The sequence below is a fragment of the Parasteatoda tepidariorum genome, chromosome 6, assembly GCF_982258835.1.
Source record: "Parasteatoda tepidariorum strain Cologne lab strain chromosome 6, Ptep-v5.0, whole genome shotgun sequence".
NCBI classification, from domain to species: domain Eukaryota; kingdom Metazoa; phylum Arthropoda; class Arachnida; order Araneae; family Theridiidae; genus Parasteatoda; species Parasteatoda tepidariorum.
The window spans coordinates 56,390,952-56,463,040 of record NC_141760.1 but is presented as its reverse complement, the minus strand read 5'-3'; the positions used below and the strand labels follow the sequence as shown (position 1 = coordinate 56,463,040).

Here is a 72,089-nt window from a genome sequence, read left to right as displayed (position 1 = left end):
TTTTTAAGAAATACAAATAATTGAAACATTTGCTGCTATCAAATATTTCATTCGAAAAAATTATTCGGGTTACTTATTAGCAATAAAATAATCATTAAAAGAGGATAAAATTAGTTTTTCTAAATTTTTCTCTTTGTTTTTTTCATTTCTTCATTTCCTGTCCTTTAAGACACTTTTTGTGCTTTTTAGCAAACTAATGGTATTGTATTCGCTAAAATATTTTTTTCACCTAATTACGCATCAGATAATTATGTTCTAAAAGCAAATGGAATTAGATGATTTTATGGAATTAGAAAAATGTAGTGGTATTTTTAAGTCTTTGTAAATTTAAATGCTTAAAAGGTTTTTTTTAAACATTTAATGGGTCATTGGGAATTCTACATTTTTGATAACAGAACATAATTATTTTATAGTTTAAAGAAAAAGGTTTTCTAATTATATATTAGTGAAAGTTGTTCTAGGGCACACGCAATTTAAAAATATTTAAAAAATTTCGACGTTCTGAAGTTAATGTACTTTTGATTAATAAGTTTTTTGTAAGGTTAAGTTTAAATCTCACCTGGAATGAAACTGAACCTTTTTACAAAAAATTTACATATTTTGAATGAATGTTATTAATCTAAAAATGACCCGGCCTATTAGTCCTTTTCAAATAAAAAAAAACTCATTCAAAAAATTTTAATTTTTTACTAATTTAAATTGCTAGGATGCATGTACATTTCGAATTTTAAGTTTAAATCTCATCTAGAATAAAACATTATCAAAAATATAATCTCATCTGGAAAAGTACATTTTAACTTTTGAAGATGATCTCATCATCCTATTCTAAAGAATAAGATGATAAGATCAGATTTCCAGAGTTTTATTCTAATTAAGTTACGAATTAGAATAAAACCGTAGCAAAAAACTTCCTTATTTTCAATGAATATTATTAATGTGAAAATGACTAAGTTTATAAACTTTTTCAAATAAATAACTCATATATGATAGTTAAATTTTTATTAACTTAAATTGCTAGCATGCATGTACATTTCGAATTTTAATTTTAAATCTTTCCTGGAAGGAAATTAATGAATGCAAGATTATGCTAATGCAAAAATGAGTAAGTTTCTTAGCTTTTTCAAAAAAAAAAATCTCATTTATGAAATTTAGTGTTTGATTAATTTAAGTTGCTAAGATGCATGTACAGTGCGCAAGGAAATAAATGGACCACCCCTAATAACATTCGATCCAATGTTCGGGTTTTCACATTCTGAGACACAATCATAATGGCTTGAGGGGATGAGTTCAAATGTGCTAATTAGTAAGTGCAGACGATAATTTAAGCTACGGAATCGAATACAAAACGTACTTTCTATGAAAAAACATACCTTTTTTTCGACGGATTTGGATTTCTGACCCCTAAAATATGTGGGGTAATCTGGGAAATATGCTCCCAATAGTTTGGTTAGGAGAGCGCTCCAAAGCTTGGACCCCTAAATGGTAATTTTACTTTTTGTGTATTTCGCTATATCTCAAGAACATTTTAATCAAATTGAAATTTTTTTGCACACAATTATAAAATTCCTTTATCCAATGATAATTCCATGCAAAAAGAAATGTTATGAAATCTTTACTGTTTTTATTATTTTATTTAATGATAATTTTTAAATTCTAAGATATGTAAATTTTTACATAATTTTAAATTATCTAATTTTACATTTCAAAATACAAAATTTGAAGGAGATTGGTTGAATAATTCCTGAGAAATAGAACTTTCAAGAAGTCGCACAATTTAAAATTTGATTTCTCAGGAACTATTCAACCGAAGTTTGTACTTTCCCATGAAAAATTAGATAGTTTCAAATGATGTTAAAAATTTTTATACCTTACAATTAAAAACTTTTTCTACTATTACTAAAAAAATTTATAGTAAATAGCAAATATTTACGAATATTTATTATTTGCATGGATTTACCTCTGGATAAACGAATTTTATAATCGTCTGCAAAGATTTTTCAATTCACTGAAAAAGTTCTCATGATATAGTGAGGTTCTCATGATATGGGGGTCTAGGCTTTGGATTGCTATTCTGTCCAAACTATGGGGACCTTATTTCCCTTTTTGCGGCTACCTCCTATATGTTTGGGGTCAGAAATCCTAATCCATTGAGAGAAAAAAATGTATATTCAGAGAAAGTAAGTTTTTATGTCTGATTTCGAAACTAAAATATCGTCTACATTTATTAATTAGCATATTTGAGATCAACCCCTCATGCCTTTAAGATTGAGTTCTAGAACGTGAAAATCTGATCATAAGGGATCAAAAGTTATTCAGGGTGGTCCGTTTCCTTGGCGCACGTTACAGTGCCCCCCCCCCCCAAAAAAAAGATATCACTCTGAATAGCTTTCGTTCTAATCATCGGATTTTTACTCACTAAGTGTCATTCTTAATGGTTTCTGGGGGTGACATTGAGCATGCTAATTATTAATTAAATTAAGAAATCAGACACAAAACTTACTTTCTTCAAATAAACATATATACTTTTACATATTTGGATTATATTGTTACTCAAAATAAAGGTAGTAGACAAAAGTTCAAAAAAAATTGACTATAAATTTGGGTGCTAGGAAGTTATAAATGTTTAACGTAGTATCCCAAAAATAGTCAAATAATATCGCCGGTGTAGGAGGCACAATTTAAGATGACCTTAAACAAACTATTTCATCAACAAGAGAGAAATACCTAATGTTTCTCCTTTGCTAAGCAACCAAGTTGACACTGTAAAAACAATAAAATAAAAATTTAATCTTTTTCATTCAACGTATTGCTTTCTAGTCATTGTTTTCATTGTCTTTTTCATCCATTTTAGCACTGGAAATCTCATCTTTTGATATTTAATGGAAAAATATCACGAACAGACATTTTTTTGGGCTAATTTCTGACCGAAACTCAAAGATTGTTTTCTTTTTTTTTTTATCTTCTCTGAAAATGGGATTTGAATGCATTAATAATGTTTTCTTATAATTTCCGAAGATTTTAGAATTTGAACTTAAGAGCATTTTATCTGACACAATTTGTGTCTGACACAATATACCAACTTTACAAAATTTATTTTAATTATTTTAGTTATATACATTCCTTTGATTCTCCTATGATCGAGTCTTCTAGGCAAGGAGGCTTTGAGACTACAAAAAAAAAGGTTCCGGGAAAAAATACTTTTAAGTATCTAAATGGAGGTCATAATTAATTTTCACATTCACGAAGTTTTATATAATTCAAGATATTTCTTTTTTATATAAATAAAGAAATAGTGCATGCTAGCGCATTTTAAAAACATTGATATATGTATGTTTAAGAATATTGCAGGATACATTATTTAAAAAATTCATTCATTCTGCCAAATATGTGACTTAGATGGCTTTCTTTGGATAATTTGCTTATAGCATCCTGATGTTTCGATACATTTGGAACGGATTTTCGTAATATGTAAAATTTATAAAATGTCGCTCATAATGTCCTTCAATTAAGATCATCTTCATGTATCATCAAATATCGCTACTAAAATTTCGTTGTTTAGTTCCTTTTATTACAAGCTTACTTTACGATTCTCACCATCAATACATACATATGCCTGATACGATAGACACTTTTTAATCAGAGCTCTTAAGGTCTTTAAAAAAACTGAAATGATGGAAGCAAAACTACGAAGATAAATGTATTTCACCAGATTTATTTTCATTACATGACTCAATGATCAATTTCAATAGTGCTAGATATCTGGGAACAAAATCTTAGCATTTGAAATTTTAATTTGATAGTTAATGATAACTTTATAATTACAATATTCATGCCAAGGTTACCTTAATATTTTACGGACTGAATGAACTCTGTTAAATAATAAAATACAAATGTTTGCTTTTACGAGCATAAGATTCTGATTATAACAATGATCGAGAGCCAAATAGAAGACATTATATTTGTTGATGAAATCATCATTGGTTTAAAAAACATGGTGATGGGAATGAAAGTTGGAATATTTCGAACGCTCATAAATATGCGCCCATTCTAAAAACTTACCTGGACGGGAATGAGGAAACCAAGACTGATTTGTTTCAGAAAATATAAAGTTGCGAATGAAAAAAAAAGTGAAAAATAAAACTGATAAAACGGCTACTCCCGAGAGTGAAATAGAAAATAAAGGCAAAGCAAAGCTAGATAAACCGCAATGGCTGAGAGCAGGGCTAAAGAGAATAGAAGGGCTGGTTCACTCCTTTGAAGTAGCTCGCGCCGCGCCAATCCTCCTATTTTCTCTAGTGACGTCACTTTGGCACAAAGCTCGCACTATTACTTAAAGAACGGAGCGTTCGGCTTTACTAGCTCTAACTAATATTGGAGCATTTCTTTTTGCGAGATATTCTAAGACATTTGTTATTTTCTATCATGACTTTCCTCAGTTTTTGCAGTGAATTTACAAGAATTTAAAACTATTATCGAAATGCCAGTTTGCGCGATTGCAACTTGAAAAAATTTTGATAGAAAAACAAAAGGAAAAAATATAATTTTAAGAGTGTTCCCTCAAGTAAATGAACAACTATGTAAAGAATGGATTCCGAAATGACACAGTTAATATAAAACAGCAATACGTTTATTCTGTCGTTAAGAACTTTTATAAAAATTCATTATCTAAATAGAAATCGCCTCGTTACTTCAAAAAGAAAGGCAGGTGAAAAAAATTAAAAAATGGATAAAGTCAAAGAAAATTAAAATGTAAATAAAAAGTATAAATAAAATATATAGTATATAGTTGGAATTCTCCTAATTTCATTACATATTTTTTAATGTAGTTATTCTAAATATTTATGATTTTTATTCAAAAATTATATTCTCTTAAATTTAAATATCTATAAATTATATCATCTTAAATTTAAATATCTATAAACAATTGTAAAATTTCTAATGTCATTATGAACCTAAATTATTTTTTTGTTTCAGTAATTAGCGTTTAAGGTTGATGTTTCCTAATGATTAAGTATGAACAAATTGCTATTAACGACATATTTTAAAATCAGGGATTCTAAATTTAACTTATCGTTATAAAAGAATATGTAGATAAAAAAAGTGTCGATTTTTATAAGTTTAAAATGGTATTTTTTTTAATATAATAACCAAGAAAGTTTTTTTTTAACTATGTTTATGAACGGAAATAATGTGTTAATTACGTAAAGTTTGAAGGCTAATAACCAGAAAAAGTCTAACTTATTTTTACAAAGCGAAAGATGCAAAGTTATCATAATATCTATGCTTGCGATCTCCGAGATCTGTGGACACAGTGACGTCATAAGGAGGGAAATCGTAGCTTCAGCTCTAAGAGCGGAGTGAACTAGCCCTTCTATTCTCTTTAGCCCTGGGCTGAGAGAGGCAAATCAGGGCTAAAGGCATTTCAATGCAAGATTCAGAGTGGCGAGAAACTCATGTCGTTAACTATTGAATCCAATTTTATTATGAATAAGGCAAGATTCCTGGACACCAATATGAGCTGATGTTACAGGAGAGTTTTGGCATTATCGAAATTTATGCCCAGGATTTCAAGAATGTGCGGAAATAAATTATTTATCGCAATTTTGATATTGTATGCATCTATTGTATTTTTTTCGGAAATTTTTTTTAATGTGGTCTACTTTGTCCAATGTAGCCAAGGTTGCACTGGTAAGGTATTTATTCTCAGTTTCAGTCTCGGCTATCGCGGTTTTTTTAATTTTATTTTTCGCTTTTATTTTCCATTTCTCTTTAGAAACTTAACGTTTTTTTCTTCAGATTACTTTTGTTTGCCTCACTCACGTCAGTCGAATCTTGAGAACAGTTGCCCATTTTTGAGCGCATGAAACATTTGCTTCAAAAAATGAAGATGGTATTTGTTAAATGTCATGTATCTAAATGTCTTATGTCACCATGATAAATCGCCAACTTGGCGAACTCTTTTTAATGTTTGTGTTTATAATTACTTTGGTCGTTGTTCGTTGAGGATGCGCTATAGTGAGCATCCTCTAATAATAAATATCGATATCAATTAAAAATATATCATTGTTTCGTTGTTCTATGGTGAACGCCCGTTATTAAGACCAATCGTTAAACTTACAGTCCATATATCGTCATAAACAGTATTAAAAGTTTACATGTTTCGAGCACTTAAAAATAAGAGCCTATTCTCAAGGGCTCGCCGGGCACGAATGACTTCAGGACGTGAATTGAGCCCTGGTAACACAATATATTAAATTTAAATGAACGATTCCAAGCTTCCTTTTATTAAGAACTTGATACTAGTTCAAAAACGAGTCTTTAATTTAAAGAAAAACATTAATTAAAACACTTAAAATATAAATTAGTGTATTGTTGAAAAAATAATCTACGTGGTAGCACAAAGAATACAATTTTGAAAAATGAAAAATAGATAATTAAATAGTAAGTAAAATTGTTTTGTGAAACACATGCGGTAAGGTAATTAAAGAAATATTTTAAGATTAAGACGCTTAAGACAATAAACTATGACATGTTGAGAAAGTTTAAGATTTTTAAGAATGTTGGCTACATATTCGGCCACTTAATTCTCCATGTAATGACGTAAGATATTGAAACACGATTTAATATAATCATCGTGGATGTTACAATTTCATTCAAAATGATATAACGACCCCTTTTAAAACTTGTATCTCCATTTTAGTTGTAATTGCTTAATATTTTAAATATATATATTTTTAATATATGTGGAAGATATTGATAAATATATTATTCCAAATCAATACAGATGGTTGTATGTTATTGAAATTATATTAATTATTCAATGTACCAACTAAAAATGAAATAAAAATAGCAGATATATAATCACATTCTATCAGCAACATGCTTTCATAAATCTCAACATTCGTTGAAGAAAAAAAAAGAAATTAAAGAAGAAAGAAAAGAATGCAAAAAAAGAAATTAACATTAAGGGGACCAAACTTTCATCCACACTACTGTCTAAATTATTGGGGTCGCAATTTCCCGACTGCGGCTATCCCTTACACTTTGAAGGTCAAAAATCCAAGCATGTAAAAAAATATATGTTTGTTCAGAGGACGTATGTTTTTGTGACTGATTTCGTAATGTAATTAACAAATAATTAGCATATCTGAGATCACCCCAAGAAACCGTTAAGATTGATACTTAATACGTGAAAATCCTATATATATATATATATATATATATATATATATATATATATATATATATATATATATATATATATATATATATATATATATATATATATATATATATATGTGAGGGAGAAAAAGGTGTTTGTTTCTCCATCAGTAGCCGCACATTATTCGTATAGTGTAATATATGAATGTTCATTTGGGCCAATATTGAATGAATAAAACAATTAAATTTCCAGGAAATAATATACAAATCGTTGAATGTAAATTTAGGTTTTATTCATCATAATTTAAGATTTCGACAATGGCCACATCTTCATCAAAAATAAGAAATCCCTTAAAGGGATGAAATCAGAAAAATACTCTCTATTGAGAGATCATGCAACCAGAATACATTTTCTGACCGTTAGAAATTGAGACTGGGGAGGCCCCCCAAAGGGGTCCCAGCCTCACCAATTTTGAAATTAAAAGTGAATATATTTATTCTCAACGGACAGAGAAAGTATGGGTAGGAGATCCAAAATTGGCAATTTATCACAGCATATCATAGCCAAAACAAAGCCAACAAGCATATCAACATGGGTTTAAAAGAACACCTTGGCGATCACGAGTCGCCAACAAATTTATGTGAATTATTACAACCATGCAACCGAAACATTTAGCCGTTGGAAAATTAGAATAAAAAGTTATAAATAGATTTTTGTTTTCGATTATCGGCGACAGTGAATTAATACGTCTGCCTAGTAATGAAATAAAAAAAGTATCCGTTACATTGATCTAGAAGATAAGAAATAAATATTTTATGTTCGTTTTAAAAAGATTAAGTTTGTGATTTATTTTAAATATAATTCTATTAATAAAAAATCAGCTTAAGTAATGAAAGATATTTTGAAAAGATAGAAAATAAATATGTAATGCCAATTATGGCATCACAATATATATATATATATATATATATATATAAATATATATATATATATATATATATATATATATATATATATATATATATATATATATTACAATTGTCAAAAAGAAAACCAATTTATAGATAAAACTTATTTCTTGAATAGTTAAGCTGAAATAAGTAAAAAATTTAAAAACTATTCAACCAGGCTCCGAATAAAGAAAAATGTTGGGCATTTTTAGACAGTAAATCTATGTTATTTACTTAAACTAAAGTTGCAAATGGATTTTAACACGCAAGTCTCATTCTTACTACTTACAATTTAACTATGAAAAATGAGACTTATTCCAAACTACAAGCTGTTGTCCTGATCTTGGAATAATTTTACTAAAATATTTCTAATTTTTATCTGTACGTATTAAGTCATGAACTTACTTTTCTTTTAAGCTTTTTTTTGGTATATTGAATTATATCAGCTGTTCTACACGGTTTATTTTCTAATAAATGATGCATAGAAAAATCCTTTTTCAAGGATTCCGTGTTAAAGTACAACGATTTAAATCATTTCTGTCATTTTCTATTGTGGTTACATTAGAGAAAATAGTTAATTTGCTCCAAGAAACATAAACACTGGGCATTTTAATAATAAAGTTTACATCAATGAGTGGCGTGATGGGATTGAAGTTGTCAAAGGAAATGTTAACAAAGCAGCTGGCGACGTTCAAGAGTCCTAAATAGTGCATATTTAGATTATAATTTGAAATAAAAAGCATTTTCTGGAAATATTATTTGTTCTATACGCTTATTAAAGAATTCATATTTAAGAGGCTATTTTTATTTTTTCAATTATTTTTGAAATTATTTTTCTTAATATCACAGCCATCCGTATTTCATAAGTTTGCGGTGTATTCTTTAGAATGATGAATTATTTGATGGTAGAATTAAAAGTTTATTATAACATTAAGACAGGGTGACAAGAAATAACCTTGACAAAGTTTAAAATTAAATGCTTATATTTAGTTCTAAATTAACAGAAGCTTTTATGTCATGTGTTACAAGAAGTTCTCGTCCCATCCTGAGTATGAAAAATGTTTGTATTATCCATTATCATGTTTTATATCTATTGATATCTATCTATTGATATATATCTATATATAGATTTTTCTAACTTAATCACAACATAAAAATAGCGTTTTTATTCACTAGATTTAAATTCAATGCATTTTTCATTTGTTTTACCCTAGATGATTTTTATTTTTGGATTTTACAATGCACCATGAAATTATTGTCCCTTATTTTATTTGTCACTACTGTCCCTTAGTACAAATGCTATTAATAACTGAACCACTCCTGAATGACTCCTTTTCAGACACATACAGGTGACATATAGTCCATTTTCGGAGTATAAATTCATTTAAAGCAGTTTGAAAAAACAATATTTTTACAATACTCCCCCATCAATACTATCGCACTCATCATCAGTATTCTATTTCAATATTTCAATTTCATAATAAAGTTTTAATTTATGATGCATGACCTTTCTTCGGACAAAATTTTGAAAATACACCACTAAATTGTTGGCACTAAAAAAAAAAATAAAAGGAAAATATTATTTTTCATTCTTTTGTCACTTCTGTTATTTTGTTATGTTCTTCTATTATGTTTTTTTTTTAAATTTGTCACTACAGTCCCTTTAATAGCATTATTTGATGGTGACAGAAATTACGGTGTAAGACAATAGAATTTTGTAGCTAAGTATATCTATCATATGTCTTAATGTTATAAGAAAAATTATAGAACTCTGACCATTGGCGAGTCAGCCACCGAGCCTACTTTACTTTTAGCACAGCTGGACCCACCTATCATCTGAGTTTAAACCTGAGTCATCAATATCAAAAGCAATGTCCTTTGAACTTCCTGATTATTAAACATAACTAGTCATTTTCTAAAAACAAGTCTTCCTATTTAGCTTTCAGAAAACTGGTGAGTATACAAGCAATTTCTATAAAGTCATAAAACGTTTTATTGCAATCAAAAACTTAGCAAATTATTAGATTTACGAATATTTCACCCACTAAAACACGCACATTCTTCAAATAATATCAGAATAAATTCTTACTAAAAAATAACCCAAGTAACCAAGTGCAAAATAACCGAAATTCTTATGTTCTTTAATGATCCTATATATCGTTATGGGAGTTATTTCGCACTCTATATGCAGTTTGTGAAGTTCGTTATAAAACCATAAGAAAGTATAAATATCACAGTAGGGTTATCAGCGAAACTTTAGAAACTTTAAAAATATACAGTTGTTTCTAGAGCAATGCGCATCGCATAAAATGTTTTATTTGAATACATTTGGACACGCCATCATGATCTTTTCTAAAATATCTCTAAAAATCCTTTACAGAATAAGTATGATTTTATTCGATAAATATTTATGTATTCCTAAGTTTTCCTCTCAATAATACGATAAGAATTTCTGTTCGTTATAGCTTTTGGAAAGATACCCATTTTTTTAATCATTTTTCCAGAATCAGAAACTTTTATAGTTGGACCCTTAGTATAATATTAATCTTTCTATTGCTAGTGAAATGGAATTTGAATGCCTTTATTTGAATGAGTTAAGATTTGCTTGATAAGTTAGTTGAAAGCCTTCATTTATAGTCTATATCTATTTAAGCTGTCGCCTATTTAAATTATCGCTATGCATTTATCTATAGCAAGTTGGTAATTAAATTTAGTTGAATAAATATAATGGAGGAACCCATTTCTTAGAAAAGCAATGCATTAAAATGAAATAAATTCAAAATGTTTTCCTACAATTTTATTTAAAAAAATGTTTAGCAGAAAAAGTTTTGTGATTTTATTTACTTTAGTGAAAAAACAAAATCCTTATAATTTTTTTGCACCAAAATGTTTTTTCAAAAGAAATCTTTGAAAAATATAAAATTATGGTAAAACTAAGCATTATTAAGATTTCTTAGAAATTAACGTAAACAATTTAAATTGTTCAAATATAAACTGCACTGTAAGAAAGTCCAGATTAAATAACGGTATAATGTACCGTCACTTTGGATGCATCATCCGTAAAATCCATTATACGGTGAAATCCATTTTTACTGTAAAATAGGAAGAGAACCTTGGCTAAGAGGAGAATGCCCTGGCATAGGCTTGTTGAGAAGACCAAGGCCCATCCTGGGCTGTCGTGCCACTGAGAAGAGAATTTCCATCTTGGGTAAGGTTACTTGAATACAGTAAAATATTCATTTTAAATTTCACCATGAAACATATTTTAAATTTAACTATTTAATTATTTAATCTTCAAAAAGAAAAAAAAAACTTTGAAATGCATATTTAAGCTCCTTATATATTCCTCTACAACACAAGCAAAGGACGCGGATATAACTCTGAAAATGAAGCGCTTAATTAAATTTATAAAGATTTCTCTTTTCATTAAAGGATAAAAACTTTCTTTTCAGTAAGTTGATGTCTTTCTCCAACATAATGGTAAAAGAAGAGGTTGAATCTTTAGAAGTGCCACTTACAAACTAAAATTCAATGCCATTTCTTTTTATAATAATATAATAACTGCGATAAAAATATTTTGTTTTTGACGGAATTAATAAATCACTTAACTTTTCAAGCTGAGGTATTGAAACTGAAGTAAAAAGATGATTATTTTTACTATACGTAAACCATGCTATACTGATAAAGTAAACAAATTATAAAGGTAAATTCTTAATAACTTTTTCTATAACACTATAAAATATAATAATACTGCATAATTTGTATTTGGAGTAATTCATGAATCATTTAAGATTCCGAGATGAGTTCTAGAAAATAGAATAAAAAGATGAACATTTTTATTATACATAAAAAATACATTCTAGTCTGAATTAGAAAAAAACATAACGGTAAAAATTATCTTTCGAGAAACTTGAGCTTTAATGAAAATGTAAATTCTAAATTCTTTTTCTATGAGACTTTCACATATAATAATATTTAAATTTTCTTCAACTCAAAAATTGTTCTTTTACTGCTGAAAAACAGTTGAACAGCTGATTCTTTTACTATTTACACATGAAAAATGCTTTCCTATTCCTCATATTAAATTTTTAAAAAAAATTGAAAAGTTTAAAAATATTCTTAAATATAAGTTATAAGATTTACTGCACATAAAGATTGTGTATTAAAATTTCTAGCCCTCATCTAGAGTGCTTAAATTTTAATAGGAGTTCTGTAACAGATGACAAAAAAATGCAATAATTTTCAAAAGTAAATTTAGTTTCTGAAAATGCTATCGGCAGTAGAAATTTCGAAATATTTTCCGAAAAGTAAAAGGGCTTGAACTTTAATTAGAACTCAGTGCAAAAATTATGAATAGTAATAAATCCTTTCTGATTAAGAAGAAATTCTATTGGAGCTCTTTTCGAGACGGCTTTACAAATTTCAATCGTCTTTTGACTGTTGCAAACGAGGTTAGTTACCTTTCATTGCCAATTAGAGCTTATCACAGCCCAAATTTCTGTATTTTTTCTTTATAAACTAAATGACACAAAATGTAAGAAAAAATAATTCATAGTATTTTTTTAGAAAAATGATATTAATTCATGGTAGAAAAATAACTCATGGGATTTTGAGGCACCCGGTCATAGAAACAGAACTGTTTAAAAAGTTGTAGTTCTTCAATCTTAGTTATAGCTCAGTACCAACGTCATGAACAGTAACAAAAGTTTCGATTTCGCTTCTAAGCTGTCACAAGCAAAACTTATTATAATTTATAACACAGAATAGAATTTATTGTCAATTGAAGATCTGAAACTCCTTTTTAATTATTCGAAATTTCAATTGGAGCTCTGTTTTAGATGGCAATATAAATTTCAATCATCATTTGACTATTGCAAAAAGAACTTAGTGAGACTTCTACTGCTAAAGACAGCTTATCCTAGTCAAATTTTCCGTATTCTTTTGTCATAAACAATCTAATGGACACAGAAATACAAGAAAAAATCATTTATACAATATTTTATGGTCATTTTGGAACAAGCAAACAGTACAAATTAAAGACATTTCTTAAGCATTTTGCAATAAATGATGCGAGCTTGAATCTATGCATGCATTTATTATTGAATAAACAATACAAAACGATTGTTAATATTCAAAAACGATTACAATGATGTTTTTTCATATATTTCAAAATATTTCAATCGAGCACACACTTTAAAAAATTCCGTATCAAATTGTGGCAAAAAGTGTACTAGACAAATAGTTAATTGATGTTTCAACCCCTGTCTGATTAGTCAAAATTCAATTGAAGCTCTGTTCCAGATGACATTACAAATTTCAGTCGTCTTGCACAATTTACAAATTTCAGTCATTTTGTAAGAAAAATTTAAGGGCCTTTTATTCAAAAACACAGCTTCTCACAGTCAAAATTTCTGTATTTTTTCGTTATAAACAAATTACCACACACGAAAAATACAAGAAAAATATTTAATGAAATGTTTTATGGTCATTTTGGGACACTCAGCCAAGCAAACAATACTATTTAAATACATAACTAAAGCAGTTCGCAATTAACGATGCAAGACTGAATCTAATCATGTATATTTTGTTGAATGAACAATTCAAAATTACTGTTCATATTCAAAACTGATTGCAATGATGGCTTTTAAAAATTCTAAAATAGTTAATCAAGCATATCTATGGGGACTCCAAAAAGCTCGGTAATTTTAACGAAGTGCTTTGGTATTGATTTTTGTAAAATATACAATAAAAAAATGGTTTTATAAAGTGTGATAAAACTCGGCAAATGAAATTGAAATTGTATGTTTTATCACGATGTCTTAAAGCCTTGCGTTAAAACCATTAATCTGGTTGAATTTGTTTTCCAGTTTTGTATTTTTTACAAAATGTATGGTAATAAGAACTATAATTTAGAAAACTAGTATTTCCTGTATGCCGTTACCATGTGAACATAATTACCAAATGAATAGTTTAAATACCAAACTAATAAGTAAATAAGTAAATAAATAAATAGATAAATAAATAAATAGTTAAAGAGTTAATATATAATACATAGTTAAATAATAATATATTTTGTTTCCAATAACCAGAACTATGGTTTTTTCTTATGAGAAAATGTCAGTACCATTCAGTTCGGAAATTTTACAATATTTTTTTTTCTCCGTGCAAAAAGAAATACTGAAGAAAATATTCCAAAAAGAAAAGCAGGAGAAAATGGTTTATATTCTTAGTTCACAATTCTTGAACTACCCTGAAATATTGAGAAAATATATTTTTAGATGCAAAGGTACATGAACTGAAAGTATTGTTTTTTTCCCTACTGTTTATACTCTTAGGAATAAGAAAAGAGCGTTACATATGAAATACTTAAATGCAAAATTCAGTTGAAATTCTACCGATGGAGAACATACAAGTAAATTTTTAGTTGGAAAAGAGCTTGTTTCCGACAAAAAGCGCGATGCACCTTTTTCACAAACTTTAGCAATAATTTAGCACTAGTTAATAATAAAATTAAATAATGTTAAGTAACGTTAAAATTATAGAAACGTGTGTAAGTTTTTTATTGTTGAGTGGATCACAATTTATAATGCCCCTCTTAAATCTTTCTGAGGGCAAATTAATTTGGTGGGAGTTAAAAATTATAAGAAAGCGATACTTAACTTTCCTCCATTCTGCTGTTTTCCCATTCAGCAATTTTTTCAAAATTTCATTCAGCTTTCGATGAGTTATTTTTTTTATCGATTTAGGTTTCAATACATATGAAAACACTCATCATTATCATGTTTGGTATGGCAACTCAGGGTAGGACAAAGTAAATCAGGACATTTCGGTCCGGCTGTTTCGGTTCTGTCATTTCGGTCCCGTGTCAATTTCAGTATCGCCATTTCGGTTTCGTTGACGTTGCTTCACTTTTTATTTCTGCTTTTCTCTTTAAAATGTTGAAATTTTTAAACAAATTACCAAATACGCTAAATATATTTCCATGTGATACATATTTCTGTTTTAATACTTTTTGACTGCTATTATTTATTCTTTTTCATTTTTGCCCCATTTCTTTTTTTTTTTTCAATGTAGATTTATTTGAAAAGAATTTCTTGATTGCACCACATGGAGGTAGGTGGCACAGAAATCTACATTTATTTTATTAGTTGTTTACCAAACTTAGCAATCATAATACGATATTACATAATAATTAACATAATTACACAAATAATAGAATACAAAAAAAACAGAGTTTTCACTGTAACTCACAATTTTTTCTCGCTAATTTTTCCGAAAATTATAAGTAATTTCTCCGAAAATTATAAGTAATTTCTCGTAAACATTTTTAATAATTTTAACGTTTATTTCAATATTGAATAATTTTTAAATATTTAATAATCATATAAAATTCCGGATTTTCTGTCATAGGAAATAATAAATAAATAATTTAGTTAACTAAAAAAATATATTTAGAAACATTGAGGAATAACCACTGTAATAAAAAATGAAGGAAATAGGGCTGAATGTCTACATCAAAACAGACGAATCGAATTAGTAACGGGGCGGAATCGGGAGGAGACCGAATCAGCAATAGGACCGAAACGGCAGCGGAACCGAAACAACTGGGCAGAAACAGCAGGACCGAAATGGCAAGACCAAAATGTCATGATTCCGCCCTAGGCTTTCTGTTGAAGATTTTTCCAGAAAAATTTACTTTTTGACTTGAACTGTCAGTTTTTTACCCCAATAACTATTAAGTTTGATTCAACAGAATTGGGCCATCATTGTTTTGGCCTGCCTCGTTCCTGTCCTGTGAAGGGCTTTGACACAAATATTTTCTTTACTGATCTTTTAGGAATGTCAGCAGTCCAGTTCATTCTTTTAATAATTATAATTTTAATAATTAATTTTAGTATAATTCATTCTTTTAATTTTTTAAAACAGGAAAAAAATTACCAAATCATAAAATAAAGGGCTTACTTTTGTATATAACATAAACAAACTTATATATTACAATTTATGAGGAAAGTGTTTATTGGTAAATAAGCATCAGAAAACAATAATGACAAATGAATTTAAACGAAAAAAAGAGATACATTATTTGTTAAAATAGTTTTTTACTTATCAATTAGAAATAAATACTTTATAATTATTTTTATATACTTATTTAAGACGGAGTTGATGATAATTGTAAATGTTCAATAATTGCAACAAGTCCTAATTTAAATGTTTCTCCTTAGTCTAAACAGCAAAATAGTAATTATAAACTAAATCTATCATTTTTCGCAATGCAATTAATCATTTTTGTCATGTAGTAAGTGTCTCAGCTCAAAGATAAATAATATTGAAAATGTTCACTTGAAATTAACTTTAAGGAAATAATAAACTTTCAATAATTTCTAAATTTGAAGCCTTCCAAGTGCAAAATGAAAAAAAAAAAAAGCTGAAGAACTAAGATAAAAAGTACCGGTACCTTGAGTGATGGTACTTTTTAAAGTAAAATCCGTTTTTCCCGTGCACTGTTAAAAATTTCGAAGCATGTTGCACCAAATATTGGTATTAATTTGCTGGCTACATAAAATTAAGATCAATTTCACCTTATTTTAGTATTTTCTCAAGCTCCAAATATTAGTAGAAAGTTGCACCAAAAGTAGGTGTTTTGAAGAAACAGAGCACCTATTTTTATTCTTTCTTTCTTTTCTTTCATAAAAGCAGAGGAAGTTTGCAGCATTATTAGGTATTTTTAAAGCCCTCAAATGCGGGTCAAGGTTGCTATTTACAGTAAGTAAGTTATTTTATGACATACCTCTGACCATTTAATGCCACCATCCAAATTTAAAGAGGCAACGTAAAAGAAATAAACTTTAATTAATGCAAATGAGACATTTGCCTATTTAAATAAGTTGATACATGAAACAACTTGTATTAGTCGTTCCGATACACCGAATTCGAGGTATAAAGAAAACATGGCGTCGTAAACAAATATCTTTCAATTTACAGTCATCGTCTAAGTTTTGTGTCTTTTATCAAATTTTGGTGCAGTCAGTTGCACCATGGAAGTGTTTCGCGATCATGCTTCACAATTTATGCTGCAACTAATTTAAAATAATCCTTCATTTAACTAAACTTTGGGATATTGAGAAATTTTGCACCAAATTCTGGTTGAAGATTTATCGTTTTTTTTACAGTGTAAACTTTACAGTAATATTTACTGAATCACAATGATTCAGTAAACATTATTTTAAAAATTACGGTATTTTAGATTCTTTTTAGCAAAATTTTAAAGTAGAAAGCATTGGTATCCTGAATGGCTGTACTCTTTTCCATAATTTTTCAAGATTTTATTTTTACAGTGTTGAATCTTCATCTATTAACCACTAAAAAATTTTAGCACTATTTATTTAAGGAAATACTTGACATTTGTAAAAGAGAAGTATACGTGAAACTATCTTTCTCATAAAATTCTTTATTTAAATTAGTTTCCTCCATTTCTTTTATTTTTCAAATGATGTATTGGTTTTTCCAAGGGCTTAAGAAACGAAAACTGTCCGTAATCTAGAAAATGAAGAGCTGTTTTAATTCAGCTGAAAGCAAAAACATCACTTTAGTCACATCTTATCTCTTTCACGAACAAAGCATTAACGAGGTCATTTTTCTTTGTGTCCTATAAGGTGATGATATTTTTACTCTGATCTAGTTACAAAAAAAAATAAAATGTGAAAAATTGGATGCGAAAAATGAGAAAAATGAAACACATCATACCAGTTTTCTGCTGATGAAATAATCAAACGAAACTATAATGCATAAAAACTATCTCTCTCTCTCTATATATATATTCTATTTAAAAGTATGTATGTATGCATATAAGATAAAAATACAAAGAAAAGAAGGAGATAAATAAAAATTAAAAAAAAGATTATACTAGAGAAGAAGAAAAACTACCAAAAATAACAAATTCATTTTGAAAATTACTTTACATTTTGAAACAAAAATATTGAAAAGTCAGAAATCAAAATAATAAAAAGATACAATCTTGTCGTCAGCACTCCTCCACAAATTGGACAGATTTCTGATATCGTATTAATACAGCTGAAAGAAAATGTATGAATATACAACAGAGTGAGGAGTAACAAAAAAATCGATTCGAAAATAAAATATACTTAGCCAAAAAGACAAAAATGTACAGCTTAAAACAATAAAAGAAAGATGCATAATTAAAACAGAAATTCAAGAAAAAGGCCAAATAAAACACAAAAAGTGACAAACAAGATTAATAGCGAGAACAAACGTCCATTAACTTTCTGAAATATTTATTAATTTATTTCTGTTAATAAACTATTTTATTTTTTGAAATAAAAAAAAACATCATTATAATTATATCAGGACAATAAAAAAAAATATCAGGACAATTTAATTGCAATAATTTTTACCCCATAATGAACGCCAAAAATAAATTCTTGTGGGAGAAAGTAAATAAAATTCTAATTACAAAAAATATTTATAATTACTTTTTTTTAAAATTTGATTATCTTACTAATGTTGCACTTTGTTGTTTATTGAGAAAAAAGTTGGAATGTCCTCTGATTTGAAACTAGTGAATAAAAATGAATTTTTGCTTTTAAAACATATTGATAAAATCTCAAAAGAAATTTCGAAACAACGCAGCTAGTTTTACTGCTGAAATATAATGGTATTATAAATTAATATGAAAAATATCTAAATCAAATAGCAGATCTGAGGAAATACAAAATAAAAAATAAATCAAACAATTTTTTGAATTTTTATTGCTTTGATAAGTTGCTTTTAAATCTCAGAGTAACATCACACAGTTATAAATCTTCCAATTTCTTTTTAATTTTAATACGGTTTTATTATTTAAAAGGAAATTGAGAACTATTGTAGATAAAAATTACGTCGCATAATAGGACATAAATGTTAATTTGTTGAACCGATGAATGGGTAACAATTTTTAAATATAAATATATTTAAAACTTAATTGAAAAAAATCATTATTATACGAAATAGTTTGTACTAAAGATAAAAGGGAAAAAATTGCTTTAATCTCCGCCACGTGACGTGTTCTTCACGTATTATGCATCACAATGTCAAATTCTTTATATTATGTGTTATGAGTAAAATGTTAATTATTAAATATAAAAACATGTCAACAACACAGAAACTCTCCAAATTGGAGGAAGATTTTCAAAATCATTTTAAAGAACCGTAAAGATATGGAAAAATGCGTTTTTCTGCATTCTGCTTAGGTAGCTAAGTATTTATTATCACAAAATATAAAATTTAATGGAAAAGTTTCTCATCAAATATGTAGTAAAAAGGATTCAAAAAATTTTAAAAAATAATTTCCTCTTTGGCACACCTAGCCGTTCCATCTGAAATAATTACACGAGCTCTTAGGTAGAAAGAGTGCACATTTTGAAACACGAGGAGAATAAATATCTAGTTTCATAAACAGATCGCAGCAAACCACTTCCTGTTTTTCTAATGTGTTGGAAGATGTGGATTATTTTTGGGAAACACGGTAATTTTTACAAACTACTTCTTGTCTTTTATCACAAAAAATTTATAATACATAAATATCACCAACAGAATGTTTAAAGAAAAATTTAAAAAATATATAAATAAAACCTATAAAAATTTTCTACGAGCATTATTAAATAATCACGATATTAATGACAAGTGTTACTTAAAATGTTTAATTAAATATATTTGCATAATTCAATTTATATTGAAATATTCAGATTGAACGTAAAAAAAAATTTAAAAAATATGTGCGTGTGAGCTTTCTAAAAAGCTTGATGTAAGAAGTTCAATATGATTAAACAATATTTTTCTACTTAGTGTTTATTAGTAAAAAATTTTAATTATATTTTTTCAGAGAGATAAGTTTAACTTGCAAATTACCTCAGTGTATATTACCTTAAATTTTAAATATAAAGCATTTATACTATTTTTTTATTATTTTTCTTATAAAATTCTCCTTGAAACGCAATGTTTACTTGACAAGGACAACAAAATAATCTAGAAACATTTGATCAATAAAAAGAAACCTTTCTGAAATTTGAATTCATTTCTTTTCACCTACCTTCAAAATAAACCACGCAATTTTATTTAACATACGATGCAAATTAAAGTTTTTCAAATCTATTTTTTGTACTATTTCGTTGATTTACAAAATAATTTAAAAGAATATCAATTCAATTCTCATAAGAGGTGTTTTGAAATGAAATTCCTTTGTTGTGAGGCGTTATGTCACAAAACAGAGATCCTGACAGAATGAAGAACTTTCTTCCTGAAAAGCTTGACATATAAAATGTTGAATTCAAATGAGACTTTTGAATTTCAAAAGAAAATACCAGACAGTTTACGCGCATTTGCTATTTTTAAATAATTGAATGCAGTATAAAAAATAGCATTTTATGCTATTTTTTGTGACTATTTTATATTTTATGTAAATTTTAAAATTAATTTATTTATCTTGTACCTGTTGAGAAGAAAAGAAAATAGAAAATAATATATATATATATATATATATATATATATATATATATATATATATATATATATATATATATATATATATATATATATATATATATATATATATATATATATATATATATATATATATATATATATATATATATATATATATATATATATATATATATATACACAGTAAGACGCCAATTACCCGAACCCTTATTATCCGAACGTCCAATTATCCGAGCTACGTCCAAATTTGCCTTTTTTTTTTTTTTTTTTTTTTTAAAGTTTAAAAAACTTTTTAACTTATCGACAATTTTTCTAAATTTAGAAGAATGAAATATATCCACTAGACCATATTTAATTTACAGCCTTTTTCAGCAGTTTAACCTACATACCCCTTTAGCCCTCTTCAACTGAAAATTATCTTCAAAGAATGCGAGCTTCATTTTGACAATCTACAATGGTTGGAACGAGGAAGGTGTTTATGAATAGATAAGTGCTGAAGTTCTACAATTAGGGGATGGGTAGTTGTCACTTATGGGTAATGATTAGTAATAACAGTGTTTGGAATCTTAAATCTTGGAATAAAATTCTTAGCAGAAAAACAAACGAAACTGAAGTTTCTGAATGAAGTTTCTGTTGGGTGAGAAGGTGCCAGGTTATACAGCAGAAGAAATAGAAGACTGGTGTTGAGACAATGAAAACGACTCAGGATTTAAAATTTTAATTGATGATGAAATTGTTGCTGAAATTTTGAATGAAAATCGAAACTCCACAGACTAAGAGGAAGAAGTAGGTGATCAAGCTCAAGATAGTGGACTTTCTCATATAGAAGCATGCAATTCATTAGATATTGCAATGAATTGGTTAGAATGTCAAATTGATGTTGATCCAGTTCAGTTGATTTATTTAAAAAGAATAAAGGTAAACATGCAGTCTAATAGAAAGTAAAAAGAAATAGATTATCGGAATCACCCATGTTTTAAAATATAAAATCCAAATCAAAGTAGTTTGATTTTTTTTGCGATGCGCTTCCAGCTTCTCACTGGAAGCGCATCGTTAGAGATAAAATCATTGCAGACTGGAATGCTGAATTTCTTGCTTCGCCTCGGTCGCTTTGGACGAAAAGGTTCTTTCCATCCATTTTTCACCGTTTGCAATGTAAATTCTTTGCAACTGATTTTAAATTGACTCAAATTTTAACAAACCATGGAAATTTTAAGAGATATTTGTTTCGTTTCCACCTGCAGACCAGTGGTATTTGTGCTTGCGGTGATGCTGATGAAGATGCTGAACATATTCTTCTTCATTGTAGTCTGTATGCGAGTGCCCGAATGAATTTAAAGAGTGATTTGAGACGTCTTTCTATTTGTTGGCCACCTGTCTTATCAGAACTGGTCAAAAGTATTGAAAGTCTTGCGGCCTTGCGGAATTTTGTTTTTAATGTAAATTTGTAAATTTTTCTTCTTTTTGTTTTCTACTTACAACTGTAAGCCTCATGCTATACTTTGTGGTGCATGAGGAATTTTAAGTCGTTTAAATAAAAATTAAAAAAAAAAAATAATGATTTATATATAATTGTTGATCTGAAGATAGACAGATCTCAATAACAGCAAATAAATATTGAGCAAATAAATATAAAAAAATATTGTTTTGAAGTGAGACATGTTTCAAAGATCTGAATAGTTTGAAAGATCTGCCCTTAAAGCAAAAAGGGACAGCGATTTCCCAAGCTATATTTCATACCCATAAATTTAAAAATCCTAACTATAATACTTTTAATTTATTTTCACCTAAATTGGTACAAATAATACAAAAAATTATTTAATGAAAATTCTGCGTCAAAGGGGGAATGATTATTGGAAATCCGAGCTAAGCTTTATCTCAATCTACTGAAAGAATGCTGCTTGTATAATGTCTCATCTAACCCTGACTTAAACCAACACCTCCTAGAATAATGAAGGCCTCAGCACGGATCAAATTAGTAGTCCGATGTGACGAAGTTAACTGCGCAGTTGATGAAAAATAAGAAAGATGTCATTACGTTTGGGATCCTAAGCTGCGCAGTGGTTGAAAATACGAAATATGTCATTACGTTTGGACTACTAAAGGATATTTATGGTAACCCGTGCAGAGGCCTACTCTTTTCTAGGAGGTGTTGCTTAAACCTGGTTAAAATGGCCAAACGTTAGTATTGTTGGCGCCTCTCTCGGCTTTGGCTTCGTTTATCTTTTCATTTGGCGAAAAGAAGAGCTCTTGTTGTTTTTGTTTTTGATATCGTCGGACGTCTTCAAATGGCGTCATTCATTGTTTGTTAATAAATTGTTAAATAGTTATTGTTTGTACTTAATCAATCGTAATATACAGTCCGCATATCGACCCCCTCAACATGTTCCTGTCTACCCGGAGTTCAAACCTGATATAATTTCGAAAATATTAATTTTGATCAACTTTCGTTTTCGTTTCGTCATAACTTCGTTTTTGGATTTCGTTTTGATACAGTTTGATTTGCAAAAATGACTGACACTGAGGAACAATATGAAAAGAGCTTAAAACAATTGAATCGTCGTCGTGGTAGCTCTAAAAGCAAAATTACTAGGTTGGAAAGCTTTATTTCTACAAATGGAAATGAGGCTGATTGTCTCGAACTGCAATCTCGTATCGATAGCATAGGATTAATTCTTCAAGAAATTGAAGTTTTAAAACTGGATTATTATTCAATTTTGAAGGATGAAGAATTAGAAGCTTATCAATCCCATTTTGATGAAATGGAAGAACAAATAGAATCCTGCAAGGTAAGCTTACAAAGACTTTTTCATTCAAGAAGTTCTAATATTTCTCATTTGCATAACAATGAACAATTAAGTACTAGTAAAATAAATGTTAAATTGCCAGACATTTGCTTGCCTTGTTTTGATGGAAAAATCGAAAATTGGAATAACTTTAAGCTTCAATTTGATAGTTTGATAACTGAAAATCAGTCTTTAAATAGCATGCAGAAATTATTTTATTTGCGTTCAGCTTTAAAAGGTGACGCTAAATATATTGAAACGCCAGAAGATACTTTTGAATCATTGATGAAAATCCTAAAAGAAAGATTTGAAAATACTCGTTTAATTGTAAACAATTATATCTCGAACATTTTGAATTTTGAAAAAATTTCTGTTGAATCTTATAAAGAATTGAGACATTTAATTGATACTTTAAATAAAAGTTTAAGAGGTTTAAAATTAATGAAATTGGAAAGTAATGATCTTGTTGAACAATTAATAATTAACATAACTGTTCAAAAATTGGATAAGGAAAGTCGCAAACAGTATGAAATGAGTTTAACTTCTACTGAACTTCCAAAATTTAATTCATTTATGGAATTTATTCAAAAAAGATGTCAAACATTAGAAAATCTTCAGGGAAACTTTTTTGTGAACAAAGCTAAGAATATTCAACATCAAAACAAAGCACGCAACTTTGTTGTGAAATCGAATTGCAATAAATGCCATTTGTGTTCAAAGGACCATTTAATTTACAACTGTCCCTCTTTTTTAAAAATGTCACCAATTCTCAGATTTGATGTTGTTAAGAAAAATAATCTGTGCATTAATTGTTTAAATGCATCACATAAACTGAATTCCTGTCCATCGAAATTTACATGCAAATTCTGTCAAGCTAAGCATAATTCCTTATTGCATCGCAAGGAAAATAATTTTCGCCAAACGGAGATTCATTCGGAATCTCTAATAGAGCAAGAATCACAGGCGCCAGTCTGTAATCCAACTTCTCAGGACATAAATAATGTTTCAAATGATACTTTAATATCTCATGTGTTCGCTACTACAAACACTTGTAGAAATAAAAACATAATTCTCGCAACGGCTCTAGCTTGGATATGGAATCCTGTGAGTAACTGTTTCGTTCAAGGACGTTTATTGTTGGATAGTGGAAGTATGGTAAACATTATGACTTCGGATTTCGCAAACAAAATCGAATTGAAAAAAGAAAGAATAAATATTCCAATAAGTGGGTTAGGAGGAAATGAAACAAATGTTAAATATAAATTGAATGCTCTTGTTTCTAATAAAGATTCATCGTTTTCGCTTCGCACTGAATTTTTAGTAGTCAATAAAATTACGGATTTAATTCCATCTAACACTTTGAATTTGCAGAACATTATTATTCCCAATCATTTAATATTAGCTGATCCCTCTTTCGCTAAGGCTGGAAAAATTGATATGATCTTAGGTGCTGAACATTTTTTTGAAATCATTAAAGAAAATAAATATCGCACTTCAGAAAACTTAACATTTCAAGATTCTGTTTTTGGTTTTATTGCTAGTGGTTCATTTGAATCCAAACATCCAAAACATTATTGTAATTTAGTTTATCGTGCAGAAAACATTGAAAATAGCATTAAGAAATTTTGGGAAATTGAAGAAATAGATAATTCCCGAATTTTGAGTGATGAAGAAGCATTTTGCGAAAGTCACTTTCAAAAGAATCATAAAAGAGTAGAAAGCGGTCGTTACATGGTCAAAATGCCTATTCGTGAGGAAGCGCTGGAAACTATTGGTGAATCTCGTTATATAGCTCAGAAACGCTTGAATCAGACCGTGAGAAGATTGAACACCAATCCTGAAATGAAGAAACTTTATTGTGAATTCGTAAATGAATACGAAAATTTAAATCATATGGAAAAGGTTGTAGATGGTGTTTCACCTTCTTTATCATATTACATGCCACATCATGGCATTTTTCGCCCGGACAAAACTTCTACAAAACTAAGAGTCGTATTTAATGCCTCTACGCCTACATCGACAGGACAAAGCTTAAATGACATATTGCTAACCGGAGAAGTGAGAGAAAACGTTTTTGATTTGATTGTTCGATTTCGAAAACACAAGATTGCCTTAACAGCTGATATCAGGAAGATGTTTCGTCAAATATTAATCGATCCGTCTCAAAGAGATTTATTGAGAATTTTGTGGAAAACTCAAGAAGACGAAGTGCCTACAGTATTCAGAATGAATACAATTACGTATGGAACAAAAAACGCTCCATTTCTGGCCATCAGAACATTGAAGCAGTTAGCGATGGATGAACAGTTGAATTACCCTCTTGCTTCAGAAGTTGTTCTTTCTGATTTATACATGGACGATGTAGTTACTGGATCAACAGATCTTGAATCGGCTTTAGAGTTAAAGACTCAATTGGTAAAAATGTTTGATAGTTGTGGCATGACATTGCACAAATGGAACTCGAATTCCAGGGACTTGATCAATGACAGCAACTTTAACGAAGACTTCTCTTTCGAGACTGAAGAATCTACTAAAACACTAGGTATAATTTGGCAACCGGGACAAGATAAGTTCACTTTCAAAGTATGCGTGTCCCAGCAATCAACCTATACCAAACGAGATGTATTGTCAGTCATTGCTAGATTGTATGATCCAATTGGCTTTCTTGGACCCGTCATCAGTAGAGCTAAGATAATGCTTCAAAAACTTTGGACTCAAAACCTTAATTGGGATGACACTTTGCCGGATCACATTGCTCTAGAATGGAATCGTTTTGTCAGTAACCTGAAAGCTTTAGAGAACATTCGAATCGACAGATATGTTCTAACCTCTAAAGTTAGGAAAATTGCTCTCGTTGGATTTGCTGATGCTTCCACTTTGGCGTACGGAGCTGTGATATATCTTTATCCTGACAGTTCTAACTCTGCCTTTAAAATCCTAGCCAGTAAATCTAGAATTGCACCTCTAAAAATAATATCCGTACCTCGTTTGGAGTTATGTGCATGCCTTTTACTTGCTAAGTTAGTTCAAAAAGTTATAGCTGCTTTAAGAATGGATATCAAAGAGGTCACTTTATTTTCAGACTCTACCATCGCATTGGCTTGGATTAACTCTTCTCCGCACCAATTAAAAACATTTGTTGGAAATCGTGTATCCAAAATTCAAACACTTTCAAATAATTTTCACTGGAGACATATACCATCTGAGGAGAATCCTGCTGACTTGATTTCGCGAGGAATCGATCCTTCCGAATTGGTGTCACTGGACTTGTGGTTTTCTGGACCATCGAATTTAGACATTCAACCAACAGATCAACAATCCATTGAAATTTTGAACAGTGAACTTTATGAGCTTGAACTTAAAAAATCATCGAATATAACTCTTACTTTGTCTTCCAACTCAGACTTTGTTAATTGTTTTCTCACTTTAAGTAATAATTTTGTAAAACTAATTCGTATTTTGAGTTACATTTATAGGTTCATTTCTAATTGTCGGAAACAGGAAAGGATGTTTGGTCCCATCACTAGAGAGGAACTTCAGCATGCAAAGCTTTCTCTAGTAAAGTTAGTACAGGTAATTGTATTAAGGAAGGAGATACATGCATTAAAAAATAAAAAAAGATTGAAAGACAGCCACGTAAGTAATTTAAATCCTTTTCTTGATTCTAATGGTTTGGTTAGAGTAGGGGGCAGAATCAGCAATTCGAATTTATCTTATGATCAAAAGCACCCATTGCTAATTCCAAGAGATCATAAAATAACTACTTTAATTTTCCAGTATTTTCATTTAAAAAATTTGCATGTTGGAGCGCAAACTTTGCTTCATTGTGTTAGACAAGAGTTTTGGCCCCTAAATGGTAGGAACACTGCTCGAAAAATCGTTCACGATTGCATAACATGTTTCAAAGCCAAACCTAAGATAGAACAGCAAATTATGGCTTCTTTACCGAAAGAAAGAGTTACCATAAGCCCCCCTTTTTCAAAAACAGGCACCGACTTATGCGGTCCCTTTCTTATTAAATATAAAAATCAGCGGAAGGGAATCTTAAACAAAATCTATGTTGTAATTTTTGTATGTTTAATTACTCGTGCCATTCATTTGGAAATAGTAAGTGATTTGACAGCAGAAGCATTAATTGCCACCCTTAAAAGGTTTTTCGCGAGAAGAGGTCTGCCTTCTATTATATTTTCTGATAATGCCACAAATTATACTGGTGCTCAATCAGAATTGAGAAAATTGCATGATCTTGTTAAAAATTCAGAAAATCTGTCTTCTTACTTATCCCATGAATTCGTTGTTTGGAAATTTATTCCTCCCAGATCGCCAAATTTTGGTGGCATTTGGGAGGCGGGAGTTAAATCTTTTAAGCACCATTTGAAAAGAACTATTGGAAACTCTAAATTAACATTAGAGGAATTTTTAACGGTTATAAACCAAATTGAAGGTGTATTAAACAGTAGACCACTTTTTCCCCTTTCTTCGGACCCCAATGATTTTGAGACCCTAACTCCCAGTCATTTTTTAATTGGGCGACCCATAAACAGTATTCCGGAATTTCCTGTTGCAGACATTCCTGATAATCGACTCTCTCGGTGGCAAAAGATACAAAAAATCAATCAAACTATTTGGAAAAAATGGTCAAGAGATTATCTAAATAATTTACAGCAAAGAAGTAAATGGTTATTCGAAAAAAAACAATGTTAAACCAGGAACACTAGTTTTAATTAAAGAAGATAATCTACCCCTTTGTTCATGGATTATTGGTCGTATCCACGAGGTTATCCCAGGAAATGATGGAAAAATTCGAGTTGTTATTGTAAAAACTGCACAAGGTTTCTTTAAACGCAGCATATCAAATATATGCGTTTTACCTATCAATGAGTCTACTAGTAATTAGTTTACATGCTTATTTTTTTTCATTGTTGTCATAAAGAATGTGATTGTATGCATTTAGTTTGCTTGTGAAAAATATTATGTTATTTGGTTATTTAGTCATAAATTTTTAGAACTCTTTTTTTTTATCATTTGCATTATAAATTGTCATTTATTGTTGTGTATGTATTTGTTTGAAATTGATATTTCAAAGCCGGGTGGTATGTTGGCGCCTCTCTCGGCTTTGGCTTCGTTTATCTTTTCATTTGGCGAAAAGAAGAGCTCTTGTTGTTTTTGTTTTTGATATCGTCGGACGTCTTCAAATGGCGTCATTCATCGTTTGTTAATAAATTGTTAAATAGTTATTGTTTGTACTTAATCAATCGTAATATACAGTCCGCATATCGACCCCCTCAACAAGTATTGACCAGTTTAGATCAATTAGTTTTAATTTAAATATTTTCAATAAAATGACGATAAAAAGAAAATGCGTCGTTTAGTAAAATTAACATTTGACATTCATGTATGCATCAAAAATATACAATACATGCATAATATGCAGCTTATTCTGTTAATACATCAGCATGAAATATCAATAATGTTATTTTAGACCTGGGTTGTATGCTTTTTTATGTTTAAAAGAATATGCATAGATAATATAAACTATGATATTGCAAAACCAACCATAACTATCTTTTTTAAAATTGAAGCAAGCAAGTTTTAAATTTTAAAACTTGCTTAGGATATTAATAGATGAAGTTCTGAAACTGTACCAAAAAACGTTAAGTTTAACTTATTATGACTTTCTATACGGTCATGGTTGAAATTATTCGTAAATAATGTTTTGGAAACATATAATTAATTAATATAAGCATACATATAATATAATAGCATTATATGGTATAATTAATTGTTATAAGAAAATTTTTATCATTAGTTTTCATTATATAAGGTTTTTGGAAATGTTCTGAAACTGATTGAGGTAAGTTAAATAATATAAAGCTAATTTTAAGTATAAAATAATTGAACTTTAAGGAATAACTTGAGATTTTTTAAGAATAATTAATTTACATTATTAAATAATAGAATAATTATTGATAATAGAAGTGTTTAGAGTTTTACAATTATTTAAAATTTAGAAATAATTAAATAATGTTAAGTTACTAAAACTAAATATTAATTTCCATTATTAATTTATATTACTTTTTATTAGTAATTTCTTTATTAATTTCAAAAATTAATTTTTTTTAAACTTTACTTTCGATAATAGAAATTTTTAAAGCCTTTCTGTAGTTACCGAGATTAAAATTTAATAATATATATTTCAGTTAAATATTTAACTTGAATGTTTAAGGGTAAATATGTGATTTATCAACTATAATAATTTAATATTATATATTAATATGATTAACTTTCCAAAATAAGTATTAATAATATGCATTTCTTAGAGCTTCTATGAAAATGTAAATACTTACAAGATTTTATAATGCTGACTTCATTAAATGGTAAACATGTAATTTATCAGGTTGTAATGATGCATTGTTAATTGAATTTTCAGCATCTGTTCATAAATTGAGAGTTTTAAGAATTATTTAAGGAATTTGAAGTTGCCTAATAATTCCGTATCCTTCCCTTTATTGTGGGAATTCCAACTTACCAACCAGAATTAATTTTAAAGCGGTGACGCTTTGCAGTAATTAAAATAAGACGCTTGTCCCGTAATTCACGAATAATTTTAAAGTTTGAAATGCTATTGGATAAATTTGGAGTAGAGAAAATTGAATTAAATGCGGAAAAATTTAAAATAATTAATTAAGTTTGAAAAAATAATTTTTTTTTTGTCTTTCTTCAATTTATGTTTCAAAAAGTTCCAAATAAAGAAGTCAAGACTATACGCCAAAAAATCGTATAAATAAATGATTTTTGTATATTAATTAGATTATAGAGTCTAAAATGTAGAAAAATGTAAAAGAATGTGGAAAATTATAACATGTCAAAAAATGTAAAATAATTAATTACATTTAAAAAATATATTTTTAGCTCATGTTTCTAAAAGTTTATATTAAAAATTGCAGAATTTTACGCAAATTATTGTGATAAAAATTATTTATGTATATAATCTTACCAAACAGTGAAAATGAAAACTGAATGCGTTTTATGAGACTGGAAACTTCAAACCGAACTATTGTTGGAACAAATGCTTAAACATACATCGAAGAGCCATTACATTATGACCACCCTCCATCTATAACAATGGGCTCTCCCAGGTTTTCAAGGTTTCTCGCCCAGGAATAATGTTCTCATGGGGCACATTAGGACCCATAATCCTCATAGAACGATTCCTGACGTCTGTAAGCTACTTGAACATAGTTACAGACCAGGTTCACCCATTCATGGCAACAGTTTTTCCTGCGGGGATGGTGTTCACCAACAGGATAATGCACCATGTCATAAGGGTCGAATCGTCATGGATTGGTTCGAGGAACATTCCAGTGACTTTCAATCTTGTCTTGGCCCCCGAATTCGCCTGACCTTAATCCAATAGAGCATTTCTGATCCTACTTGGAAAACCAAATTCGTGCTGCCACGTTACCCCCTCGCAATGTAAGGGAATTGCAGGACCAGTTGGTGAGCGCTTGGTATCAGATACCTCAGACTACCTATCAGCACCTTGTGGAATCAATGCCAAGGCGAGTGCTAGCAGTTTTGAGGGCTGAAGGTGGTCCTACATGTTATTAGCAGGGTGGTCATAATGTAATGGCTCTTCGGTGTATATGAAAAATAGATGACAGTTTCATTTTTTCTTATTTTTCTCTTTTTCAAACAAAACTTATTTCTGAAAATTTAGGAACTCATTAGCAGCATTTCGTTATCTTTGAAAATCATTTTGTCTCTAAATCACGTGATTTTTGATGAAAACCAAACTAGTTTTATCATATCTGTGTACTCTGGAATTTCTCTAATATTTTTTTTCCTATTTCCAGTGTAAGATGGTGCAGATCAAGCGCGCTTGCTTGTGAAGCGAAGTTTTTCGGTTTGAGCGCTCTGTAGTATAAGTAGTACTGTATTGGAAATAAAATATGATAAATCAAACGAAAATATTCAGTCATTTATTATTTATTAGGTCTAACCAGGTTGCAATTTTAACAAATTTAATAAAATTACTACTTCAAGTTTCAATTTTTAATTTTTTTCTCCTTGGCTGACTCAACTATTATAACTATTTATGTTTCACATTTTTTCGCTTCAAATATTAAAATGAATCCTATCTTCTTTATTAAAAAAATGGAGATATACACTGTTAGAATTTTCTGTCTAAAATTATAGTAAAATGACTGGCAGTAGCCTGTCTATCCAATTAACCTTGAAGTTTATGGTAACGAACATTTTTCATTTTTATGGTTTTGAAACTGTTTATAACTTGTATGGTTAAGAAACCGTAAAAAAGAAGTGTAACTAAGTGGACTTTTCGTAGAGTTAGGTTGTTTTTTTTATCAAATTAACCATGTAATTTGGTTTAATTAGTTTATATTCTTGTTTCACCAATCGTACGAGATAGGAAATGTTAAACTTTTTTTGTTTTAAACAGCTTTATGGTGCTGCCATCAACGCTGGGACTCTAATCCCCGTTCTGTAAGTTATAAGAATGATAGATTTGCTCTTTTGCTTATAGTATGTTTGTTTAACCATCTTAAGTGAAAGAAGTTAATAAACGGTTTTTCTCACAGTTAACAGTGTGAATACCATCATATTTATGATTATTTGTGTGAATACCATCATATTTATGATTATTTGTGTGAATACCATCATATTTATGATTATTTGTGTGAATACCATCATATTTATGATTGTTTTGCTTGAATATCGTAAAATGAAAATTACATAAATCGTTGTTTAACTATTTTTTTCGTGAAATTTTGATAAATATTTGATAACACACAACCTTAATAAAGGAATCGTGTAGCTGGAAAAAAGGGGGAAATAATTTATTTAAGTGAATCATCAGTTATTAATATAATTTTTTTTTCTGTATACACAAATAAAATAGAAATTAGTGTAGTTAGAAAAAAAGTAATTCTTTCAGATTTATCAATACATTTTGTATACCCATAAAATTTTAAGTTCTTTTTAAACAAGAAAGGGACCTTAATAATAATTGATAATCTCCCTCCATAAATCAGATCAAATTGTTAATTTTATTTATTTACTTAGTACTTTTATAGGATTTGTTTAAATAAACTATTATCGTGGTATTCACTTTTATGTTTGCAATATAGTTCGTAGTAAATACTTCACAATACCTAAAAGTAAGCAAAAGTTCTTCTGCAACGAAATTCTTTCTCTTGGAACGTCATTATTTGAAGAAAAAAAGTGAAATTAAATCCCAGGAGTGATATCAACCGAGACAAGATCCGAATAAACGATTCCATAAATTTAACCTCAACTTTTTTATTCTTTTGTGGAAAAGTTTACTGAGCGATATATCGCATATGCGACTGAACTCGCTTATGGGAATTCAAGTAGAATTATTAACCTCATGTTATACCAATATCCTAGATCATTTTTTTCCCTTTCACAAATTCAATTTCCCATAAGGCAAAGCGACTTTAGGTTTGTTATTTAGTTCGTGTTACAACTAATTCTAAGTTTGAAACTGAAATAAACTAAAATAACAGAATTAAATAAACTATTTAATTTTTGGGGGGCAATGAACTTTTCAGATATCAGTTCATACTTTAATTCAGAAGTATAGTATTGTTTCTAGAATGAAAACAAATGCTTAAATAAGATATTATAAATTAAAAAATTTATTTACGTATATCAACAAAGAAAACATTTATTTTAATTGTTTTCTTTGTAATTTTATCGATTTTTTTTTTTAATGAAAATTCTGGTTATTGTGTTACGAGGCTTATAACTTAGAATTTAATAAATAATGACATATTCAAAAACATGCTAGAAATAATTAAGTCAATACACAAAATACAAATTAATTGTAAAACAATATATAAATTTTTTAACTCCAAGCTCCGAATCATAATAAAGATAAGCATTTTACAGACTTAAAAATGCATTGGAAGAATCAAACTTTGCAATATACATATTGCATGTAGAATACGTACAAATATATGATATATCGAGAAGAATATACTGATATATCGAGGAGTATATTTATTCAGTTTAGTTCATTTTTTGCTACCTATAGGAAGGAGTATGTATGAGAAAGCATTTTAAAAAAAAGTTATACGATTTGATTTGACCTGATACGTGTTTGGTATATTATAGATTTCAAAATTAAATCTAATGGTGCGATAAACATTGGCGTAAAATTTCTTTGTGATAGGTAACCCATATTTAAGTAAATGAGCAAACAACATTATAAAAGTATTTAAACATTGTTAAAAATGTAAGCCGAAAATCTATATTAACGTTACTCTTAGTTTTATCACTACATTTTGGTTTGTAATTAGATTTCAAAAATGACTGTCATAACCGTGAAATATAATTAAAGTTATTCAAAAACAATTAAAGTAATTATTCATTTTTGAACTTCATAAATAGTTTTTTAAAATTAAAGAATTTAAATGAATAACTTCTTTATTACATTTCATGCTAAACTAATTTAATATTTTTTGCACTGAATAATTTATCTATTTAGGCATAAATGACTTAGAAGATGGGACAATTAAATAAAAAATAATATTGAATTTATAGAAACGTATAATAATTTATAGGCTTTTTATTTGAAATTTATATATTACGTTTATTTATATTTTACGTTATTAACATATATTTTACTCAGAAACATAGTTTTCGAGAATTGATTAAAAATAATTTGTGAAACTCAATTTTATGATGAAATAAAGTATGATATTGTATTAAATTATTAAACCTGAATAGTTAGCGTGATGTAGCAAACTATATTTTTTGCTTCTAGTTAAAATTTAACTAAAAAGTAAACAACTTTTTTCAATTAAGTGTGAAGGAAGTTAATTTTTAATAAAATGTTTCCATGCTAAAAGCTTATTTTTCTATCGATTATATGATTATTTAGGTAAAAAGCAATTTTAATTAGTTACCTCGTATCATTAACATCTATTTTGTTCAAACAAACGGCAGTCCATTAATGAGGAAAAAGTGATTCAGTATAGCACATGTTTTTTTTTACAGTACTGATAATAAGGCATATTTCGCTTATAAATGTAAACAAGACGTATAAATTTTCAATAAGTTTAGCATTTTTTATATTATTTTTACTACTTTTATAATTGTATTTTCTTTATCAAATAATTATGAGACAATGAGTGATTTACTACAGTTCCTTCAATTTTAATATAATATTTTTACAACATCTGTATCAGAATCTAATAATTGTTTAACATTTTCTATTCCAAAAGAAATATTTTGTTCAAAATATTATACTATTCATTTATAAAAAATTTTATCCAATTATTTATAAATAATTATTATTTGTTAATTAATTTATAAATTTTCACTTATAATTTTAAAAAGAAAGATTATCTGATTACTGAAAACCACTAAAAAATTCTTACCTAGATTTCATAGTTAAACTGCATTATAAAACAAGGAAATGCTTTATATTTAGATTATTATATGTTTTTCAATTTAAAGTTTTTAACTTTATATGATTTATTAATATTTTACAGCATATATATTAGAAATTAATATGTGTTTTAAATTTTTTATGCCTGTACTAAATATTTTGTTCAAAATGCTTGATTTGTAAGAAAATGATAGAGTTTCATTGCTAATTTTTTTATAAATAATTGCTATTTGTAATTTGAAAAAAAAAAGATGGGCAATTACTTAAAAGACAAAATTTTTAACCCATATTTCTTCTTGAAAAGGCATCATGAAACATATAGGTGCTTCATATTTACCTGTTTTTTTAATTTTTAGTTTATAAACATGATCTTAATTTAGTGTTTTGTAGCTCAAGTAGCTCATTTGACTCAGGCATTACTTCTCAATGTATGAAGTTAATGTTTTGCAATGTGTACGATAAAAGTACGCCTAAAAGAACATTAATCGTCATTAACATTAATTTTCTCTTAAACTGTAACCAGAATTTAGACCTTAATATTCATGTCGTCATTTGATAAAGCAAAAAGATTAGCTAGTAAACATTACTGATGCAATCGTTTAAATATTTTTCAAAAAAATAGAATCGTCTACTGTTTTGTTTCTATTAGTTCTGAACTAATTTTAATATCGAATTTCTTAAGCGTATCTATCGACTGATCTAATTGAAATTTAATCAATTCATAAGTAATAGTTGATTTTTGGGAACGATAGCTGAAATTGATCTTTTTATGTGTTGTACAGATGTCAGGATGATATAACTAATGGTTCTGTAGTTAATGGAGAGAAAGCGCGTGCGAGAGAAAGAACCACACAGGAGAGCTCGTCGTTTTATTATTTTAAATATACAAATTACATTATACATTTATGTTCATTTAGATTTATCACGATGCCTTTCATTGCACAGAAATATTTCTTTTGTATATTTACTAAAATGTAAGTGAACAAAAATAATTTCGTTTTATTATTCGCTACGTTATGTTAAAAATAACTAAAGTATCCAACTGAAACAGAAAATTCAATTTTTATAAGTTTTTAATCTTCTAGTACTTTATTTGTTATCTCAATTTCTGTGATAAAAGACACATTATGTATCAGTGAAAATGTATAGCTAAAACTACCAGAATATGGTAAAATTTGCCGTGTTTCTGGCTCTATAGAAACACCAAAAGCTCGATGATTTTCACCCAATTGCTTAAGTAAGCTATGCTTTTCAGTAATTGCTTTTAAGGTTAAACGAACAACTAAATTTTGTTTTATCTCCTTGAATCTCTCAGAATCTATTTGCAACGTCTGCAATTATATTAAAACGTCTTAGGAATGTAGTATGGCAGGTGCAAAATACAAAGACTCTCAAGTCTGAGAGCATCTAAAATATTTTTAAATTATAAATTAAAATATTTTAATTTATTGGGCTAATATATTAAATGTGCTGTGATATGTGATAATGTCACATACGATGTTCAAAGTTTCTACCATTACTAGTGATGCATGCAGTCGGACCATGGATTGGCGGACTTGCTCAAATGCTCCTGGATTTTGTTGGATATCCTCAGCAGCTTAGGCGATTCTTTTAACCATATTTATTTCGAAATCCTCAGGTGTTATGTTTAAAGCACTTTTCAGTATACCTCAAAGAAGAAAATCCATGCTTTCTAAATCAGGAGAGTGTGGTGGCTGGGAAACCGATTCCCTACGCTCAATCTATCTCGTGAACAACAACACCTAGCAACGAACAAAGACGTTTCCGATCATGGGAAGCAAATCTGAATCCCTACCTACTGTTAAAGTTTATCCCAATATTCATGGGATTCCCTGTCTGTGTCAACAAATATCTTTCAGAGCATATTATTTTTTTCTACAGCTTTCTAGATTCTTTCTGAATATTGTATGTGTGGTCCACCATTTTTGTTATAGGCTTTACAGTTTCTTGTTCAAATTAGTTGGAAAATGTTTCTTGCTGATACTTCACACCATTCAACTAACCATGATTATTTTTTAGTCATTCAAATAATATGTACTGTTCTTAAAACTTGAATTTACTTTTCAAGTAATTCTTCTAAATAAAATCAGCTGCATATTTATTGCGAAAATTAAAAGCTATTAGATCGTTAGCATTTATCTTCATAAGTTTTCTTTTTCATTGATCAAACAAGAAATTAATAATTCTCACAATAATGACAACTCAATTTATGATTCTTACTTCCCACTTTTTGCACTGCTTCAAGCTTCATTTCTCACACTAATAATAACAATCTAATCCAGTTTTCTCCTCAATACTTTCTTTTTTGATAAGTTGGTAAATTTTTTTAACTAAATATCAATAAACATTTCTTCAATTTGACTTTAATGTTAACGAATGGACACTGATTTTACAACTGTCTTTCCCCGAAGTACTTCAGAAATCATATTTTTGTATAAAAGATTACTCTTCTCTTGTATCTTATGATTAGCTATGCAATTTTGTTTGATAATTTGGGAACATGGTGAAATCAATTCTAACTCAAAAGCCATCCTGCTCATTACGGTCAAATTTTTTTCTACGGATTGGAAGCATATTACTTACTTTTTTCAATGTCTTATCAAATTATTATCTCGTTGGAAAAATATTTTCTTGAGCTTCTTTCCTTTCATTCTTTTGTTTTGGATGAATTCTGAGTTTTTAAGCTTCTTTATTTCCTATTTTTTCGTCTGGTTTCCAACATTTTTTAAGGAAAAAAATTGCATCAAAGATTCAGCTCTTTCTCTTTTTCTAAGTTTCTATTTTTTTTTCCAATTTATCTCTTTGTGCTCTGTGGAAGTAAAGAGATAAATATTTAACATTTTTACACATGAATTATAAAACCAATTTGTGTTATTTTCTGTTTTATCCTTCTTTTCATATCCTTAAGAGTAATATATAACAAAAAAGAAATATTTTCCAGCAAATTCATAACTCATGAAATATTTTCCAAAACATACACTACCGGTCAAAAGTTTGCGAAAATTTTTAAATCTGCAAAGAAAAGGCCTAAATTCAAATGTTCATAGAACTGCGAAAAATCATTCAAATGGCATGAAAATTTGATATGTTCTGAAGTGAACCCTCTACTGTTAGTTACATATGATCAAATTGCAATACTTTGTTTTTTGCGAACTGAATCCAGCTTTTCATCACGGATTGTTTTTATGGTGAAAAAAGTTGTTAAGTTTGAACACTTGCCAAACTTGCAAAAAATATTTTTTGTACTTTCTGTTAATAGAAAATAGTTATTTGAACAGTTCTATGTAAGCCCTCAAAATTTCAAATCGATTCGAATTTTTTTGACGAAGTTATAGAATTTTGAAAAACATGTGTACTTCTCTCGATTTTTGAGCATTCCACATATGCAGTCTTCTGGTCTATACATCTTCTATCAAAGAACTTTTTAATTTTTATGTTTCTATATTTTCAAATAATTAATATTTATCATAAAACAAATACTCTTATTCATTATTGTAATTATTATTGCTTATATTTATTGTTTATATTTATTGCTTACCTGTATTAGTTTTGTTGTGATATTTTTACTTTATATTAAATTAAATTAAAAAGTTATAACAATAATTACATAAATAATTCTAAAAAAATAATAACAATAGTATAAAAAATTTGCATTTTTATTAAACTATTTTATTTACAACAGGTCAAATATTTAACATATTCTTATTCGTATTTTGTAATTAAATAAATTAACATTTAAATCTTAGATTCCTCGAACCATCCACCTTTTGCTTTTATTATAGCCTTACATATGCATAGCATTCGTTCTAATAAACCATTAATCACTTCAAGTGATATAGAGTTTCATTCCATTAAAGAGTTTAGAGTTTCATTCCATTACAGAGAAAACATTAAAATTAAAAAGTTCTTTGGTCGAAGATGTATAGACCAAAGGACCGCAAATGTGGAATGCTTAAAAATCGAGAAAAGTACACATGTTTTTCAAAATTCTATAACTTCGTCAAAAAAAATCAAATCGATTTGAAATTTTGAGGACTTACATAGAACTGTTCAAATAACTATTTTCTATTAACAGAAAGTACAAAAAATATTTTTTGCAAGTTTGGCAAGTGTTCAAACTTAACAACTTTTTTCACCATAGAAACAACTCATGATGAAAAGCTGGATTCAGTTCGCAAAAAACAAAGTATTGCAATTTGATCATATGTAACTAACTGTAGAGAGTTCACCTTAGAACATATCAAATTTTCATGCCATTTGAATGATTTTTCGCAGTTCTATGAATATTTGAATTTAGAACTTTTTTTTGTAGATTTCAAAATTTTCGCAAACTTTTGACCGGTAGTGTATATAAACCATTTTCCAAAAAAACTTTTTGTCCCATAAACTATCAATTAGATTATCTAAGATATCAAATAACAATTCTGTCATGCAAAATAGAGTTTTTATGATAGTCACTATGATGACTTATGAATCACACAATTATCTAGCCTTAATTATCATTTGAAGAATCTTTTTTGAGCCTTTATATTAAAATTATAATATTTTTGGACTGGTGTAACATCACAATTTATGATAATTTATTAATATAATAACACTGCATAGTTGAGCAGTTAAGAACTAATCTTAAGTGACTCAAAAAGTAATATATTTAAAAACTATTTTTGCAAAGCAAAGACAAGCTATTTTGCAAAATTTTAAATATGATTTTACAACATTCATTTGAAATAACAAAATCATTTGTAAATTTTTACATGGTTTTACGCTTCTCACATTAAAAAAATTAAAAAAAAGCTATTCTTCTCAAAGCACGAGTAGTAAACGATTTAGTTTAAAACTATTTCCAGATCATCATACTGAAATGTATGTTAAATAAAATTGCATTCAGTCAATGATTAAATTTAAATTTATCTAGTCAATATTTAGTGTATCTCCTTATACATTACTGTATAATTACCCAAATTTAAGTTTAAAGTTTGGCGACTGAAATGAGAAAATTAATAAAATAATATAAGCTATAATAAGAATAAATAAGTATAAATAAAAGAATAAATAAAGATATTATAATATATATAGATGTAATAAGAATAAATAAAAGTTTATATCAATATATTTCTGTAACTTGGGATCTTGTGAGCTTCATAAATGTTACTTACTGCCATACAATTCTTAGATTTTGATTACAATAATAGCTACTGATGAAACGACTGATTGTATTCCTACACTGAATATGAAACGATCAATTGCATTCCTACACTGAATATGATACGATCGATTGTATTTCTACACTGAATATGATGCTATCGATTGTACTCCTACACTGAATATGATACTATCGATTGTACTCCTACACTGAATATGATAGGACCGACTGCATTCCTAAACTGAATATGATACGATCGATTGTATTTTTACACTAAAAAAAAGGGATTTCTTAAAATTGAGTGAAAATGTACCATAATAGTCGAATTTGAAAAGCCCATGCATTCAAAATGTAAACAGCATATACTCACTTTTAAGCAAAATGCATGTGATGTGGTGGGAGATAAGTGTGGAAGAGATGTTCGTTGGCTCTCACAGGATATGAACCATGCACCTCCGGGTTCATAATAGGATGCTCTAAACACTATAGATGAACACGCCAGACTAGGAAGAGTTAGGAATCTTAATATAGTAGCCGGGTCAATGACATCATGAACTGTATCCCATTTGCTTAAAAGTTTTTTTAAGATCAAGAGAAATAAGCAAAAAAGTGAATTAAAATCCCAGACTAATATCCACCAATCTCCCAATTTTCAAAATTGCCACACTTTGAGCCTTTGAAATAGAAGAAAATAGTATGACATGATGTGTTATTGCTGTGAATATTATCTAAAGCTTCCTTACTGTCCCGGTACTGGATTGTACTACTACAGAGGCTAGAGCATCATGCTACGAACCTGGTGGTCCCAGGTTCAAATTCTAACTATAGTCAACAAACATCATTCTGGTACATTTCTCCATCTACAACATTTTTTAGACTGTGTATTTTGCTCAAAAAATGAGTATATGTTGTTTAAATTTTAAATTCATGGAATTTTTAAATTTAAATTCATTTGTTTCGGAACTATTTTGACTCATTTTGTCCAATTTTGTGACACCCTTTTTTGCAGTGTATTTTCAGAATATTGTTCAATGTTTCTTTTTAATATATTCTATACTGAGATACATAAGACAAGTAGTGATTAATTATTATTCTCAATGCTATTAACTAAACTTTTAATTCTCACTGATATTTGTGCAAATTCTTATTATAATTTTCTGTGTTATAGAAATCAGTTTAAAATTAAAGAATAGTGAAGTAAAGACAGTGAAGAAATTTGTTGTTCTTATATTTTTAAAACAGTAATTTTACCATTTTGATGTTTTTAACTGTATTTCCAAAAAGACTTCGATAAATATTTAATATTGTCATCTTAAATACATGCATTATTTAAATACATGATGTTTTGGAAAGAATATACCTTCTAACAACGTATTTTAACGCATACATGTTACATGTAATAACGTGTTGACGCATTTCTAGATATTATATTCTGTTATTATCTTTACGCTATCGAATCAAGAACTTTCATCCCTTTAAATAGCAAGGGCATTCATTATTTCGGACTAGTATTTGCTCTTTTGTTATTTAAATGAGTTCCATTTTCATAACTCCAAGCATTTAAACTGTCATTATTGACAGTTCCAGGTATTTTAAAAGAATTTCTCATGGTGCGGAATAGATGAGTTTCTAAAGCAACTAATTACTTTAAATCATTATTTATTTATATACTCTTTATTAAAATATTTAATAATAAATAGGTCAATACAAATATGCGAAATACTCGACAGAAAATATTATAAAAACTCAATAAGCATTAAAATAATTTTTTAGCATATTTATTAAATATACAAGAGCGTTTATCTCATTGTCTAGTTGAATCTGTACCTATTTTTCCTGTATAAAAATTACTTTTTTATTTAAAGAACACTTTATTATTTTAATAATATTCCATAACTTTTACCTAATCTTTAATTTAAAACTTTAGGGAAATCGATAGGCATATGCCAATAATGCTAAAACTGATCCTTTTTTATGTACCTTATCTCAGCGTCTCAATAAAATATTGCTTTTTTTTCACAAAATATTTACATATACATGCCTACACTGTGATAACTGTTAATACATATCTTAGGCAGATTTTTTTTTCAAAAATTATGAAGTAAAATCATTTAATTTTTTAAAAAGTTTCAACAAAATTCTTTCATAACTCAAAAAGTATTCCAGTTCACGCTAAAACAATATCATAGCATACAAGTGATATAATCTCAAATGTCCCCCCAAAAATTTCAAAGCGATATCGTAAGTAGTTTCTTAGAAAAAGATACATTAAAAAGGACATTTATAGAAATATGTATATGTGCCCTATTGAATCACCTGTATGATAGAACTATTACAGAAAATAGATGAAAATAGATGCCAAATTAAATAGATATCAGAGATTTCAGTATTACTTACACACATGTGTAGGATATTCCAAAATCATCGCTTTGGATACATATTTTTATAATTCTTATCAAAAATGAAGTTAAAAATATTCACATTAAGTGTCACAAACTTATATTTCAGTGAATAAAATATATAAAAATAAAATATTCAATTCTGTCGATAAACAATTTAGGAAGGCGAGGTTGTTTGCAACGGCCAGCTGATTCGCCTATACTAACTCAGTGCCTGGTGGCTCTACCTTGCGTCCCGCCTTCATGGAATCACCACTTTGCCACTTCAAATTGATTCTACTGGATTCGGCAGCATTGTTTTGAATCTATGGCATTGATATTTTTGAAACAAGTCAAAGGAAGGGAACCTTGCATGCATGAATTTTATTGCGCTTTCATCTTTATATTAGTTTAGACAAATTTACCGCTTTGCAGCTCCACATTGACCCTTCTGCCATCGCAGCATTTACTTTTGTATTTTAGTTAAATTTTATACGAAAAGAAAATATAAACATCTATTCAATATTGAAAGATAAAAAGAACATTGTAGAAATTTTGCTTTATAAAAATATTTAAATTTCTACATGGATATTCTTTGCTTTAATTTTATTGTCAAGCATGCACGGTTATCAGCGAGGCTATATTATGAGAACTATTTTCTATGAACTATTATTTATATTCTAACTACTCTCTAAAATACGTTTCCAGACTAAAGGATCAAAATACTTTTCTATTCAATCTGAATTAATGGTGCTATAAAAAACTTCTGCTGCGAAAAAAAATAAATAATAACCCGTATTTACATTACATGGAGAGGAAAATCGTAAAACCCATCCGCAATTTGCATGAGGAGATTCTAATCTACGAACCTTTTACCATTGAGGATAAAGCTCATTAGCAATGTGATCAGTGCGAGCCGGGAGCTGAATTCGTACTAACCAGACACCACTTTGAATCGAATCTAGGTCCCCTAATTGAGAGGCGACCCATGAGCTACCATAGTAAAGCTTTTCGAACAAAGAGAAAAAGAATAGAGAGGAAGAATAACGCTTATTTTTTAGAATAATTTCGAAAGAGGAATACAACCTAAAAATTTTATTACAGTTTTTGAGTGTTTTGGTCAAGAAAGCATATAAGTTACTTTATTTCATATTGCTTAGTGTGATTCAAACTAGTAGAAATAGTGCAGTTTTTAAAAAATATTTTTTTGAAAAAAGTGCTTCTCGTTTTTAAATTTATTAAATTCTTATAACCCTAAGACCTTATGAATATGTCATATTCGAAATGTATTTTTAAGTTTGAAAATTATTTTGTGAGGAGAAATCAGCTAGAAAAAATAATTGGTATGACCATGACAGTCCATTTTAAAGTATTGCACTCGTCTCTACAGCGACCACTGTTTTCAAAATTATAGTAAACGATATAAAAAGTGTTTCAGGGAAAAAGACTAAGATTAAGATTCTCGAGAAAGTATTTCCTTTTAACTGTATTGATCTCTCTGCTATGTTACTGAATAGTTTTTTCCTTAATTAATTAAGCATGTTTGCAATGAAACTATATTTAGTTTAATAGAGCTACAAGCTAGCAAATCGGTGATACTATAAAAGAGGTCCCGATGCAGATTCACCAGATGACCCTAACCACATGCGTCAGCTGAGAGATGAAATAATCTAGAATCAATGGCAGAAATGGGTGTCGAGTGAATCAGAAATTTTTAATTTTCTATACTTTATAAATTGATTAAAAATCGTCAAATCATTTCTTTTTCTCGTTATGATTCTTAAATGAAATGGGAATGTTTAATGCATATGTTTATCTTAATTCAAAGTTAATATTCACTATTGATTCCCGGATGTCACGTGTTTTGAATTTTTGGGAAAAAACAAAACGAAAAATTAGGTTTCTTAAATTAATTATTTAAAAAAAAAACATCATCCTAAGAAAGAATGAGATGGTTTATTTAGAAGGAACTTAACGATGGAAAAAAATTAAAATTCTAAGACGTATCGTTCGAACGCAATTGGCTTCAAAGTTCAGAAATATAGAACAAATAACAAAAAAGGCACTTGAAATACACCTGAAAAATTCATAATTAGAAATTGGGCTACGTATTTTGTTTACAAATATACCCATTTAGCTTCATATGGAATTTCGTATTTTTAGTGCCTACGTTATAACAACAATCCGGTATGCAGTCACAATCTTGCACACACAATTTTTTTATTTTTTTATTATCTGCATAAATTAAAAGTTGTTATAAAACTATCCACTGCTCTAAACTATAAATACATAAAACGTAAATGATATCATTAACTGATTAAATTTAAGCAGAAAAGTCAATAGATTTAATAACTTTTCCAATCTCACAACAGACTCTGACACACTTCCTTCTATATTTCTCTAAAACTTAGGTAATCAATAAAATCTATCTATCAAAATGTAAGTGAGTTAGTCAAATTCGTTTCCTTCTTTAAGTACCAAATGTTAGAAACTGAGTGGATCAATAATATGTGTGGGTTGATGGAAAGAATGTATCCCGAGGCAAAATAATGGGACGATATTAATTTTAGTTATATGGCCTAATTTTTGTGTGATCAATATTTTCCAAAATGAAGTATTTTCACGAAAAGTTCTTATAATTGAAAAAGAGAAAAAAAGTAACAAATTGATTTTATTTTTCTTTAATACCGGCTTTGAACGGGTGACCCAATTCCGAGTTTACGACCACCATTGTTAAACTCCGTAACCTTGTAATTTCGAAACCAAACCAGAAGACACGGGGAACTCTTGAATCAAACATAGAAACAAGCTAGCATTCGTGGAAGACATTTTACGGTAACTAACATACATTTGCGTTATATGGAGAGGGAAACCACAACTTACCATTGTTAGCCGAACGGCAAGGGGATTCTAACCTTTGATACATCTACCCTTGAGGATATTTTATGTCAGCACTGCGATCAGTGCCAGCCGAGAGCAAAAGTAATCCAGCAGGCTCTGGAATTCGAACCTGGTTAACCTCATTGGGAGGCAAGCGCTTTATCCTCTGAGCCACTGCAAACTCAAGCAACTTGATAAAAAAATAATGGAATTTCGAATAATCTTAATGGTCTTTGTATTTTCAGAATTGTAAAAATAGTTAATGTGTATTATCTCAAAATCGCAAAAGGCATAAATTTATTCAAAGAATTTATTATTCTTCCTACATCTTAGCCATTTTTTTAGTAGACAAAAGTTTTTTTAAAAAAAATTCAAGGTCTGTTCACCTGTTTAGTTCATGCTTCAACTAAAAAGCAGACCCTTTTTATTTATGAACAACTAATATGTAGCCTTAAAATCTATGCATTAGTTTTTATATAATTGTGAATAAATCTATAGTTTTTATTCTGTATTACTGAATAGCATTAAAGAATTACACAGCTGAAAGTAAGTATTAGAAAACACACAAAATTTTTAAATGAATTCCTAAGTTAAGAAAAAAATGCGAATTAAGAAAAACATTATAATTCGTGAACTCTGTCCGGGAATGAGTGTAAACAATTTAAAAATTTCAAGAGTTTCAAGTAAAATGTTCTAATCTTTTAAAAGCTTATAGCAAGGAAGATATTTTCTTTTCAAAATACCGCTATATCTAACACATAAACGGTTTATCTTTGAACTTAAAGTGTTATTTTAATGACCATCCTTTTTATATTTATTTAGATGTGGCGAATAAGGTTGCCAGTTGAAACTTTGTTACTTACCCTATTTTAAAACTTTATGTAGAAACATCTTCCAAATGTTGCTAACAACTAATTATTATAACTTTTTGTCCTTTTAATTTATTTTTTAATCACTTGTATTAGATTGAAGAGCTTTATTCTGAAAGCACAACAGATTCAATATTTTTCCTTGCACGAGTTTTCTTGCAAATTTAAAATTTTGTGGCGAAATGAAGATGTAAAATTGTTATTTCTATTTATTTTTGCATATTTTATAAATATATATATATATATATATATATATATATATATATATATATATATATATATATATATATATATATATATATATATATATATATATATATATATATATATATATATATATATATATATATATATATATATATATATATATATATATATGTAAGGTTCGCATAAGTCTAATTTTATTATAGCAGAGAATAGTTTAATTTTCATATAAAAAGGTGGCAACATTCAGAGATGTAAATAGAATGCTTCGCAAACGCATATATTTCGCTGTTATTATTTTTCATTAAATACTTTTATAAAATATCTCTTCGCTTAGTTACTGTATTGCATATTAATTAAATTCTTTGTCATTCAACTTTATCTTATATGGCGCAGCCGTCTTTTTAAAAAAGAACCTTTTTACAACTTTTTCTTTGAACATCGAACTTCTTCTATCGCTACATTTTAAATTCTTTCCATGAAATTTTGACTGCCAACGAAGCAAAAAAGTATTCATCATTGGCTGAAACTCGCCCAGGTAAACCTATTTTGACAAAAAATAACATATTTAACCGAAAAAAATTTGAAAATTGGATTCCTTTATATACTGATTTCTTCTCGCCAAACATACGTCGCCAAAACAGATTCGCTGCACTTTTCTCGCCAAGATGTCAACAGACGTGAATTCTGTTTTGAATGCCTTGAATGTGGAAAGACTGACTCATTTAACTGTCGCCCAGTTAAAATCAGACTTGCGTTTAAGAAATCTTTCGCCCAATGGAAATAAAAATGACTTAATATCGCGTATAGTTAATGACAATATAAAAAGAACAGATGATGGAACTTTAGATGAACTTTTAACTCTTCGCATGCACTCGCCAAATAATGACAACAATACACAATATTCCGAAGAAAATTGCTTCGATAACTCAGAATTATTGACTAAAATTGAATTACTTCAGAAACAAGTGGAAATTTTAAGCAGTCAACGTCAACTCTCCCCTTCACCTCCTCTCTCGCAAACTGATTCTAATATTGCAGCAATTCTCACTACATTTATGGAGACTCAAAAACAATTACTGGACAGACAAGTAAGTCAACCAAATATCATTCAAATTACATCCACTAATGATACCGCAAATTCCATTTCAATATTTAAAGGAGATGCTATTGATAATGCTTCTGAATGGATAAAAGAAGTAGATAGAATTGCGACACTAGCTAATTGGTCAGATGATCTTAAGTTAACTAATGCTATTTCTCGCCTCTCTGGATCTGCAAAAAATTGGCAAATGACACGAGGTAAAATTTATAATGACTGGACAGAATGGAAAACTGCCCTCACTGCCAGATTTAAAAGGCGTATTACAATGCAAGAATTTTTGGCTCATCAGAGCGCTCGTAAATTAAAAATTAATGAGAGTTTAGTTGATTATATTTATGCTAAGGATGCTCTTCTTGAAAAAGCTCCGTTTACTATACTACAAGCTGATCGCATTTCTATGATAATTGGTGATATTACAGAAGAAAAATGGCAGATTGCATTAGCTACTCAGAATTCCATTACTGTCGAAGAATTAATTGACAGAGCTTCCGCACTTGATGCAATTCGAAGTTTCAAACAAGAAAATATGTCACGTCAATCAACTAACAATTTAATTTCAGTACCTAAAAATCAGTCAAAAAATTTCATTTCGCACGTTGAACAAAGACGTAAATATAACCCTGCTACTGACGATGTTCAAGATATTACTTGCTGGCGATGCGGAGAAAAAGGTCATGCTTCTTTTATGTGCAGTTTACCTCCTCCTCAACGAAATTTACCTACAACTCAATCACGAAATTCTTCACGATCCGTTCAAGAATCTCACAACAAACCGAAAACTCAGCTCCCGTCAACTAGACACTCACTTAGTTCCAGTAATAATGAACCACGCAGCTCCACCAGTTCAAATTATCCAAATTTACGTCGCAATACAAATCGCAACATTCCTCCCACAAGATCTGAGCCTGCAAATGAAAATGATCATTCTATAAACTGTATTAAAACTCAAACAAATAAGCGTGCCCTAATACCTGTTACTATTGACAATAACACAGAAATTCAAGCCCTCTGTGATCCGTGTGCAGATATTACCGTTATTCAATATTCTTGCGTTCCTATTAATGCTGTTATTCACCCATGGACTGATGGACAATTTCAAGTCGTCGACCATTTAATAAACCCTATTGGATGGATTTCTTTAAACATAAAGGTTGGAAACATTGACCATCTAATGACCAAGGTTGGAATTTGCTCCGAACTTCCATTTTCGCTCATTTTGGGATTTGATTGGCTACACCAAGTACAAGCTAGATGCACTTACGACTCTAACGGCTCATTATGTATTTCTACGCCATCTGCTCTCCATCTATACGAATGTATTCATTCATCGAAACCTAGCATTAATTGTATTGCTTCCAGTGAACTCTCAGTACCATCATTAGACGACGTTGTTAAACCAAGTAAACATCCTCCTCAAATTGAACTTATTCCAAAATCTGCAGGACTGTCTGAGCTTCAGCAAACTCAACTTGATGCTATAATTGGACAATTTGCAGACATATTTTATTCTGACGATGACAATATTGGACTATGCCCGTATGTGGAATTCAAAATAGAATTGCAACATGACAAGCCTATTCGTTGTCGTCCATATCGCCTTACAGAACCAGATCGCCAATTTATGAACACTCAAATTCAAAAATGGTTGAAACAAGGAATTTGTCGTCTTTCTAACTCGCCTTACGCCGCCCCTGCCTTCATCGTTGAGCAGCCCTTCCATGAAAGCACTCCAAGACGAGTTGTTGTAGACTTCTCACGCACTATCAACTCCATCACCAAGATTGATCCGCACCCAATCGACCAGATGGAAGATGTAATTAAACGAACAGTAGGAAAACGCTTTAATTCTAAAATGGATGTAAAATCCGCATTCAATACCATTCGTATAAGAGAATCTGACGTCTACAAAACTGGTTTTGTAGCAGCTGATGGACATTATGAATTTCTTCGAATGCCATTTGGTGTCACTAACGGCCCATCTACGATGACAAGAGCAATAAAATGTGCATACGACCACCTTGCTGAACATAATGTAAATACATATATTGACGACATTTCAACTTCACATGATAATTTTGATTACCACCTTAAAGTTATTTACAATATTTTTCAAGCTACTCGTAAAGCCGGATTCAAGCTAAATCCAGGAAAGTCGCAATTTGCTGCATCAGAAATTTCTCTTTTTGGTCGAATTCTTTCCCAAAATGGCGAACGCCCTGATCCAGAACGCACAGCAGCAGTTGAACGTTACTCTACTCTAAAAACAATTCATGAAGTCCGCAGTTTCTTAGGATTTGCCAATCAGTTTAGAAAGCACATTCGAAATTATGCTGTTGTTGCAAAACCGCTCACAAATATTCTTAAAGGATTAGAAAAGAAGACAAGTAATGCTACAATCACTTTAACTGATGACCAGCATCGAACATTCGAAACTTTGAAAACCAAGATCACTACCGCTCCTATTCTTGCGTACTTCAAACAAGGACTACCAACCTTTGTAGAAACTGATGCATCTTATTCAGGACTAGGTGCATGTTTATCTCAAGAGCAAAATGGAAAACGATGTATCATTGAATATGCATCACGGACTTTAAAAGATGCTGAAGCACGCTACCACAGCAATGAGCTGGAGTGTGCTGCTGTACACTGGGCACTTACTGAAAAATTTCGTCTATATCTTATTGGTCACAAATTTCAGCTGATAACAGACAACTATACGACAGCATATGTTGTTACGAAATCATCTCTCAATCGGAAATTCGCTCGATATTTGGTGGATTTTGCACAATTTGACTTTACAACTATTCATCGACCTGGAAAAGAAAATGTTATTGCCGATCATCTCTCACGTTATCCGAAACCAGCTATTTGCGTAACTGTTACTGCAAGCCGTGAATCTCAGATTTGTGAAAAACAGAACAGAGATGACTTTTGTCAGTACATTTTTCGCCTACTCAAAGAAGATAACCCTAATAAAAAGACTTTGTCAATTATATCTAATTACAAGATTGAGAACAATACGCTTGTAAGACTTAAAGACAATGGATTGAAATCTGCTGTTGTAATACCGAAATCCATGAAAGACAGAACATTGATTGCTTGCCATGATGATGTCGGACATATGGATGCCAAGAAAACCCTTCACAACTTGCAGCAGCGCTATTGGTGGCCGCAAATGCGAAAGGATACCAAATTATATGTTCGAAGTTGTCATAAATGTCAAATTGTTAATCGTCGAACTGCCAACGCTTATGGCTTATTACAGCAATTGCCGATTCCTACAACACCATGGGAAATTGTATCTGCTGATCACATAATTTGCTTACCGCAATCCAAATCTGGTAACACCAACATGCTCGTTCAGATTGACCATGCCACACGCTATGTTATTGCGACACCTTCTGCTTCTCTCGCAGCACATACAGTGACTGACGCACTATATCACAACATCATACTTCGATATGGGCCGCCCAGCATGTATTTATCAGACAGAGGAACTGCGTTTACAGCGCGCCACACGCAGCGCTTTTTACAAAAGTATGGAATACAACAGTCCATGACACCACCATATTCACCACAAGCTAATAGCATTGTTGAACGCGCCAATGGCGTCATTGCATCAACTTTGAGAAAAATAATTGATGGACATCCAGAAAAATGGGATGAATTATTACCTAACGCTTTACTAGCAATCAACACCACACGACAAAATTCAACTAAAAGATCCCCATTTTATTTGCTTCATGGATATGAACCACGCCTTCCACGTGAATTGCACATTGCAAGTTTCATCGATGACACGCCACGTGAAGATCAACTTGACCTTCTTGCTTTAGCCAGGGCCGAAGCCGTAAATAATGTGTACGAAAAACATCTAGATAATAAGCGCAGATTCGATCTTCACCGTCGATCACATTCATTTGAGACAGGAGATCTCGTCTTGTACGACTGGCCTAAACAAGGAGCTCATAAACTTTCTCCCATTTATAGAGGACCGTTTCTGATTGTTCGTCCAGTCGGGGCCGTATGCTACGAGATCAAGTCTATGGATCAAAGAAAGAATCTTTTGAAAGTTGTTCACGTACAACATCTTCGTCCATATCACATGCGAGATATGCCAGTCACCCAGGAAGAAGAGAGCTCGGAAGAAGAGGAAGAATCAGTTTCCGAATTACATCCAGTAGAAAACATCCAGGATTCTGAAAATTACCCGAACATCATATCTAGCCGCTACGATCTGCGACGCAATCGACGCCCGCCTGAAAAACTTATTAGACAAAATCTGTCCTAGAACCTTATTGTTTACGCTTCAATGTAAATATCTACATTTAGCATTGAGCGGGGCCGAATGTAAGGTTCGCATAAGTCTAATTTTATTATAGCAGAGAATAGTTTAATTTTCATATAAAAAGGTGGCAACATTCAGAGATGTAAATAGAACGCTTCGCAAACGCATATATTTCGCTGTTATTATTTTTCATTAAATACTTTTATAAAATATCTCTTCGCTTAGTTACTGTATTGCATATTAATTAAATTCTTTGTCATTCAACTTTATCTTATATATATATAAGTTTTGAAAAAAGAACTTAGAATTGGTATCAAGAGATAAAATATTTTGTAAGTTGGTACTATATCCTTTCGATTAACAGAAGTTTATTAATTTTATTTACTTTTTATGTCATTCTGATTAGTTTTTATGATAGTTATGGTAATTGGTAATTATATAGATGGTTATTATAGATCTCTAATTGGTGTTAATTATTAACTGAGAAAAAGTATGATCAAATTACTTGAATATGGTAAAATTTACCATGTTTCTTACTGTATGGGAACTCTAAAAAAGCCCGTTAATTTTTACCGAAGTGTTTTGCTTATGACTTTGGAAATATTAACAGCATTTTTTTAATAATATTTATTAAAATTTGGTTATTTAGCCTCATACCTAATTCATTCAACTAAATTTACTTTTCAGTTATGTATTTTTTACTACATCTGTGATAATAAAGAATATAACTTTGAAAACCAGAATTGTCATTACCAGGCAGTACGGTAAATGTGCTAAATTTTTTTCTTTAGTGTTGCTATATTAAATTGTAATTAATTGATAGGATGTTGTTTAAAATTGTTTTTAGAATGCTGTTCATATTTATTCTAACATATCATGATGAAATTACCAAATTTTAGCACATTTACTAATTTACTAAATTGTATCGCATATTTATTGTAAATTTTACTAAAATCATACAAAAGCGTTTCGGCAAAAATAATCCTTCCTGGAACCAAAAAAAACGGTAAATTTTGCCATATTCTTGTAGTTTTTAACTCTGCTTTTGTTTTCTCAGAGTAAATTAAACCGATAATAGTTCTGAAATTTTTAACAACAATTTCTCCTGACAATAAAAACGACCAAGTAGGTTTTAATCTATTATATCAAGAGAATTAATTCCTGATGGTGTAAAGCATTAAGAATTAATAATTAATTCGATGAAAGATTTAAGTTTGTGTTTTGAGCCAAGGTCGTCGTACTGTATTTTCTCTACAGATCTAGTTAAATGAACTTCGTTTAATAACAACCATGTTTTTTTCAAATGTCGGTTCAAATGTCTGTTTTTTGAAATCTTAAAAGTTTCTTAATTAAAATGTCTTAATTATTTTTTTCTAACGGTTACTTGATAAAAAAGATTTATTATTTACTGTCTTTTAATTTATCGTTATAAATGCGTCGAAAGAAATATGTCACTGCAGGGAACTGAGACATTAATTGATTTTTTTAAGTCACAAAATGCAGTTCTAAAAATAGCAACTTTAATTTGAAAACTCTAGCTGCTATCTCCCTAGAATCCTATAAAAAGTAGTAGATATATTAAATAAAGCAACAATTGTCAGAATGAGTTAAGCTATTACTTTTCTCATGGGGAAATTTGGATTTTATGTCTTCTAATTACACTAAAAAAAGAAGAAAATACAGTGATATAACTAGTTTGTTAAATTGGAATTATTTTTCTTTGAATAATTTAAACTTTCTCGCAATTTAAAAATTCTGTAATAAGAATGGCTCATTTTTACTTTTTTTTTTTACTAAAGACAGATTATTGTAAATGGCTCGATTAAATAATATAAACCTTTTCCAACAATTTAAAACGTTGGTTATTTTTGCTTGAAGTAAAAAAGATTTTTTGTACGGATGTTAAACCTTTAGCAATTTTTTTTAGAGTATGAGACCGGCGAAAAGATTTAGCAATACAGAAGGAGCTCGATAATCCCAATCTGCTTTATCCAAATTAATTTGTCATCAAATTTAAATCCTTTTTTTTTTTTTCTTTTTTTGACAATGCTTGGTTTCTTTCTTTTATTTTTATTAGAAAACTTTATGTGTTTTTCTGTTAAAAATAGATAAATGTAAATGGCTAATATAAATTTCATAGACGTTTTCTGAAAATGTATACGACTGGAAAACTATAATTTAAATTGTCATTGAAAAGAATTTTCGTCTTTTTTGTTTTTCAGTTCACTTATAGTTATTTGGATGTAGAAAAAATAGAAATTACAGTAGAACCTCAATTATCCGAGCCTCTTTCATCTGAATAATTCCGTCACTGAAATACCGAAAATACTTGTTTTTGTTATGTTTTGATTCATTCATTTATTTTTTTTTTATTTTGAACAGTGTTTAACCAAACACAAATAAGTTCTTTTTTTATTTTTTTCTAAGAATATTTTTTTACTCTTTTACTTGCTCTTTTTGATAACGCTAAGTCAAAAGTAAACTTATTTTCTTTTTCTTTTTTTCATAATAATTTATATATTTTTTGCTGAAAACAGTTTATTGTAAACACAGCTTATAAAGATTGTGTAAATGTTTTCTAAAGTTGTCGAAGACTGAAAAATTCTTTTGTTTTTTATTTAATTATTGCTCATGTTTTTCAATAATGTTTTTCTTTTTGTTATCTTGTTTTCTTTACAGTTAACTTTGCTTATTTATGAGGCAGTGATTAAATTAAGAAAGGTAGTAAGACCTCAATTATCTAAGTACCTCAATCTTTCATCTGATCGAATACTTCCATCAACAAAAGGCCAAAACTGATTCCATAACTTTTATTTCATTATTTATTTATTTATTATTAATATTTTGAGTGCCATGTTCAAACACGCATTGTATCTTTTGAGGTTTTTTTATAATAAGAATAATTTATCTATTTTTTTCCCTCTCTTCACTTCCTTTTTTTGACAACGCTTAGTCAAATGCACTTAGTTTTCTTTTGTTCATTTTTTGTTAAAGAAATTTGTATATTTTTCTGTTAAAATAAATCATTGTTATTTGCTATTTTAAATTGCACTTACGTTTTCTAAGAATGTAAAAGACTTCGAAATTATTTTTAATTGCAATTAATAAGAATATCGAGTTCTTTCGATTTTTAGTTAATTTTGCTTGCTTGACTTCATTTAAAAGGCAGTGACTTAATTAAAAAATACAGTAGAATTCCAATTATCTGAGCCTCTTCATCTAAATACTTCTGTCACCATCTTCAAAATGCCAAAATGAATTCAAAAGTTTTTTTCTTAACTTTTATTTATTTATTTATTGACAGTAACTAGTCAAGCACATATATTTTTTTACTGGCTTTTTAATAAAAAATAATTTATCATTTTTTTCATTAAAAGTAGATCATTGTAAATAGCTACTTTAAATACATAAATGTTTTCTAAAAGTATTAAAATGACTGGGAAAAAATTTTAATGAAACGAAAAAAAATATTTTTCACATTCCATTTTTTTTACTTTTTTGTCAGTGAAGAATACTAAGATTTTCCGATTGTTTATTTCTTCTTAACCTTTAACCACCTAACTTTTTCTTAAAATAGAAAAAATCCGTTTTAATTGCATTAAAGAAATCTTTGATTTTTTTTCTTTTATGAGATAGCGCAAAATATTAAAGGAGAGCAAGTTAAAAATATAAGTTATAACAAGTTATGTTATACGTATATTTCTTACTTATTATATTGCTAATGTAGATTATTAGAACATCATGGCTTCCACTTCTGCTAAAAAAGGCGTTATTGGTGAAAGAGAAATAACATTTGTAAATATGAATGGAATTGTATGAAAAAAAAATCATAAAACTCCCTAAAAAATCATAAACGAAAAAGAATAAATAAAACTAACTTCGTACTTTAATTAAATCATCTAGAGATACAGATTTAGATGCTTTTTTGAACAACATATTTAATTAAAAAATTCGGTACATTTTGAAATTAAATAACTTTATATTTATCTGATTATAGAAATACTTCATTTGCTTCAAAAAATATCTAAACAGCAAATAACAGTCTTCATGCTTCAAGCGCTTCAAAATTAGGTGCCCATTCTCAAGACTTACCAGACGTGAATGATAAGAAACAAAAGTGATTTGAAATGAAAAACGTAAAGTTGCCACACAAAAGAAAGGAAATATAAATGTGAGAAACAAAACTAGAAATGCCACAGTAGCTATGAGAGAGAAAGATAAATAAAAAAAAAGCAGAACAAGTAAAAACACAGTTGCCGAGAGGGGCAAATCTGGGTAAACGCTATGGGAGGTGGTGAGGAACTATCGTTGTTAATAAGGGGATTAGCATTGATATGAATAAAACAAGATTCCAGAGCATCAAGATGAGCTGATGTAACTGAGGCGAAAATAATTTTGGCATTGTTGAAACTGAGTATTTATTAAACTTATTAGATAAAAAGATATTCCGTTAATGTTTGTGTGCAACTGAACTTTAATTACCAAAGGAAATTCATTTAAAACTGAGAAATATTTATTATTTAAATACATACTTTAGATATTCCATACGTTGTAAAAAATTCCATTTCAAATTACGATAACCGACAACCTTGGGGCTGGTACTTTTTAGTTTAATGTACTGTATTTTTTACCTTAAAATTTTAGGGGACAAAAATCTAATTTACAGCTTCTTTTACTGCTATATTTATTGTAAAATCAATGCCTCACTGTATTGCAATAATTATCTAAAAATATACAGTATAAAATTTGACGATAAAATTAGTTTTACAGTTGATGTACCCAGGTTTCTGGTACTTTTTGCCGTAATTTGATCTGGAAATTTTTACAGTGTACAACACAAAGCATTGCAATAACACGAATAGCATTGCAATAACACTTTTTTCGATTGGCTATAAAGTATTTATAGCATGCTTTAGACATATTTTTTGTTATTATTTTAAAATATATATGAGATATTTCATAAATATTTTAGATTAAACAAAATACGGGGTTCAAAAACCCATGTATTTAACTAATATACGAAATTAAACTTGACAAACTATATTTTAGTATAGTCTCTTTTTATTCATATATATATTTCTTAAAAAATTTAAGAAATATTTATTAATATTCATTGTTATTCATTTTCCAAAAATAACTTGTCAAAAAGACATCTATTCAATGGTACCAAAATTGTTTAAAAATTTGAAAAAAATCAAGATTATTTTTAATATTATTCTGCCGAAAATTACTAACCACATTTAAAAATACTTACATAACTTTAGTTTTTAAAATTTTAAAAGGTGAGTGGGTGGTTTTTTTGAGGTAAAAAAAATTTGAAGGGGAATTCTACAAAAATATATAAGATTTTTTTAGAATAAAAGCATTCTAGTAACGGAAAACCTTCTGAAACACTATAAAAGATTTCCCCAGATTCAAAACTCAGTATATCATGAAACATTTATATTGAAGTTTTTAGATGGGTTAAAATGAATAGTGAAACAGAAAAACAGATTTTTATACTTTGTGTGTTTAAACTGAAAAATTCAACATCATCTGAGTAAATTTCAGTAATGCATACAATGCGACCAAAGAATCAATTTCTGATAAGCTTAAAAAGTAAAACAGCTTTATTTTTACAGAATAAAAGTGTTTTACATTAAAAGAACACCGAAAACTAACCTATATAAGTAAAAAAGGCCTCTTATAAAACCCAATGAATATATTGAAGAGAAAATTAACACTACTTAGAAAATTGAAAATAAAATATTTATTTCAAAAATCATATTTTTAAAAATAAGAAATAAATAGTAAAGCCAACCTAAGGAGGAAAAAATATTATTTATCGACTATTTCTCGTTAACTAAAAATTAATCTAAGCATTAATTTTACTTGATTTTCAGTATAGTTAGAATACGATAACCCATATTAATTATTGAAAGAATTTGTCCAGTTCATGTTATAATAGTTTAATTTTGAAGTATATCAAAACATAAATACTAATAAAATGGGAATTCAACTCACAGTAAAATATACCTCGAATTAAGGATTGTTAGTGTTTAAAGCTTTGTGTAAGTGGAAAGCAAATTGTGTGCAATATTAATTTAACAATTTTGCAATGTTCATTTGAAATCTCCAATAATATTTAAAAATTATGACTAATAATATATTATTTAACTGTAAAAAATGGATACTCAAATTTCACGTAACTTTCTTCATTTTTTGACGAAACTATATCAATATTAATTGGAAAACTCCAATAATATTTAAAAAATTATACTATCAATTATATATTATTTCATTGTAAAAAATGGACGCGCAAATTTCAGGAAATCTTCTCCGTTTTTGTCGAAGCCGTTTTCTTATATATTCCGAGCAAAAATTTTGTTAAAGTGACGAAATAACTGTCGTCACTTCTTCAAGAAAACAAAACAAATTTCGTCTTTTTGCAAACAAAACATTTTCGTAAAATATATATATATATATATATATATATATATATATATATATATATATATATATATATATATATATATATATATATATATATATATATATATATATATATATATATATATATATATATATATATATATATATATATATGTAACATAAAAAGCCTTTTATTAATCTTTTTATGTTAGTTTCTTTGCTATAAAACAACTCCTACTTTATTACTAATTAATTATTCTATTTGAAATACTTTCTCACACTTTTAAAAGCCACATCCTGTTTCTAAATCTATTTTTAGCCAAAGTATGCATACATTTAAATAAAGATCTTTTTTCCCTTTTAAGCCGTGGGAATCACTCGAGCAAGTTCATTAACCAATTGTAATTTCTGAGTTTTCCCTCTTTTCCCTAAATAGAGACATTTTAGGATTTTTTGCAAGATTTTCCCTACCAGAAAGACTGTTTGCTGATGGAGTAAAGATCACTTCTTCGCTCCCACTCAACTAAGAATGATCAAATAAAACTTTCTCTGATTTAATTTAAATCCTGTGTCTGTTTCCCTGCTCGGTCCGACTGCATCATTTTACAAGCCGAGCAGGATTTTAAGAACTGATAAACGGGCGCAGGATAATATTAAATGCTTCTTCAAAACATAAAAATAAAAAATTAACTAAAAGAACACACTTCTACTATGATGGAAGATTTGAGCCTTTTAACGAACGAATCGAAGACTTCACAGAGAATGCTTAGCAGTTCATTGCCAATGCTGCGAAATTAATTGGATTTGGATGAACCTTGAAAGCATAGTCTGCAAATTTATCAATTTCGGCGTTAGTCAGTGACTCATCTTAACGAAGAAGATGGTTTTTTCCCCTGTTCAACTAACTCTTCTCGTGTTTACTCTTGGAATGGTGCGACTATGGAGAAAACATTAAGAAAGAAAAAAAAAAAAATGTTTCGTTTTCAAGAATTCCATGCCTCTAAAGACCATCTGTTCCATATTTGTGAGTTCCTGCTTATTTTAAAGTGACAGCGATTCTACATTTCCAGAAGTTCATCTTAATGGCTACGATTCTGTTCGCGTGTGCAGTTTAGTGATAATACAGTGATTCGCGCAGTGATTCCCAGTGTTTAGTGATAATCCTCGATGGAAAATTCTTCAATGGTATTCATATAATGAAAATTTACTTCGATCCGTGCTTTTGGTTTGATGATAATTTACAAATATTTTTTGATTATCAAAATATGTGGTGTTTGAACAGCGAAAATAATAATAGATTTTGGTTATATTCGGAAATTTTTTTTTCTCTCATTCTTGATATTTCATTGTGATGATTATTAATTTTTATGATTATGAATTTTTCATGATTATTAATTTTTATTCATTGTTCTTATTTTGATTGTTTATTTATGCATTTTCAAAAACTTATAATTATTGAAATTTACTTATTCTTCGAGGAATATTATAATATTAAATTGATTTAATATTATTAGCATAAAAATGTTAAAGGATATTTAGTTTCGTTTTGATTATATTATGTGTTGTAATATATGATCAATTGAATATTTTTTTTTAAAATTTTGCTTTAGTGTTTATCGTAAGGTAACGATAAATAAGCAACTATGAGATTTAATTTACTTCTAAATGCTATATTTAATTGTTAAAATTTATTTTGGTTATTTGAATGCCCTTACGGAGTGGCAAAAATTACAAATTTAAAATGGATGAAAATGCCAAAAGCAATACAGATAATTCTGAAAAAGAATTGAGTGATAATTTACTAAAATTAAGTATGGATCAAAGTGTACAGGATAAACCAGACATACTAGTTTTTGAGCCTGACATTGGTGTTCAATTCACATCCTGGCTCAAACACTTCGAAAAACAAACTCTAGATGCTAAATGTAATGACGAATGGAAAGTTAGAAATTTTCAAAAATTCATTAAGGGTTCAGCTTTAAAATTGTATATTAATAACTGTCTTAATTGTAATTCATATCAAGAAATAGTTGAAATTTTTAGAGAGCATTATTTTTCACCTCCATTTGGCTTTAACGATTTTCAAAATTTAAAATTTTCGGGCCAAGCTAAAGACCTAAATTCATATTTTACCGAAAAGGTAGAGTTGGGTCGAAAAATAAATTTAAGTAATGAACATATAATTGAGGGTCTATCTATTGGTTTGCCCCACCAAATCAGAACACTTTTGGTTTTAAAAGAACCTAAAACCCCAATTGAATGGCTCACTATTGTTTCGAAAATAATTCACGATGTACCTACGGTCTTACCCCAAACTGAAACTAAAAAATTACCAGAATCTAAATTTAATGTATATAGACCACAATATCAAGGCTGGGTACCAAGGCGGCCATTCTTTAACAACTCAAGTAATCCAAATTATAATCCTCGACAAAATCAAAATTTCCCCCGGCCTAATCAAAGTTATAACCAACAATCCCAATTTAGACCTAGAATTCAAAATGAAAAGTTTCAAAGAAATAAACAACAAACTAGTCATTTCGCCCAGGCTTCCCAGGAGTTGCCTCCTAAGCCATGTAAATACTGTGATAAGCTTGGTATAACCAATGCTTATCATTGGGGCCAAAATTGTGTAAACAAACCTAATTCTTTTATGACTGAGAATCAAACTCAGCATAAACAAGAAAGTGACCAACCACGAAATTGACAATTAATTGTATCCGGATACATACAAAATGAAAACTATGAAAGTGACAAATACCCGATTTTGACAAATAAAACTATCCTGTTAAATATTGATACAGGTAGTACTTTAAATATCATCCCAACTAAACTTTTTGAAAAACTTAATGTCCTAAAAGAAAGAAAGAACTGTGTTAATGTAAAACAAACAAAAGGTATTTTGCAACTTAACCACACTTGTACTTTAAATTTAAAAATTGGAAATATAGCTAGGTCAGTGGAATTTTATATTTTAAATACTGATCTACCTTATGCCATATTGGGTTTAAAGGAATGTAATGGGTTTAAATTTGTGATTGATTGTGATAAACAAGTTGTAATGCAAAATCGGAGAAAACTGATCACTTTTTCGGATTATAAAAGCAACTTGTCTTTACACATTTCTCCTGAAATCCAGGTTAATGATTGCAACAAAAATACCAACAAAGAAAATAAAGCTAAGAATAAAAATAAGGAAAGTAGAAATAAAAGAAAAAATGTTAAATCTAATAAAAATAAACAAAAGGAAGAATTTGTTATGGAAAATAAAATTTTGGACGTGAGAATAAACAAAGATAAAAATGTAAACAAAGTGAATTTAAGAAAAAATCAGAAAAATGGGATAAAAAATAAAGATTTAAATAGCAAAACTGAAAATAATTTTGAATTTTCAAGTGTTCTTGAGACTGATTGTGATAATGTGGGGCCGCATTGTCAAAATCATGTTGACGGAATTATGCAAATTCAAGATAATGAAAAAAATTTCCATCTTCAGGAATTTTAAGAAATTTTTCAGATATTTTTGCTAAAAATAAATAGTTTATAGAGACAATAAAAGTTGAACCTCAAAGGGTAAAATAACCATCAAATTTACCAGTGTCAATTTTGTTTTGTTTCATGAAAATAAAATTAAATACCAAATATGACAATAATACACATAGTTCAATGGAACATGTGGACCCCTTTTTTTTCTGGAAGATCCGACCTTTCAAATTTTTTTCTTAAAGTTCAACGTTTACCCAAATCTAGTAAGATATGGGAAGATAGTAGTTTTTGTATGTGGTGAAAACCAAAAAAATAAATACTTATGCATCTTGTTGAATCTTGGATCTTCCAGCATATTATTGTTGAGACTAGGGACTGTTTTCCTCCTTTTGGGGAATACAGCCCCTAATCCAGCAAAAATTTTCCCCTAACAACACTGAAATCCTAAATTTCAGATTAAAGACCATTGTGTCAAAATTTTTTTATACATTTTATTTTCAAGATGTACAAATCCTGAAGAAAAATTTTTTTTGGAAAAAGTGTCAATTTGTATTTGTATATCTCATATCACTTGTATTTTCATGTTTTTGAATATTTACATTTTAAAGAAAGTTTTTATAAATTTTCTTATAGTGAAAGTTTATTTTAATTGTGTTAGTATGAGTAATAACTTTATTTACTGTGATTTCAAAAAGGACTGAAAAAACTTAAATCACAAAAAACTATTGAAAATGAAGATCTAACACTTCATTTTGATGGTAGCGCTACATCAATTTTTTTTTCTCGAGACTTTCATGAAATTTTTTTTATATTGTGTACTTATATGTATTTTTTATAATTCATATTACTTTGAAATCTTGTTAAAAGTGCAATTTGATTTTTTTTATTTTAATTGTGTCATCATAGGGAAAGTTTTGCAAAGGGATAATTTAAAAAAATTTTAGATATTAGTCAAAATTTTTCGGCGAGGGGGGATGTAACATAAAAAGCCTTTTATTAATCTTTTTATGTTAGTTTCTTTGCTATAAAACAACTCCTACTTTATTACTAATTAATTATTCTATTTGAAATACTTTCTCACACTTTTAAAAGCCACATCCTGTTTCTAAATCTATTTTTAGCCAAAGTATGCATACATTTAAATAAAGATCTTTTTTCCCTTTTAAGCCGTGGGAATCACTCGAGCAAGTTCATTAACCAATTGTAATTTCTGAGTTTTCCCTCTTTTCCCTAAATAGAGACATTTTAGGATTTTTTGCAAGATTTTCCCTACCAGAAAGACTGTTTGCTGATGGAGTAAAGATCACTTCTTCGCTCCCACTCAACTAAGAATGATCAAATAAAACTTTCTCTGATTTAATTTAAATCCTGTGTCTGTTTCCCTGCTCGGTCCGACTGCATCATTTTACATATATATATATATATATATATATTTATATATATATATTTCATCGCTCTATTAAAAAAATGCTCCTAGCACCTAATTTATCTAATTTTCCTAACTTTATCGACAACTTTATCGTTGACACAACATAGGGGGACTAATTTAGTCCAAACACAAGAAAAAACAGAGAGATAAACCACATCCTTTCTTGAAATGAAATTCGAGATCTTCCTGATGAATTTCACGAAACGAATTACGTAATCTTCCTGATATGAGGCCAACTGCTTGAGCACCATAGAGCCCAGCCGGCTTGTTCGTTACTTTATTTTTTATTATCACATAGTCTTCAATCCAGTTTAGTCATTCTTGTTAACAATCTCCTACAATGCCCTAAGATACGATATCAAGTTAACCCCTTCGTTCTCGCTCCCGTGAAAATGACGGGGTGAGTTTTCGCCCGCTATTTCTCGCTCCCGTGATATTGACGGACTGGAGTGTTCAGTAGTAACGCGCCAATAAGAATAAAACTAATTCATTTCTTTTGTCCGGAAAACATTTTATTTCTCATTTTACACACCTGATGGCAGTACCTGAATATTTTTAAGGTAATAGTTAGGTAGGTAGGTAATAAGATAGGTTAGGTAGGTAAGGTAGATAGTTAGTTAATTTTAAACTAGTTGCAGCACTAATCAAATACGTAATGCAAATATAAAAGTAAAAAAATAGGCACTTTTATGACCGTTTTCTTGAAAATTAACCGATCGTTAAGAGGTTAAGAAACATTTTAGAGTTCGCGCCTCTTCACAAGTCACGTGATTCTGAAAATTAACGAAATGCTGCTCAAGGATTGCTGAATTGTCAAAAGTGAGAATTTTATTTCCGAGAGTGTTCAATATAATTCTAAAAAAAATAAACATGAATCAGCCTAGTATATAAAATGGTGGTGAGTAATATATTTTCTCAAAGTAAGCGAAATAGCGTGATTTTGACATAAGTAGCATTAAAATTATTAAATCAATTCACAAAAAAATGAACCTATGTACAAATAAATGAATCTCTACATTTTGTAAATGTTAAAAGCCACCATTTGCAAATTACTAATATGTTCTCCGGCAACAATAACATATGCTTGAATTTGTACAAAAGCCATCCATAGATATTAGTATAAATTTTTAAAAAGCAGCCAATGTTGCTTTTAACCATTTTGTTATTCATGCTATCATTAATATCCTTTATTTAATACAGTAAATGATGTCAGCAAATCTTGTTATCGATCTGTTTGTTGTTTTGACATCATTACGAGACGAAAGCTTTCACTGAATTGGTCATACATATATTAATGGATCCTTGTAATCACAATATCAGGAGCAATGAGATCCTCTTAAATTGAAAATTCAAAATGAATGTTTGAGAATTGGCAGAAGAAAATTTAATTTTACACCGCACTATTACTTATTTAACTCCATACTAATTCCTAAATTTTCTGATATTTTGATGAATTCACATGTAACAAAAAAAAACTAGACAGTTAACATAATAAAACAATAAGCATTTCATTTTAAATTTAAATATCACCCAGATTCTTCATGTTTTCACTTAGAGCTTAATTGATTTTGGTTTGTTGAAGTTGAAAGTTTGAGCAATGAATGTTTAAAAACGCTGTACGTGTGCTAAAAACACTAAAATTTTCGATGTAAATTAGAGTAATTTTTGGAAAATTATCATTAATATACGCTAAAAATTAAATTAAATATAATAATATAAATTTTTTCGTCTCTTACGAAAAAAAAACGAACTATTAAATACTTTTCCTTCAAGTATAAATTCATCAGCACCAAATTGAAAGCTAGAATGAGTTGAATAGTGTACAAAATGCATGTTTTACTAAATCTAAATTTTAGTTCTCATACCAAGTCCATTACGCAATGAGGAATTTTTAGTGTACAAAGAAGAAGGTAACTTAGTAATTACTCCCTAAATCTGAAGATAATGCAGTAAATAATGTTCGACTACACTTCTTACTTATTATATCATTAAAAATTAATTTGTAAAACTAACGCAAGACTATTTCTTAAAAATTTTGATAAAAATATTTTTTATATTTCATGATTTCAATTTAAAGAAATTTTAAAAGCTTTTTTTTGCGAATTTTTTTCCCTGAATAATGAATACATCAATTTTCAAACTAGTAGATGAGTTATAAAAATTGTGCACCGAACACTTAGTTAAGAATAATGAAATCTGTACAAGGTTAGGATCTTCTAATTGCTTGTGTAAGAACTTACACAATTTCAAAGCTTGATAAATCTTTCAGACAAAAAAACTCGATGAATTAAATAAATTTTCTAAGGCTGTTTTTCAAAGGCTCTGAAGACGCATGAAAGGATCATTTTTTTGCGATATGCTATTTTCATAACTAATGTGAGTTTTCAACAATTACTGATAGCTGTTTGATTTCATTCAAGGCTCAATTAGGTCACGTTTATACTATTTATAGCCAGTGTCCTCTATTTTTATTCCGAAAATGGCACAAAACATCAATATGAAGAAAAGTTACAGTTTTGAAAAAATTTAAAAATCTGATGTTTCTATCTAATGTATATACACTGGTTATCATAAATTAAGGAAAATTCACAAAAATCGCGATAACTCAAGAAATTACACATGGAATTTTATGAAACTTACCCACAATATACAACACATAGTAAGGTATTAAACAACATAAAAAGAAATTATCAGACATTAATAGTAGTATAGAAATTAGCACATGTATAAAATAAACAAATTGGAAGTATCGGTTTGCAATAGAAAAAGTACCTTTAATATGGAATATGATTGCCTCTAGAAGCAATACAGCACAAACAGCGATGTGTGATGCTTTCAATTATGCGGTCTATCAGTTCAATAGGAAGTGAGAGCCATTGCTCTTGTAAAGCAGTTGCAAGCGTGGCAAGGGTCTGAGGGGGCGGATTGATGGCAGATACACGCCTCCCTAGAGCATCCCAAACGTGCTCGATAGGATTCAAGTCCGGGGATCGAGCTGGCCACTCCATGCGAGTAATTGTTTCCTGTTGAAGATAATCATCAACAATGCGAGCTCTGTGTGGTCTTGCATTATCGTCCTGTAACAGGAAGCAATCACCAATTGCCCCGGCATATGGGCGCACATAAGCATCAAGGATGTTGTCTCGATAAACCTGAGCATTCACGGTTCCCCTTGGAAAGACATGGAGGTATGTGCGCCCTCCTAAGGATATGCCTCCCCAAACACAGACACTGCCTCTTCCGTATGCATCTCTTTCACGGATGTTTGATGGATGATAACGGGTCCCAGGTTCTCTCCATATCAAATAACGTCTACTGTCACTCTCTAGACTAAACCTGGACTCATCCGTAAAGAGAACAGGCCTCCATTGATCTGACGTCCAGTGGACATGTTGTCGGGCCCACTGCAAACGGTCTCTCCTATGGCGTGATGTGAGCGGCACGCAAATGGCTGGTCGTCTCGCATACAGACCACCTTCGTGGAGCCTTCTGCGCACAGTTGACGTTGACACCAACCTTCCGGTGGCTGCAGCAAGAGAGGATCTAAGATGTGTCGGAGTAGCGGTTCTATTCCTGCGTGCACTTAATGTCAAATATCGGTCATCGGCACTGGTCGTAACAGTTGGCCGTCCTTGACTGAACCTCCTAGATGCCGAATCTGTGGTTTGAAATTGCCTCCAAAGTCTATGAACCACAGATGGACTCACATTTAGCCATCTGGCCACTTCTGATTGACTCTGCCCTGCCTCTAGTCTCCCGATGGCTCTCCATCGTAGTTCTTCAGGCAAATGATGCCTAGAGGTCATTATTACGAATTGGCTATCTCAGATTTTCAATGTCGCAATCACAGTAAAATTTGTGTGCTTTCTCTCAAACTTGGACTTTTATGCTCCAGGCAGATGACGTAAGCCGAGTGCAGCGCCACTAATTTGCATATTGCAATTTTACTCAGCTACTCTTAGTGGACAACATATGCAAATTTTGCACGGTTTGGCTTACTTTTGAAAGAGTTATCGCTATTTTTGTGATTTTTCCTTAATTTATGATAACCAGTGTATAATCTAATAATCTAACGTAATAAATAATCTAATGTATGTCTAAATGTTAAATATTTAAAAACTTCCTCTTATAATGAATTAACTGGGCTCATAAAAATTTGCATAAAATGGGAATAATACGCTGGTTTTGATAATTTTCATCTAGGAAAACAAATTGGCAGTTTTTAAAAAAAAAGTTTAACAACTTTTGAAATATTTAAGTTATTTGTTCATTCTAAATCCCAGATAAATTCTTTACATCAAGATGGTATATACAGTTAAAATTATAGCTCTGTTTCAAGTGTTAGGTGCTTTTTTATTTTTCTTAGCAAAAGAGCTTGGAGAAACAATTTCAATCAACACAAAACTACACGAGCGTCATTGAAAATTCAGGCAAACGAGATTCTGGATCAAAATTTGTAATAAGTTTCTAATTTTAAGGCAGTTATTTCTAATTAATTTGAACAAAACCTAAAAGACGTTCCACGAACTTTGCAGTTCGACAAATCAAATGGTTTGCTCCGTAAATAATAGTGGGAGTGAGCATAAGAAATTATTTATAAGTTTAAAATTTAAAAGTAAAATGGCTAAAAATAAATTGTCGAAAATGTTGGCAGCTTCACAAAAAATTCGAAAAAGCAGTTCACAAAAATTTTTGCTCCTGAAAACATTTATTTTTTTTGGAATATGAAACAAAAGCAGTTTTCTAGTCTATGAATATTTAAATGCAACATTTTCATGCAGAAAAGTACTTACAATTTTTTGAAATCAATTTGTCGTGTTTCCTTTACCGAGAACATGCTGGTTTAAGCTGATTGAATAAAATAGGATATTTTAAGTCCACTTTTCAAACTATTACTATTTTTTTAGTACCTGCAAAGCCGATTATTCAATGACAAGTTCTTTAGAACGTTTTATTTTTTTATTTTGAGCACTGTACAACTTCTTAAGCACTGTACAATAAGTTCAATAAAAAATTACAGTCTATAAACTATTTCATACAAAAATCCAATGATAACTAATAATTTTTTTTAATTCCGAACAATATCTTTAATAAATGAAGCTCATAAATATTTTTACTTCATTAATATTCAAATAATCGGCAAATAAAATACCATCATTTGAATACAGAATGTAAGACTGTCTACTAAATTATGCATCTCAATGTGAATCCTTACAAAGAGCAAGTTCAAACAATTTTAATGTATTCAATAATAACATCGAATATGAATTGCTAATACAAGTATTTCATGATATTAGTTCGTAAAATAATACCACAGTAATTTATCAAACGTTTTCACTATAATCACACAAGGAAATCATTTAGACTAAATATTTCGCAAATATACAGTATTATAGTAGACATTTTAAATGAATGAATATAATAATTACTCCATACAGTAATATCCACATGCATTATTAATTAGTTTTAATTCAAATAACGGAAGTTGTGAAATTATTTATCACAAATTTAAATCATATTAATATTTAAAATTCAAATCATTTATAATGAATTTTTAAATTTGAAATGTTTCACCCATTAAACATTTTGTTTCAAAAAACCTTGCTTCATCTCTCTTTCTTTACTTAATTATTTAATAATTTGAAGACTATTCCATAAGTGCGAAGTATTTTTTTTATTTAATGCTTATAAAACTATTTTTCTTAACTATTTAAAGATAGTAATATTTTTTTACATTTCTTAACTAATATTTTTAAAGTTTCGCTTTATTAAAGATCAAATGTGTGCCGAAAAAGTAAAATTATTTTTTTATGTTTCTAAATAAATTATTGTATTTTCGAATATAAATTGAACAAAAAAGAAAAATTATGTGCTATTTGTTTAGTTAAAATTAATATTTAGTATGAAACTATTAAAATAATACTAAATGTACTTAATCTATGATAAAATTCTTAGTTTATTTAATTTTCAATTTGAATTGATAAAATTTAAAATTTTATTGGTTTAACATGTAGTTTAAATGAATTTTACATGCACTTCAAAAAAACTTTATACCTACTAGAAATAAACTTTACATGTACGTTTGATGAATTTAACACAAACTTTGAACGAAATTTGAAATTTTATTTTTCGAAAAATAGTGTCACATAATTTTTTCTCAGATTTAAAACTTTGATTTTGACAAAATTATATATATAATAATTCCTTCTATTAAAATGTCTATTAATTTATTTAATTAACTTTTTTTAAATTGTAAATTAACTGATTTTGACAAAATTATACATATAACAATTCATTTTACTAAAATGTCTCTTTATTAATTTATTTAATTAACTTTTTTTAATTGTAATTTAACTGATTAAGCTAATATTATATTTATGGCACAGTATTTTATCGTTTAGGGAAGTTTTGTTTACATAAGTTTGTTTCTGTGTTATTGTGTAAATGTGTCCTCGTTCACATTTCTAGCTTTATTCATTGGCAAGATGAAGTGAAGTCAATCTTTATTTGAAAAAAATGTTTTGAGGCTTTAAAATATAAATTGTAGCAAACAACATTCCTTTTTTCATAACAGCAATTGATGTTTAAACTTAATTTATTAGGTAAAATCCCAAAAACTTCTTTTAAATTCTCTAAAAAAAAACAAAAATTGTCTTGGTTACACAAATATGGAAACAATTTGATGCTGGCAAAAATGAGATAAAAAACAATTTTGAAATGGACTTAACTTAAAATATTAACAAAATGAAGTTTATGAAATCAATATATTTGCTATCATGCTGGTTTTAATATATTTTATTCTTGCAAAATATATTTTCTTATTCTTGCAAACTTAAAAATCTTTAATCATGAGGATAACCAGGAATTTTAATTCAAATTGCATGTAAATAAGTTTTTCTCCATCCTGTTTCCAACACTGAAAATAATTTTGTTCGTTTATTTTCTATTAAGTAAAAAAGAACATGGAAGTTTGCAAACTTGATTTATTTAATAAAAACAATTTTAAAAACCAGTGATGCATTATTTACGTATCAAAATAATTTCCTTCTCTTCGACTAGATTTAAATCCAGTTTTATTTTTTTTTCTACTTAAAACAATTACTTTTCATGCGTAATGCTAGACACGTTTAATATTTGAAATTGATTATTTCAATTAAACTATCAAAATTTGCAACTAAAAATTACTTTGAAGTGGAAATAGAACAATTTTCTTATATTTTTTAGTGTCCGGAAATAAGTAAACAATAAGAAATTGTTCCAGAATGTTTACTTATTTTTATACATTAACCTAATAAAACGTTCTGAATAAAAAATATGTGCTTTTTATTGGTCACTATTTAATTAATTGCTTTGTCATAAATTAAAATTTTTACTATAGTTAATAATTCTTAGTAATTTTTATTTAAGATTAATTTTTTGTTTATCTTTATTTAAAACTGTACATTTGTAATTTACTTTTTTTAAAAATTGTATGGTTTTAATGCATTTATTTATTTTTTAAATCACGAATTTGAAATTTGTCTAAATAATTTATTTATCATTATTTATAATTTTTATATTCATAATAATTTTAATCCCTAATTTCTTATATATAAGTTTATAAATTTTATTAAACTATTTAATCACGTTAAATGCTACCATTAAATTTAAAAGGAAAAGTAATAGTAGTAAACAGAAATAGATTTTCACGCAGTGTGGTAAAAATAATCAGATGTAATTACTCTGAAATATCTTAGTTTGCGAAATATTTCTCTCACAAACACCATTTAACAATTCCATGGTATTAAATATAAAAAAAAATGAATAAACTATAACTATAAATGAATAAACTATAAACTAAATTTAAAATTACTAAATTTTTATTTAAAATATTTAGTCCATAAAATTTTTTCAAAACAGTTTATTTTATAAAATTAACAGTTTATTTTATTAAATTTTATAAAATACAAAAATTAATAAAATAATAATTATCGTGTGAGGTATATTATAACTGTTTAAAAAATAATGCATTTTAATGTTGCAAAGCCAAAGTCATTGGGAAACAGTCATTGAATTCAAAATGGCCCTTTCATGTAGATATACCATAAAAATTCTTCAACTGTATAAGGTAATTACACTGTGGCAAAATGTATGTATGCTGCCAAAAGTGATGGTGAAATTTGTTCAGAAATTGCATTTGAAAGACTTTATTGAAGAGTAAATTTTTTAAATATATGTTTTATTTATAATTTACCGCTCTCCTCTTTTTCTGTCGTATTTCTTTCTTTTTCTTTGTCGTATGCCTGTTTAGGCAGTGGGGGTGCGATAGTTCCTGTTTTTCAGTGGCGCCATCTATGGCCAGGAATTCAACTTCTGCCTCGCCATTCACACAACCACAACCCGTTTATAGGGTGGGTCGCATTTACACACAAAGGAGAAAGGACATAGAACACACACAGAGAGAAAGAAACATCCATGCCCTGCCCGGTATTCGAACCCAGGACCTTTCTGATGCAAGGACAGTTCCCTGCCTGCTACAAAGGCCGGTCGGCTTCGTATTTCTCCCATATTATGTTAAATCATAGCATCTCGTGTTTATATAAGTAGTTAAGAGCCTGACCACGTGATGTTCTAGTAATGAGTTGATAACTTGAATAAGTTACACAGCTTACTCACCATAAACGTTAAGTACAAAAGCATCTATCATTTAAGATAATGAAAGACCAAAATACTTTAAGTGTATAATATTTTATTGATATACATTTGTAAACAATCAACTTACATGAGTTTTAAAGTATGCATGTAAAGGTCTAAACATAAGACATTAATTTTGAGATCATGAAGTAAATCATTAACTGTAATATGAGTTGTTATTAGTTTCAGCACCAGATAAACAATCGAATTCCTTATCAAACAATGATGGTAAAACTACTTCAGAAAACAAAAACATGCGTTTTTGTCTTCTTTTAGCTTACCCGCATCTCTTTTATTATTTATACCAAAATTTATAACTTAGTGATGCAAATAAAATATTTGGTAGATGTTACACACATACAAAAATGAGTA

General features: G+C 28.9%; 1 protein-coding gene across 1 annotated transcript; it reads left to right on the top strand.

Annotated features, from left to right (window-relative positions):
- The first annotated feature begins 23,117 nt into the window (after positions 1 to 23,117).
- Positions 23,118 to 35,264, top strand: LOC147808054 (uncharacterized). Its single transcript, XM_087166847.1, has 2 exons — positions 23,118 to 26,966; positions 35,211 to 35,264. Exons 1-2 carry the CDS (start codon positions 23,118 to 23,120, stop codon positions 35,262 to 35,264), a joined length of 3,903 nt encoding a protein of 1,300 aa, XP_087022973.1.
- The last annotated feature ends 36,825 nt before the right edge of the window (positions 35,265 to 72,089 follow it).

Coding starts and splice junctions, on each gene's coding strand:
- LOC147808054 (XM_087166847.1), top strand. CDS start 23,118: ATGACTGACACTGAGGAACAATATGAAAAGAGCTTAAAACAATTGAAT. Junction 26,967..35,210: donor CTCTAGTAAAGTTAGTACAG/GTAATTGTATTA, acceptor ATCTTAATTTAG/TGTTTTGTAGCTCAAGTAGC.